Raw genomic sequence first — 72,089 nt, 5'->3', positions numbered from 1 at the left:
GCTGAGTGGTCCCACTTCGACCCGTGGTAGGTGGTCCCAGTTCACACATGGTGGCGTCCCCTGATACCCGGGATGGGTTTACCCAGTTTTTGCCGCTGGGTCGGCTCCCATTGCGCATTGGGAAAAAAGTTCACGGGAAAAAAGATTCTTATTGACCCGATGAAAAATACTATATTTATAAATTAAATATTCGAAATAATCGCAAATTTCGGTATGAAAAAAACTAACTTTTTTCCTAGACAAGCTATAGCACAATTTTTTTTTCTCTTTTGGACTCTTAGTACAGTGGGGATGCTCCATACCGAGTTTGGTTCGATTTGAATAACTTTTTGACCTGACGAAAAATACCTATTTTTAAAACTCGTTATTCGCGAAATTCGCAATTTTCCGTATGAAAACATAACTTTTTTTGCTAGGCAACCTATAAAAAAAATTATTTTTGCATTAAACTCTAGGTACCCCTGATATACTCAATACACAGTTTAGTTCGATTTGAACAACTCCTTGACCCGATGAAAAAGACATTTTTTTAAAATTCTATGATCGCAATTTATTCGAAATAATCGCAAATTTCCGTATAAAAAACAAAATTTTTTGCAAGGCAAACTATACCAAAAATTCTTTTTGTTTTACACTCTACCTATTCAGGGGAAACTCCATACCAAGTTTGATTCAATTTGGAGAACTTCCTGGCCCAATCAAAAATAACTAGAGTTGATATTCGTTATTCGCAAAATTCAAAAATTTCCGTATGGAAACCCAACTTTTTTGCTTGGCCAGCTATACCAAAAAATCTTTTCCTCCTACACTCTACCTACCCAGGGGATACTCCACAACAAGTTTGCTTCAATTTGGACCACTTCCTGACCAATCAAAAAAACTAGATTTGATATTCGTTATTCGCAAAATTCAAAAATTTCTGTATGAAAACCCAACTTTTTTGCTTGGCAAGCTATACCAAAAAATCTTTTCACCTACACTCTACCTACCCAGGGGATACTCCACACCAAGATTAGATCTAAAAGAATAAAGAATCTTTAAGCACAAATCAAATCTCACTATAAAAAATTTGAACATTAATCAACCCCTAGAGTAGTTCCCCTGATACCCGGGGCTGAGTGGTCCCACTTCGACCCGTGGTAGGTGGTCCCAGTTCACACATGGTGGCGTCCCCTGATACCCGGGGATGGGTTTACCCAGTTTTTGCCTCTGGCTCGGTTCCCATTGCGCATTGGTAAAAAAGTTCACGGGAAAAAAGATTCTTATTGACCCGATGAAAAATACTATATTTATAAATTAAATATTCAAATTAATCGCAAATTTCGGTATGAAAAACTAACTTTTTTCCTAGACAAGCTATAGCACAATTTTTTTTCTCTTTTGGACTCTTAGTACAGTGGGGATGCTCCATACCGAGTTTGGTTCGATTTGAATAACTTTTTGACCTGACGAAAAATACCTATTTTTAAAACTCGTTATTCGCGAAATTCGCAATTTTCCGTATGAAAACATAACTTTTTTTGCTAGGCAACCTATAAAAAAAATTATTTTTGCATTAAACTCTAGGTACCCCTGATATACTCAATACACAGTTTAGTTCGATTTGAACAACTCCTTGACCCGATGAAAAAGACATTTTTTTAAAATTCTATAATCGCAATTTATTCGAAATAATCGCAAATTTCCGTATAAAAAACAAAATTTTTTGCAAGGCAAACTATACCAAAAATTCTTTTTGTTTTACACTCTACCTATTCAGGGGAAACTCCATACCAAGTTTGGTTCAATTTGGACAACTTCCTGGCCCAATCAAAAATAACTAGAGTTGATATTCGTTATTCGCAAAATTCAAAAATTTCCGTATGGAAACCCAACTTTTTTGCTTGGCCAGCTATACCAAAAAATCTTTTCCTCCTACACTCTACCTACCCAGGGGATACTCCACAACAAGTTTGCTTCAATTTGGACCACTTCCTGACCAATCAAAAAAACTAGATTTGATATTCGTTATTCGCAAAATTCAAAAATTTCCGTATGAAAACCCAACTTTTTTGCTTGGCAAGCTATACCAAAAAATCTTTTCCTCCTACACTCTACCTACCCCGGGGATACTCCAAACCAAGATTAGATCTAAAAGAATAAAGAATCTTTAAGCACAAATCAAATCTCACTATAAAAAATTTGAACATTAATCAACCCCTAGAGTAGTTCCCCTGATACCCGGGGCTGAGTGGTCCCACTTCGACCCGTGGTAGGTGGTCCCAGTTCACACATGGTGGCGTCCCCTGATACCCGGGGATGGGTTTACCCAGTTTTTGCCTCTGGCTCGGTTCCCATTGCGCATTGGTAAAAAAGTTCACGGGAAAAAAGATTCTTATTGACCCGATGAAAAATACTATATTTATAAATTAAATATTCAAATTAATCGCAAATTTCGGTATGAAAAACTAACTTTTTTCCTAGACAAGCTATAGCACAATTTTTTTTCTCTTTTGGACTCTTAGTACAGTGGGGATGCTCCATACCGAGTTTGGTTCGATTTGAATAACTTTTTGACCTGATGAAAAATACCTATTTTTAAAATTCGTAATTCGCGAAATTCGCAATTTTCCGTATGAAAACATAACTTTTTTTGCTAGGCAACCTATAAAAAAAATTCTTTTTGCATTAAACTCTAGGTACCCCTGATATACTCAATACACAGTTTAGTTCGATTTGAACAACTCCTTGACCCGATGAAAAAGACATATTTTTAAAATTCTATAATCGCAATTTATTCGAAATAATCGCAAATTTCCGTATAAAAATTAAACTTTTTTGCTAGGCAAACTATACCAAAAATTTTCTTTGTTTTACACTCTACCTATACGGGGGAAACTCCGTACCAAGTTTGGTTCAATTTTGACAACTTCCTGGCCCAATCAAAAATAACTAGTGTTGATATTCGTTATTCGCAAAATTCAAAAATTTCCGTATGAAAACCCAACTTTTTTGCTTGGCCAGCTATACCAAAAAATCTTTTCCTCCTACACTCTACCTACCCAGGGGATACTCCACAACAAGTTTGCTTCAATTTGGACCACTTCCTGACCAATCAAAAAAACTAGATTTGATATTCGTTATTCGCAAAATTCAAAAATTTCCGTATGAAAACCCAACTTTTTTGCTTGGCAAGCTATACCAAAAAATCTTTTCCCTCTACACTCTACCTACCCAGGGGATACTCCACACCAAGTTTGGTTCAATTTGGACCACATCCTGACCCAATCAAAAATAACTAGATTTGATATTCGTTATTCGCAAAATTCAAAAATTTCCGTATGAAAACCTAACTTTTTTTGCTACGCAACCTATATAAAAAATTCTTTTTGCTCTAAACTCTAGGTACCCCTGATATACTCTATACCCAGTTTAGCTCGATTTGAATAACTTTTTGACCTGATGAAAAATACCTATTTTTAAAATTCGTTATTTGCGAAATTCGCAATTTTCCGTATGAAAACATAACTTTTTTTTGCTAGGCAACCTATAAAAAAAATTCTTTTTGCATTAAACTCTAGGTACCCCTGATATACTCAATACACAGTTTAGTTCGATTTGAACAACTCCTTGACCCGATGAAAAAGACATATTTTTAAAATTCTATAATTGCAATTTATTCGAAATAATCGCAAATTTCCGTATAAAGATTAAACTTTTTTGCTAGGCAAACTATACCAAAAATTCTCTTTGTGTTACACTCTACCTATACAGGGGATACTCCACACCAAGTTTGCTTCAATTTGGACCACTTCCTGACCAATCAAAAATAACTAGATTTGATATTCGTTATTCGCAAAATTCAAAAATTTCCGTATGAAAACCCAACTTTTTTGCTTGGCAAGCTATACCAAAAAATCTTTTCCCTCTACACTCTACCTACCCAGGGGATACTCCACACCAAGTTTGGTTCAATTTGGACCACATCCTGACCCAATCAAAAATAACTAGATTTGATATTCGTTATTCGCAAAATTCAAAAATTTCCGTATGAAAACCCAACTTTCTTGCTTGGCAAGATATACCAAAAAATCTTTTCCTCTACACTCTACCTACCCAGGGGATACTCCACACCAAGTTTGGTTCAATTTGGACCACTTCCTCACCCAATCAAAAATAACTAGAGTTGATATTTGTTATTGGCAAAATTCAAAAATTTCCGTATGAAAACCCAAAGTTTTGGTTGGCAAACTATACCAAAAAATCTTTTCCTCCTACACTCTACCTACCCAGGGGATACTCCACGCCAAGTTTGGTTCAATTTTGACCATTTCCTCACCCAATCAAAAATAACTAGAGTTGATATTCGTTATTGGCAAAATTCAAAAATTTCCGTATGAAAACCCAACTTTTTTGCTTGGCAAGCTATACCAAAAAATCTTTTCCCTCTACACTCTACCTACCCAGGGGATACTCCACACCAAGTTTGGTTCAATTTGGACCACATCCTGACCCAATCAAAAATAACTAGATTTGATATTCGTTATTCGCAAAATTCAAAAATTTCCGTATGAAAACCCAACTTTTTTGCTTGGCAAGCTATACCAAAAAATCTTTTCCCTCTACACTCTACCTACCCAGGGGATACTCCACACCAAGTTTGGTTCAATTTTGACCATTTCCTCACCCAATCAAAAATAACTAGAGTTGATATTCGTTATTGGCAAAATTCAAAAATTTCCGTATGAAAACCCAACTTTTTTGCTTGGCAAGCTATACCAAAAAATCTTTTCCCTCTACACTCTACCTACCCAGGGGATACTCCACGCCAAGTTTGGTTCAATTTTGACCATTTCCTCACCCAATCAAAAATAACTAGAGTTGATATTCGTTATTGGCAAAATTCAAAAATTTCCGTATGAAAACCCAACTTTTTTGCTTGGCAAGCTATACCAAAAAATCTTTTCCCTCTACACTCTACCTACCCAGGGGATACTCCACACCAAGTTTGGTTCAATTTGGACCACATCCTGACCCAATCAAAAATAACTAGATTTGATATTCGTTATTCGCAAAATTCAAAAATTTCCGTATGAAAACCCAACTTTCTTGCTTGGCAAGATATACCAAAAAATCTTTTCCTCTACACTCTACCTACCCAGGGGATACTCCACACCAAGTTTGGTTCAATTTGGACCACTTCCTCACCCAATCAAAAATAACTAGAGTTGATATTTGTTATTGGCAAAATTCAAAAATTTCCGTATGAAAACCCAAAGTTTTGGTTGGCAAACTATACCAAAAAATCTTTTCCTCCTACACTCTACCTACCCAGGGGATACTCCACGCCAAGTTTGGTTCAATTTGGACCACTTCCTGACCAATCAAAAATAACTAGATTTGATATTCGTTATTCGCAAAATTCAAAAATTTCCGTATGAAAACCCAACTTTCTTGCTTGGCAAGATATACCAAAAAATCTTTTCCTCCTACACTCTACCTACCCAGGGGATACTCCACACCAAGTTTGGTTCAATTTGGACCACATCCTCACCCAATCAAAAATAACTAGAGTTGATATTTGTTATTGGCAAAATTCAAAAATTTCCGTATGAAAACCCAAAATTTTGGTTGGCAAACTATACCAAAAAATCTTTTCCTCCTACACTCTACCTACCCAGGGGATACTCCACGCCAAGTTTGGTTTAATTTGGAACACTTCCTGACCCAATCAAAATAACTAGAGTTGATATTCGTTATTCGCAAAATTCAAAAATTTCCGTATGAAAACCCAACTTTATTGCTTGGCAAGCTATACCAAAAAATCTTTTCCTCCTACATTCTACCTACCTAGGGGGTACTCCACACCAAGTTTGGTTCAATTTGGACCACTTCCTGACCAATCAAAAATAACTAGATTTGATATTCGTTATTCGCAAAATTCAAAAATTTCCGTATGAAAACCCAACTTTTTTGCTTGGCAAGCTATACCAAAAAATCTTTTCACCTACACTCTACCTACCCAGGGGATACTCCACACCAAGTTTGGTTCAATTTGGACGACTTCCTGACCAATCAAAAATAACGAGATTTGATATTCGTTATTCGCAAAATTCAAAAATTTCCGTATGAAAACCCGACTTTTTTGCTTGGCAAGCTATAGCAAAAAATCTTTTCCTCCTACACTCTACCTACCCAGGGGATACTCTAGGTACCCCTGATATACTCTATACCAAGTTTAGTTCGATTTGAACAACTCCTTGACCCGATGAAAAAGACATATTTTTAAAATTCTATAATCGCAATTTATTCGAAATAATCGCAAATTTCCGTATAAAATACAAAATTTTTTGCAAGGCCAACTATACCAAAATTCTTTTTGTTTTACACTCTACCTATGCAGGGGAAACTCCATACCAAGGTTGGTTCAATTAGGACAACTTTCTGGCCCAATCAAAAATAACTAGAGTTGATATTCGTTATTCGCAAAATTCAAAAATTTCCGTATGAAAACCCAACTTTCTTGCTTGGCAAGCTATACCAAAAAATCTTTTCCTCCTGCACTCTACCTACCCAGGGGATACTCCACACCAAGTTTGGTTCAATTTGGACCTCTTCCTCACCCAATCAAAAATAACTAGAGTTGATTTTCGTTATTGGCAAAATTCAAAAATTTCCGTATGAAAACCCAAAATTTTGGTTGGCAAACTATACCAAAAAATCTTTTCCTCCTACACTCTACCTACCCAAGGGATACTCCACGCCAAGTTTGGTTTAATTTGGACCACTTCCTGACCCAATCAAAATAACTAGACTTGATATTCGTTATTCGCAAAATTCAAAAATTTCTGTATGAAAACCCAACTTTATTGCTTGGCAAGCTATACCAAAAAATCTTTTCCTCCTACACTCTACCTACCTAGGGGATACTCCACACCAAGTTTGGTTCAATTGGGACCACTTCCTGACCAATCAAAAATAACTAGATTTGATATTCGTTATTCGCAAAATTCAAAAATTTCCGTATGAAAACCCAACTTTTTTGCTTGGCAAGCTATACCAAAAAATCTTTTCCCCCTACTTTCTACCTACACAGGGGATACTCCACACCAAGTTTGGTTCAATTTGGACCACTTCTTGACCCAATCAAAAATAACTAGAGTTGATAATCGTTATTGGCATAATTCAAAAATTTCCGTATGAAAACCCAACATTTTTGCTTGGCAAACTATACCAAAAAATCTTTTCGTCCTACACTCTACCTACCCAGGGGATACTCCACGCCAGGTTTGGTTTAATTTGGACCACTTCGTGACCCAATCAAAATAACTAGAGTTGATATTCGATATTCGCAAAATTCAAAAATTTGCGTATGAAAACCCAACTTTATTGCTTGGCAAGCTATACCAAAAAATCTTTTCCTCCTACACTCTACCTACCTAGGGGATACTCCACACCAATTTTGGTTCTATTTGGACCACTTCCTGACCAATCAAAAATAACTAGATTTGATGTTCGTTATTCGCAAAATTCAAAAATTTCCGTATGAAAACCTAACTTTTTTTGCTACGCAACCTGTACCAAAAATTCTCTTTGTTTTACACTCTACCTATACAGGGGAAACTCCATACCAAGTTTGGTTCAATTTTGACAACTTCCTGGCTTAATCAAAAACAACTAGTGTTGATATTCGTTATTCGCAAAATTCAAAAATTTCCGTATGAAAACCCAACTTTTTTGCTTGGCCAGCTATACCAAAAAATCTTTTCCTCCTACACTCTACCTACCCAGGGGATACTCCACACCAAGTTTGCTTCAATTTGGACCACTTCCTGACCAATCAAAAATAACTAGATTTGATATTCGTTATTCGCAAAATTCAAAAATTTCCGTATGAAAACCCAACTTTTTTGCTTGGCAAGCTATACCAAAAAATCTTTTCCCCCTACACTCTACCTACACAGGGGATACTCCACACCAAGTTTGGTTCAATTTGGACCACTTCTTGACCCAATCAAAAATAACTAGAGTTGATAATCGTTATTGGCAAAATTCAAAAATTTCCGTATGAAAACCCAACATTTTTGCTTGGCAAACTATACCAAAAAATCTTTTCGTCCTACACTCTACCTACCCAGGGGATACTCCACGCCAGGTTTGGTTTAATTTGGACCACTTCGTGACTCAATCAAAATAACTAGAGTTGATATTCGTTATTCGCAAAATTCAAAAATTTGCGTATGAAAACCCAACTTTATTGCTTGGCATGCTATACCAAAAAATCTTTTCCTCCTACACTCTACCTACCTAGGGGATACTCCACACCAAGTTTGGTTCTATTTGGACCACTTCCTGACCAATCGAAAATAACTAGTTTTGATATTCGTTATTCGCAAAATTCAAAAATTTCCGTATGAAAACCCAACTTTTTTGCTTGGCAAGCTATACCAAAAAAAATTTCCCCCTACACTCTACCTACCCAGGGGATACTCCACACCAAGTTTGGTTCAATTTGGACCACTTCCTGACCCAATCAAAAATAACTAGATTTGATATTCGTTATTCGCAAAATTCAAAAATTTCCGTATGAAAACCTAACTTTTTTTGCTACGCAACCTATACCAAAAATTCTCTTTGTTTTACACTCTACCTATACAGGGGAAACTCCATACCAAGTTTGGTTCAGTTTGGACAACTTTCTGGCCCAATCAAAAATAACTAGTGTTGATATTCGTTATTGGCAAAATTCAAAAATTTCCGTATGAAAACCCAACATTTTTGCTTGGCAAACTATACCAAAAAATCTTTTCGTCCTACACTCTACCTACCCAGGGGATACTCCACACCAAGTTTGGTTCAATTTGGACCACTTCCTCACCCAATCAAAAATAACTAGAGTTGATATTTGTTATTGGCAAAATTTAAAAATTTCCGTATGAAAACCCAAAGTTTTGGTTGGCAAACTATACCAAAAAATCTTTTCCTCCTACACTCTACCTACCCAGGGGATACTCCACGCCAGGTTTGGTTTAATTTGGACCACTTCGTGACTCAATCAAAATAACTAGAGTTGATATTCGTTATTCGCAAAATTCAAAAATTTGCGTATGAAAACCCAACTTTATTGCTTGGCATGCTATACCAAAAAATCTTTTCCTCCTACACTCTACCTACCTAGGGGATACTCCACACCAAGTTTGGTTCTATTTGGACCACTTCCTGACCAATCGAAAATAACTAGTTTTGATATTCGTTATTCGCAAAATTCAAAAATTTCCGTATGAAAACCCAACTTTTTTGCTTGGCAAGCTATACCAAAAAAAATTTCCCCCTACACTCTACCTACCCAGGGGATACTCCACACCAAGTTTGGTTCAATTTGGACCACTTCCTGACCCAATCAAAAATAACTAGATTTGATATTCGTTATTCGCAAAATTCAAAAATTTCCGTATGAAAACCTAACTTTTTTTGCTACGCAACCTATACCAAAAATTCTCTTTGTTTTACACTCTACCTATACAGGGGAAACTCCATACCAAGTTTGGTTCAGTTTGGACAACTTTCTGGCCCAATCAAAAATAACTAGTGTTGATATTCGTTATTGGCAAAATTCAAAAATTTCCGTATGAAAACCCAACATTTTTGCTTGGCAAACTATACCAAAAAATCTTTTCGTCCTACACTCTACCTACCCAGGGGATACTCCACGCCAGGTTTGGTTTAATTTGGACCACTTCGTGACCCAATCAAAATAACTAGATTTGATATTCGTTATTCGCAAAATTCAAAAATTTGCGTATGAAAACTCAACTTTATTGCTTGGCAAGCTATACCAAAAAATCTTTTCCTCCTACACTCTACCTACCTAGGGGATACTCCACACCAAGTTTGGTTCTATTTGGACCACTCCTGACCAATCAAAAAAAAACTAGTTTTGATTTTCGTTATTCGCAAAATTCAAAAATTTCCGTATGAAAACCCAACTTTTTTGCTTGGCAAGCTATACCAAAAAAATTTTTTCCCCTACACTCTACCTACCCAGGGGATACTCCACACCAAGTTTGGTTCAATTTGGACCACTTCCTGACCCAATCAAAAATAACTAGATTTGATATTCGTTATTCGCAAAATTCAAAAATTTCCGTATGAAAACCTAACTTTTTTTGCTACGCAACCTATACCAAAAATTCTCTTTGTTTTACACTCTACCTATACAGGGGAAACTCCATACCAAATTTGGTTCAATTTTGACAACTTCCTGGCTCAATCAAAAATAACTAGTGTTGATATTCGTTATTCGCAAAATTCAAAAATTTCCGTATGAAAACCCAACATTTTTGCTTGGCAAACTATACCAAAAAATCTTTTCGTCCTACACTCTACCTACCCAGGGGATACTCCACGCCAGGTTTGGTTTAATTTGGACCACTTCGTGACCCAATCAAAATAACTAGATTTGATATTCGTTATTCGCAAAATTCAAAAATTTGCGTATGAAAACTCAACTTTATTGCTTGGCAAGCTATACCAAAAAATCTTTTCCTCCTACACTCTACCTACCTAGGGGATACTCCACACCAAGTTTGGTTCTATTTGGACCACTCCTGACCAATCAAAAAAAAACTAGTTTTGATTTTCGTTATTCGCAAAATTCAAAAATTTCCGTAAGAAAACCCAACTTTTTTGCTTGGCCAGCTATACCAAAAAATCTTTTCCTCCTACACTCTACCTACCCAGGGGATACTCCACACCAAGTTTGCTTCAATTTGGACCACTTCCTGACCAATCAAAAATAACTAGATTTGATATTCGTTAATCGCAAAATTCAAAAATTTCCGTATGAAAACCCAACTTTTTTGCTTGGCAAGCTATACCAAAAAAATTTTTCCCCCTACACTCTACCTACACAGGGGATACTCCACACCAAGTTTGGTTCAATTTGGACCACTTCCTGACCAATCAAAAAAAACTAGATTTGATATTCGTTATTCGAAAAATTCAAAAATTTCCGTATGAAAACCTAACTTTTTTTGCTACGCAACCTATACCAAAAAATTCTCTTTGTTTTACACTCTACCTATACAGGGGATACTCCACACCAAGTTTGCTTCAATTTGGACCACTTCCTGACCAATCAAAAATAACTAGATTTGATATTCGTTAATCGCAAAATTCAAAAATTTCCGTATGAAAACCCAACTTTTTTTGCTTGGCAAGCTATACCAAAAAATCTTTCCCCCCTTCACTCTACCTACCCAGGGGATACTCCACACCAAGTTTGGTTCAATTTGGACCACTTCCTGACCCAATCAAAAATAACTAGATTTGATATTCGTTATTCGCAAAATTCAAAAATTTCCGTATGAAAACCTAACTTTTTTTGCTACGCAACCTTTATAAAAAATGCTTTTTGCTCTAAACTCTAGGTACCCCTGATATACTCTATACCCAGTTTAGTTCGATTTGAACAACTCCTTGACCCGATGAAAAAGTCATATTTTTAAAATTCTATAATCGCAATTTATTCGAAATAATCGCAAATTTCCGTATAAAAAACAAAATTTTTTGCAAGGCAAACTATACCAAAAATTCTTTTTGTTTTACACTCTATCTATACAGGGGAAACTTCATACCAAATTTGGTTCAATTTGGACAACTTCCTGGCCCGATCAAAAATAACTAGAGTTGATATTCCCTATTCGCAAAATTCAAAAATTTCCGTATGAAAACCCAATTTTTTTGCTTGGCAAGCTATACCAAAAAATCTTTTCCTCCTACACTCTACCTACCCAGAGGATACTCCACACCAAGTTTGCTTCAATTTGGACCACTTACTGACCAATCAAAAATAACTAGATTTGATATTCGTTAATCGCAAAATTCAAAAACTTCCGTATGAAAACTCAACTTTTTTTTGCTTGGCAAGCTATACCAAAAAATCTTTCCCCCCTTCACTCTACCTACCCAGGGGATACTCCACACCAAGTTTGGTTCAATTTGGACCACTTCCTGACCCAATCAAAAATAACTACATTTGATATTCGTTATTCGCAAAATTCAAAAATTTCCGTATGAAAACCTAACTTTTTTTGCTACGCAACCTATATAAAAAATTCTTTTTGCTCTAAACTCTAGGTACCCCTGATATACTCTATACCCGGTTTAGTTCGATTTGAACAACTCCTTGACCCGATGAAAAAGTCATATTTTTAAAATTCTATAATCGCAATTTATTCGAAATAATCGCAAATTTCCGTATAAAAATTAAACTTTTTTGCTTGGCAAGCTATACCAAAAAATCTTTTCCCCCTACACTCTACCTACCCAGGGGATACTCCACACCAAGTTTGGTTCAATTTTGACCACTTCCTCACCCAATCAAAAATAACTAGAGTTGATATTCGTTATTGGCAAAATTCAAAAATTTCCTTATGAAAACCCAACATTTTTGCTTGGCAAACTATACCAAAAAATCGTTTTCTCCTACACTCTTTCTACCTAGGGGATACTCCTCACCAAGTTTGGTTCAGTTTGGACCACTTCTTGACCCAATCAAAAACAACTAGAGTTGATATTCGTTGTTCGCAAAATTCAAAAATTTCCGTATGAAAACCCAACTTTCTTGCTTGGCAAGCTATACCAAAAAATCTTTTCCTCCTACACTCTACCTACCCAGGGGATACTCCATACCAAGTTTGGTTCAATTTGGACAACTTCCTGGCCCAATCAAAAATAACTAGTGTTGATATTCGTTATTGGTAAAATTCAAAAATTTCCGTATGAAAACCCAACTTTATTGCTTGGCAAGCTATACCAAAAAAATCTTTTCCTCCTACACTCTACCTACCTAGGGGATACTCCACACCAAGTTTGGTTCAGTTTGGACCACTTCCTGACCCAATCAAAAATAACTAGATTTGATATTCGTTAATCGCAAAATTCAAAAATTTCCGTATGAAAACCCAACTTTTTTTGCTTGGCAAGCTATACCAAAAAATCTTTCCCCCCTTCACTCTACCTACCCAGGGGATACTCCACACCAAGTTTGGTTCAATTTGGACCACTTCCTGACCCAATCAAAAATAACTAGATTTGATATTCGTTATTCGCAAAATTTAAAAATTTCCGTATGAAAACCTAACTTTTTTTGCTACGCAACCTTTATAAAAAATTCTTTTTGCTCTAAACTCTAGGTACCCCTGATATACTCTATACCCAGTTTAGTTCGATTTGAACAACTCCTTGACCCGATGAAAAAGTCATATTTTTAAAATTCTATAATCGCAATTTATTCGAAATAATCGCAAATTTCCGTATAAAAAACAAAATTTTTTGCAAGGCAAACTATACCAAAAATTCTTTTTGTTTTACACTCTATCTATACAGGGGAAACTTCATACCAAATTTGGTTCAATTTGGACAACTTCCTGGCCCAATCAAAAATAACTAGAGTTGATATTCCCTATTCGCAAAATTCAAAAATTTCCGTATGAAAACCCAAATTTTTTTGCTTGGCAAGCTATACCAAAAAATCTTTCCCCCCTTCACTCTACCTACCCAGGGGATACTCCACACCAAGTTTGCTTCAATTTGGACCACTTCCTGACCCAATCAAAAATAACTAGATTTGATATTCGTTATTCGCAAAATTCAAAAATTTCCGTATGAAAACCTAACTTTTTTTGCTACGCAACCTATATAAAAAATTCTTTTTGCTCTAAACTCTAGGTACCCCTGATATACTCTATACCCAGTTTAGTTCGATTTGAACAACTCCTTGAGCCGATGAAAAAGTCATATTTTTAAAATTCTATAATCGCAATTTATTCGAAATAATCGCAAATTTCCGTATAAAAAAAAAATTTTTTTGCAAGGCAAACTATACCAAAAATTCTTTTTGTTTTACATTCTATCTATACAGGGGAAACTTCATACCAAATTTGGTTCAATTTGGACAACTTCCTGGCCCAATCAAAAATAACTAGAGTTGATATTCCCTATTCGCAAAATTCAAAAATTTCCGTATGAAAACCCAATTTTTTTGCTTGGCAAGCTATACCAAAAAATCTTTTCCTCCTACACTCTACCTACCCAGGGGATACTCCACGCCAAGTTTGCTTCAATTTGGACCACTTCCTGACCAATCAAAAATAACTAGATTTGATATTCGTTAATCGCAAAATTCAAAAATTTCCGTATGAAAACCCAACTTTTTTGCTTGGCAAGCTATACCAAAAAATCTTTCCCCCCTTCACTCTACCTACCCAGGGGATACTCCACACCAAGTTTGGTTCAATTTGGACCACTTCCTGACCCAATCAAAAATAACTAGATTTGATATTCGTTATTCGCAAAATTCAAAAATTTCCGTATGAAAACCTAACTTTTTTTGCTACGCAACCTATATAAAAAATTCTTTTTGCTCTAAACTCTAGGTACCCCTGATATACTCTATACCCAGTTTAGTTCGATTTGAACAACTCCTTGACCCGATGAAAAAGTCATATTTTTAAAATTCTATAATCGCAATTTATTCGAAATAATCGCAAATTTCCGTATAAAAATTAAACTTTTTTGCTTGGCAAGCTATACCAAAAAATCTTTTCCCCCTACACTCTACCTACCCAGGGGATACTCCACACCAAGTTTGGTTCAATTTTGACCATTTCCTCACCCAATCAAAAATAACTAGAGTTGATATTCGTTATTGGCAAAATTCAAAAATTTCCGTATGAAAACCCAACATTTTTGCTTGGCAAACTATACCAAAAAATCGTTTCCTACTACACTCTACCTACCTAGGGGATACTCCACACCAAGTTTGGTTCAGTTTGGACCACTTCTTGACCCAATCAAAAATAACTAGAGTTGATATTCGTTGTTCGCAAAATTCAAAAATTTCCGTATGAAAACCCAACTTTCTTGCTTGGCAAGCTATACCAAAAAATCTTTTCCTCCTACACTCTACCTACCCAGGGGATACTTCATACCAAGTTTGGTTCAATTTGGACAACTTCCTGGCCCAATCAAAAATAACTAGTGTTGATATTCGTTATTGGTAAAATTCAAAAAATTCCGTATGAAAACCCAACTTTATTGCTTGGCAAGCTATACCAAAAAAATCTTTTCCTCCTACACTCTACCTACCTAGGGGATACTCCACACCAAGTTTGGTTCAGTTTGGACCACTTCCTGACCCAATCAAAAATAACTAGAGTTGATATTCGTTGTTCGCAAAATTCAAAAATTTCCGTATGAAAACCCAACTTTCTTGCTTGGCAAGCTATACCAAAAAATCTTTTCCTCCTACACTCTACCTACCCAGGGGATACTCCATACCAAGTTTGGTTCAATTTGGACAACTTCCTGGCCCAATCAAAAATAACTAGTGTTGATATTCGTTATTCGCAAAATTCAAAAATTTCGGTATGAAAACCCAACATTTTTGCTTGGCAAACTATACCAAAAAATCGTTTCCTCCTACACTCTACCTACCCAGGGGATACTCCACGCGAAGTTAGGTTTAATTTGGACCATTTCCTGACCCAATCAAAATAACTAGAGTTGATATTCGTTATTCGCAAAATTCAAAAATTTCCGTATGAAAACCCAACTTTATTGCTTGGCAAGCTATACCAAAAAAATCTTTTCCTCCTACACTCTACCTACCTAGGGGATACTCCACACCAAGTTTGGTTCAATTTGGACAACTTCCTGGCGCAATCAAAAATAACTATTGTTGATATTCGTTATTCGCAAAATTCAAAAATTTCCGTATGAAAACCCAACATTTTTGCTTGGCAAACTATACCAAAAAATCGTTTCCTCCTACACTCTACCTACCCAGGGGATACTCCACGCGAAGTTTGGTTTAATTCGGACCATTTCCTGACCCAATCAAAATAACTAGAGTTGATATTCGTTGTTCGCAAAATTCAAAAATTCCCGTATGAAAACCCAACTTTCTTGCTTGGCAAGCTATACCAAAAAATCTTTTCCTCCTACACTCTACCTACCTAGGGGATACTCCACACCAAGTTTGGTTCAATTTGGACAACTTCCTGGCCCAATCAAAAATAACTAGTGTTGATATTCGTTATTCGCAAAATTCAAAAATTTCCGTATGAAAACCCAACATTTTTGCTTGGCAAACTATACCAAAAAATCGTTTCCTCCTACACTCTACCTACCCAGGGGATACTCCACGCGAAGTTTGGTTTAATTCGGACCATTTCCTGACCCAATCAAAATAACTAGAGTTGATATTCGTTGTTCGCAAAATTCAAAAATTCCCGTATGAAAACCCAACTTTCTTGCTTGGCAAGCTATACCAAAAAATCTTTTCCTCCTACACTCTACCTACCTAGGGGATACTCCACACCAAGTTTGGTTCAATTTGGACAACTTCCTGGCCCAATCAAAAATAACTAGTGTTGATATTCGTTATTCGCAAAATTCAAAAATTTCCGTATGAAAACCCAACATTTTTGCTTGGCAAACTATACCAAAAAATCGTTTCCTCCTACACTCCACCTACCCAGGGGATACTCCACGCGAAGTTTGGTTTAATTTGGACCATTTCCTGACCCAATCAAAATAACTAGAGTTGATATTCGTTGTTCGCAAAATTCAAAAATTCCCGTATGAAAACCCAACTTTCTTGCTTGGCAAGCTATACCAAAAAATCTTTTCCTCCTACACTCTACCTACCCAGGGGATACTCTAGGTACCCCTGATATACTCTAAACCCAGTTTAGTTCGATTTGAACAACTCCTTGAACCGATGAAAAAGACATATTTTTAAAATTCTATAATCGCAATTTATTCGAAATAATCGCAAATTTCCGTATAAAAAACAAACTTTTTTGCTAGGCAAACTATACCAAAAATTCTTTTTGTTTTACACTCTACCTATACAGGGGAAACTCCATACCAAGTTTGGTTCAATTTGGACAACTTCCTATCCCAATCAAAAATAACTAGTGTTGATATTCGTTATTCGCAAAATTCAAAAATTTCCGTATGAAAACTCAACTTTTTTGCTTGGCAAGCTATACCAAAAAATCTTTTGCTCCTACACTCTACCTACCAAGGGGATACTCCACACCATGTTTGGTTCAAATTGGACCACTTCCTGACCCAATCAAAAATAACTAGAGTTGATATTCGTTATTCGCAAAATTCAAAAATTTCCGTATGAAAACTCAACAGTTTTGCTTGGCAAAATATACCAAAAAATCTTTTCCTCCTACACTCTACCTACCCAGGGGATACTCCACACCAAGTTTGGTTCAATTTGGACCACTTCCTGACCCAATCAAAAATAACTAGATTTGATATTCGTTATTCGCAAAATTCAAAAATTTCCGTATGAAAACCTAACTTTTTTGGTACGCAACCTATATAAAAAATTCTTGTTGCTCTAAACTCTAGGTACCCCTGATATACTCTATACCCAGTTTAGTTCAATTTGAACAACTCCTTGACCCGATGAAAAAGACATATTTTTAAAATTCTAAAATCGCAATTTATTCGAAATAACCGCAAATTTCCGTATAAAAAAAAACAAGTTTTTTTGCTAGGCAAACTATACCAAAAATTCTTTTTGTTTTACACTCTACCTATACAGGGGAAACTCCATACCAAGTTTGGTTCAATTTGGACAACTTCCTGGCCTAATCAAAAATAACTAGTGTTGATATTCGTTATTCGCAAAATTCAAAAAAAATTTCCGTATGAAAACCCAACTTTTTTGCTTGGCAAGCTATACCAAAAAATCTTTTCCTCCTACACTCTACCTACCCAGGGGATACTCTAGGTACCCCTGATATACTCTATACCCAGTTTAGTTCGATTTGAACAACTCCTTGACCCGATGAAAAAGACATTTTTTTAATATTCTATAATCGCAATTTATTCGAAATAATCGCAAATTTCCGTATAAAAACAAACTTTTTTGCTAGGCTAACTATACCAAAAATTCTTTTTGTTTTACACTCTAACTACACAGGGGAAACTCCATACCAAGTTTGGTTCAGTTTGGACAACTTTCTGGCCCAATCAAAAATAACTAGTGTTGATATTCGTTATTCGCAAAATTCAAAAATTTCCGTATGAAAACCCAACTTTTTTGCTTGGCAAGCTATACCAAAAAATCTTTTCCTCCTACACTCTACCTACCCAGGGGATACTCCACACCATGTTTGGTTCAATTGGGACCACTTCCTCACCCAATCAAAAATAACTAGTGTTGATATTCGTTATTCGCAAAATTCAAAAATTTCCGTATGAAAACCCAACTTTTTTGCTTGGCAAGCTGTACCAAAAAATCTTTTCCTCCTACACTCTAGCTACCCGGGGGATACTCCACACCAAGTTTGGTTCAATTTGGACCACTTCTTGACCCAATCAAAAATAACTAGAGTTGATATTCGTTATTCGCAAAATTCAAAAATTTCCTTATGAAAACTCAACAGTTTTGCTTGGCAAAATATACCAAAAAATCTTTTCCTCCTACACTCTACCTACCCAGGGGATACTCCACACCAAGTTTGGTTCAATTTGGACCACTTCCTGACCCAATCAAAAATAACTAGATTTGATATTCGTTATTCGCAAAATTCAAAAATTTCCGTATGAAAACCTAACTTTTTTGGTACGCAACCTATATAAAAAATTCTTGTTGCTCTAAACTCTAGGTACCCCTGATATACTCTATAACCAGTTTAGTTCGATTTGAACAACTCCTTGACCAGATGAAAAAGTCATATTTTTAAAATTCTAAAATCACAATTTATTCGAAATAATCGCAAATTTCCGTATAAAAAAACAAGTTTTTTTGCTAGGCAAACTATACCAAAAATTCTTTTTGTTTTACACTCTACCTATACAGGGGAAACTCCATACCAAGTTTGGTTCAATTTGGACAACTTCCTGACCTAATCAAAAATAACTAGTGTTGATATTCGTTATTCGCAAAATTCAAAAATTTCCGTATGAAAACCCAACTTTTTTGCTTGGCAAGCTATACCAAAAAATCTTTTCCTCCTACACTCTACCTACTCAGGGGATACTCTAGGTACCCCTGATATACTCTATACCCAGTTTAGTTCGATTTGAACAACTCCTTGACCCGATGAAAAAGACATTTTTTTAATATTCTATAATCGCAATTTATTCGAAATAATCGCAAATTTCCGTATAAAAACAAACTTTTTGCTAGGCAAACTATACCAAAAATTTTTTTTGTTTTACACTCTAAATACACAGGGGAAACTCCATACCAAGTTTGGTTCAGTTTGGACAACTTTCTGGCCCAATCAAAAATAACTAGTGTTGATATTCGTTATTCGCAAAATTCAAAAATTTCCGTATGAAAACCCAACTTTTTTGCTTGGCAAGCTATACCAAAAAATCTTTTCCTCCTACACTCTACCTACCCAGGGGATACTCCACACCATGTTTGGTTCAATTGGGACCACTTCCTCACCCAATCAAAAATAACTAGGGTTGATATTCGTTATTCGCAAAATTCAAAAATTTCCGTATGAAAACCCAACATTTCTGCTTGGCAAACTATACCAAAAAATCTTTTCCTCCTATACTCTACCTAACAAGGGGATACTCCACACCAAGTTTGGTTTAATTTGGACCACTTCCTGACCCAATCAAAAATAACTAGAGTTGATATTCGTTATTCGCAAAATTCAAAAATTTCCGTATGAAAACCCAACTTTTTTGCCTGGCAAGCTATACCAAAAAATCGTTTCTCCCTACACTCTAACTACCCAGGGGATACTCCACACCAAGTTTGGTTCAATTTGGATCACTTCCTGACCGAATCAAAAATAACTAGAGTTGATATTCGTTATTCGCAAAATTCAAAAATTTCATATGAAAACCCAACTTTTTTTGCTTGGCAAGCTATACCAAAAAATCTTTTCCTCCTACACTCTACCTACCCAGGGGATACTCTAGGTACCCCTGATATACTCTATACCCAGTTTAGTTCGATTTGAACAACTCCTTGACCCGATGAAAAAGACATTTTTTTAATATTCTATAATCGCAATTTATTCGAAATAATCGCAAATTTCCGTATAAAAACAAACTTTTTTGCCAGGCAAACTATACCAAAAATTCTTTTTGTTTTACACTCTAACTACACAGGGGAAACTCCATACCAAGTTTGGTTCAGTTTGGACAACTTTCTGGCCCAATCAAAAATAACTAGTGTTGATATTCGTTATTCGCAAAATTCAAAAATCTCCGTATGAAAACCCAACTTTTTTGCTTGGCAAGCTATACCAAAAAATCTTTTCCTCCTACACTCTACCTACCCAGGGGATACTCCACACCATGTTTGGTTCAATTTGGACCACTTCCTCACCCAATCAAAAGTAACTAGAGTTGATATTCGTTATTCGCAAAATTCAAAAATTTCCGTATGAAAACCCAACATTTCTGCTTGGCAAACTATACCAAAAAAATTTTTCCTCCTACACTCTACCTAACAAGGGGATACTCCACACCAAGTTTGGTTTAATTTGGACCACTTCCTGACCCAATCAAAAATAACTAGTGTTGATATTCGTTATTCGCAAAATTCAAAAATTTCCGTATGAAAACCCAACTTTTTTGCCTGGCAAGCTATACCAAAAAATCTTTTCCCCCTACACTCTACCTACCCAAGGGATACTCCACACCAAGTTTGGTTCAATTTGGATCACTTCCTGACCGAATCAAAAATAACTAGAGTTGATATTCGTTATTCGCAAAATTCAAAAATTTCCGTATGAAAACCCAACTTTTTTGCTTGGCAAGCTATACCAAAAAATCTTTTCCTCCTACGCTCTACCTACCCAGGGGATACTCTAGGTACCCCTGATATACTCTATACCCAGTTTATTTCGATTTGAACAACTCCTTGACCCGATGAAAAAGACATATTTTTAAAATTCTATAATCGCAATTTATTAGAAATAATCGCAATTTTCCGTATAAAAATTAAACTTTTTTGCTTGGCAAGCTATACCAAAAAATCTTTTCCCCCTAAACTCTACCTACCCAGGGGATACTCCACACCAAGTTTGGTTCAATTTGGATCAATTCCTGACCGAATCAAAAATAACTAGATTTGATATTCGTTATTCGCAAAATTCAAAAATTTCCGTATGAAAACCCAACTTTTTTGCCTGGCAAGCTATACCAAAAAATCTTTTCCCCCTACACTTTACCTACCCAGGGGATACTCCACACCAGGTTTGGTTCAATTTGGATCACTTCCTGACCGAATCAAAAATAACTAGAGTTGATATTCGTTATTCGCAAAATTCAAAAAATTCCGTATGAAATACCAACTTTTTTGCTTGGCAAGCTATACCAAAAAAATCTTTTCCTCCTACACTCTACCTACCCAGTGGATACTCTAGGTACCCCTGATACACTCTATTTCCAGTTTAGTTCGATTTGAACAACTCCTTGACCCGATGAAAAAGACATATTTTTAAAATTCTATAATCGCAATTTATTCGAAATAATCGCAAATTTCCGTATAAAAATTAAACTTTTTTGCTTGGCAAGCTATACCAAAAAATCTTTTCCCCCTACACTCTACCTACCCAGGGGATACTCCACACCAAGTTTGGTTCAATTTGGATCAATTCCTGACCGAATCAAAAATAACTAGATTTGATATTCGTTATTCGCAGAATTCAAAAATTTCCGTATGAAAACCCAACTTTTTTGCCTGGCAAGCTATACCAAAAAATCTTTTCCTCCGACACTCTACCTACCCACGGGATACTCCACACCAAGTCTGGTTCAATTTGCACCACTTCCTGACCCAATCAAAAACAATTAGAATTGATATTCGTTATTCGCAAAATTCAAAAATTTCCGTATAAAAACCAAACTTTTTTGCTAGGCAAACTATACCAAAAAATGTTTTCCTCCTACACTCTACTTACCCAGGGGATACTCCACACCACTTCTGGTTCAATTTGGACCACTTCCTGACCCAATCAAAAATAACTAGAATTGATATTCGTTATTCGCAAAATTCAAAAATTTCCGTATGAAAACCCAACTTTTTTGCTTGGCAAGCTATACCAAAAAATCTTTTCCTCCGACACTCTATCTACCTAGGAGATACTCCACACCAAGTTTGGTTCAATTTGGACCACTTCCTGACCTAATCAAAAATAACTAGAGTTGATATTCGTTATTCGCAAAATTCAAAAATTTCCGTATGAAAACTCAACTTTTTTGCTTGGCAAGCTATACCAAAAAATCTTTTCCTCCTACACTCTACCTATCCAGGGGATTCTCTAGGCACCCCTGATATACTCTATACCCAGTTTAGTTTGATTTGAACAACTCCTTGACCCGATGAAAAAGACATATTTTTAAAATTCTATAATCGCAATTTATTCGAAATAATCGCAAATTTCCGTATAAAAACAAACTTTTTTGCTAGGCAAACTATACCAAAAAATCTTTTCCTCCTACACTCTACCTACCCAGGGGATACTCCACAACAAGTTTGGTTCAATTTGGACCATTTCCTGACCCAATCAAAAATAACTAGAGTTGATATTCGTTATTCGCAAAATTCAAAAATTTCCGTATGAAAACTCAACATTTTTGCTTGGCAAGCTATACCAAAAAATCTTTTCCTCCTACACTCTACCTACCCAGGGGATTCTCTAGGCACCCCTGATATACTCTATACCCAGTTTAGTTTGATTTGAACAACTCCTTGACACGATGAAAAAGACATATTTTTTAAAAATTCTATAATCGCAATTTATTCGAAATAATCGCAAATTTCCGTATAAAAAACAATTCTTTTGCTAGGCAAACTATACCAAAAAATCTTTTCCTCCTACACTCTACCTACCCAGGGGATACTCCATACCAAGTTTGGTTCAATTTGGACAACTTCCTGGCCCAATCAAAAATAACTAATGTTGATATTCGTTATTCGCAAAATTCAAAAATTTCCGTAAGAAAACCCAACTTTTTTGCTTGGCAAGCTATACCAAAAAATCTTTTCCTCCTACGCTCTACCTACCCAGGGGATACTTCAAACCAAGTTTGGTCCAATTTGGATCACTTCCTCACCCAATAAAAAATAACTAGATTTGATATTCGTTATTCGCAAAATTCAAAAATTTCCGTATGAAAACTCAACTTTTTTGCATGGCAAGCTATACCAAAAAATCTTTTCCCCCTACACTCTATCTACCCAGGGGATACTCTAGGTACCCCTGATATACTCTATACCCAGTTTAGTTTGATTTGAACAACTCCTTGACCCGATGAAAAAGACATATTTTTAAAATTCTATAATCGCAATTTATTCGAAATAATCGCAAATTTCCGTATAAAAAACAAACTTTTTTGCTAGGCAAACTATACCAAAAAATCTTTTCCTCCTACGCTTTACCTACCCAGGGGATACTCCACACCAAGTCTGGTTCAATTTGGACCACTTCCTGACCCAATCAAAAAAACTAGAATTGTTATTGGTTATTCGCAAAATTCAAAAATTTCCGTAAGAAAACCCAACTTTTTTGCTTGGCAAGCTATACCAAAAAATCTTTTTCTCCTACACTTTACATACCTAGGGGATACTTCACACCAAGTTTGGTTCAATTTGGACCACTTCCTGACCCAATCAAAAATAACTAGATTTGATATTCGTTATTCGCAAAATTCAAAAATTTCCCTATGAAAACTCAACTTTTTTGCTTGGCAAGCTATACCAGAATATCTTTTCCTCCTACACTCTACCTACCCAGGGGATACTCTAGGTACCCCTGATATACTCTATACCCAGTTTAGTTCGATTTGAACAACTCCTTGACCCGATGAAAAGGACATATTTTTAAAATTCTATAATCGCAATTTATTCGAAATAATCGCAAATTTCCGTATAAAAAACAAACTTTTTTGCTAGGCAAATTATACCAAAAATTCGTTTCGTTTTACACTCTACCTATACAGGGGAAACTCCATACCAAGTTTGGTTCAATTTGGACAACTTCCTGGCCCAATCAAAAATAACTAGTGTTGATATTCGTTTTTCGCAAAATTCAAAAATTTCCGTATGAAAACTCAACTTTTTTGCTTGGCAAGCTATACCAAAAATCTTTTCCTCCTACACTCTACCTACCCAGGGGATACTCTAGGTACCCCTGATATACTCTATACTCAGTTTAGTTCGATTTGAACAACTCCTTGATCCGATGAAAAAGACATATTTTTAAAATTCCATAATCGCAATTTATTCGAAATAATCGCAAATTTCCGTATAAAAAACAAACTTTTTTGCTAGGCAAACTATACCAAAAATTCTTTTTGTTTTACACTCTACCTATACAGGGGAAACTCCATACCACGTTTGGTTCAATTTGGACAACTTCCTGGCCCAATCAAAAATAACTAGTGTTGATATTCGTTATTCGCAAAATTCAAAAATTTCCGTATGAAATTTCAACTTTTTTGCTTGGCAAGCTATACCAAAAAATCTTTTCCTCCTACACTCTACCTACCCAGGGGATACTCCACACCAAGTTTGCTTCAATTTGGACCACTTCCTGACCCAATCAAAAATAACTAGAGTTGATATTCGTTATTCGCAAACTTCAAAAATTTCCGTATGAAAATCCAACATTTTTGCTTGGCAAAATATACCAAAAAATCTTTTCCTCCTACACTCTACCTACCCAGGGGATACTCCACGCCAAGTTTGGTTCAATTTGGACCACTTCCTGACCCAATCATAAATAACTAGATTTGATATTCGTTATTCGCAAAATTCAAAAATTTACGTATGAAAACCTAACTTTCTTTGCTACGCAACCTATATAAAAAAATTTTCTTGCTCCAAACTCTAGATACCCCTGATATACTCTATACCCAGTTTAGTTCGATTTGAACAACTCCTTGACCCGATGAAAAAGGCACATTTTTAAAATTCTATAATCGCAATTTATTCGAATTAATCGCAAATTTCCGTATAAAAAACAAACTTTTTTGCTAGGCAAACTATACCAAAAATTATTTTTGTTTTACACTCTACCTAAACAGGGGAAACTCCATACCAAGTTTGGTTCAATTTGGACCACTTCCTGACCCAATCAAAAATAATTAGAATTGATATTCGTTATTCGCAAAATTCAAAAATTTCCGTATGAAAATCCAACATTTTTGCTTGGCAAAATATACCAAAAATCTTTTCCTCCTACACTCTACCTACCCAGGGGATACTCCACACCAAGTTTGGTTCAATTTGGACCACTTCCTGACCCAATCATAAATAACTGGATTTGATATTCGTTATTCGCAAAATTCAAAAATTTACGTATGAAAACCTAACTTTCTTTGCTACGCAACCTATATAAAAAAATTTTCTTGCTCTAAACTCTAGATACCCCTGATATACTCTATACCCAGTTTAGTTCGATTTGAACAACTCCTTGACCCGATGAAAAAGGCACATTTTTAAAATTCTATAATCGCAATTTATTCGAATTAATCGCAAATTTCCGTATAAAAAACAAACTTTTTTGCTAGGCAAACTATACCAAAAATTATTTTTGTTTTACACTCTACCTAAACAGGGGAAACTCCATACCAAGATTGGTTCAATTTGGACCACTTCCTGACCCAATCAAAAATAATTAGAATTGATATTCGTTATTCGCAAAATTCAAAAATTTCCGTATGAAAATCCAACATTTTTGCTTGGCAAAATATACCAAAAATCTTTTCCTCCTACACTCTACCTACCCAGGGGATACTCCACACCAAGTTTAGTTCAATTTGGACCACTTCCTGACCCAATCAAAAATAACTAGAGTTGATATTCGTTATTCCCAAAATTCAAAAATTTCCGTATGAAAACACAACTTTTTTGCTTGGCAAGCTGTACCAAAAAATCTTTTCCTCCTACACTTTACCTACCCGGGGGATACTCCACACCAAGTTTGGTTCAGTTTGGACCACTTCCTGACCCAATCAAAAATAACTAGAGTTGATATTCGTTATTCGCAAAATTCAAAAATTTCCGTATGAAAACCCAACTTTTTTGCTTGGCAAGCTGTACCAAAAAATCTTTTCCTCCTACACTCTACCTACCCGGGGGATACTCCACACCAAGTTTGGTTCAATTTGGACCACTTCCTGACCCAATCAAAAATAATTAGAATTGATATTCGTTATTCGCAAAATTCAAAAATTTCCGTATGAAAATCCAACATTTTTGCTTGGCAAAATATACCAAAAATCTTTTCCTCCTACACTCTAACTACACAGGGGAAACTCCATACCAAGTTTGGTTCAGTTTGGACAACTTTCTGGCCCAATCAAAAATAACTAGTGTTGATATTCGTTATTCGCAAAATTCAAAAATTTCCGTATGAAAACCCAACATTTTTGCTTGGCAAAATATACCAAAAATCTTTTCCTCCTACACTCTACCTACCCAGGGGATACTCCACACCAAGTCTGGTTCAATTTGGACCACTTCCTGACCCAATCAAAAATAACTAGAGTTGATATTCGTTATTCGCAAAATTCAAAAATTTCCGTATGAAAACCCAACATTTTTGCTTGGCAAAATATACCAAAAATCTTTTCCTCCTACACTCTACCTACCCAGGGGATACTCCACACCAAGTCTGGTTCAATTTGGACCACTTCCTGACCCAATCAAAAATAACTAGAGTTGATATTCGTCATTCGCAAAATTCAAAAATTTCCGTATGAAAACCCAACTTTTTTGCTTGGCAAGCTATACCAAAATATCCTTTTGTGTTGCACTCTAATTGCACTGGTGATACCCCATACCGAGTTTGGTTGGAATTGGACAACTCCTTGGACCGATGAAAAGTCACCGAGCAATCAGTTGCTATGCCCTTTTTTCAATTGGTACCAAACGCTCGTTCGGTTATAGTTTCCCGAAGAGCAAACCAAAAACGTTCAACATAGTCTTAAAAGTTTGATACGATGATATTGTAACTCATATTAACCTGTTGTTAACATAAACACTCTGATTAAAGAAAAATTAAAGATCGAGCAGTGAGCATGTGGTCATTTTCGGAGGTTTGAGGTCCAAAATCATCAATAACTTCTAAAATACTAAACCAATCGAAACAAAACATAGCTCATTGAATCGCCCATGATACAGGCGTGAATTCAGTCAATTTGACCACATTTTCCCACGACTCATGTGCTCGATCTGCAATTTTTCCTCTACATCAACAAGAAACTTACAATAGCTGATTGAAACACAATCCAGATCGTCACGGCAAACTTTGCTAACAATTTTGGAGCGTTAACAACAATCTGAAAGAGAAGAATTGTTGGTCTTCAGTGCTGATGTTTCTCTCCCCAGGAGGTCAAACCGGGTCCAAGTTCCCAGGCCAATTTCTCGAAAACGGCTGATAAAAAAAACGCCCGTACACCAGTTTGTAGCACTGCTTGAGATACGCATCATATTAAAAAATGAGCCCAATCGGTGCACTCTCCCTGATATACTCTATACCCAGTTTAGTTTGATTTGAACAACTCCTTGACACGATGAAAAAGAAATATTTTTTAAAAATTCTATAATCGCAATTTATTCGAAATAATCGCAAATTTCCGTATAAAAAACAATTCTTTTGCTAGGCAAACTATACCAAAAAATCTTTTCCTCCTACACTCTACCTACCCAGGGGATACTCCATACCAAGTTTGGTTCAATTTGGACAACTTCCTGGCCCAATCAAAAATAACTAATGTTGATATTCGTTATTCGCAAAATTCAAAAATTTCCGTAAGAAAACCCAACTTTTTTGCTTGGCAAGCTATACCAAAAAATCTTTTCCTCCTACGCTCTACCTACCCAGGGGATACTTCAAACCAAGTTTGGTCCAATTTGGATCACTTCCTCACCCAATAAAAAATAACTAGATTTGATATTCGTTATTCGCAAAATTCAAAAATTTCCGTATGAAAACTCAACTTTTTTGCATGGCAAGCTATACCAAAAAATCTTTTCCCCCTACACTCTATCTACCCAGGGGATACTCTAGGTACCCCTGATATACTCTATACCCAGTTTAGTTTGATTTGAACAACTCCTTGACCCGATGAAAAAGACATATTTTTAAAATTCTATAATCGCAATTTATTCGAAATAATCGCAAATTTCCGTATAAAAAACAAACTTTTTTGCTAGGCAAACTATACCAAAAAATCTTTTCCTCCTACGCTTTACCTACCCAGGGGATACTCCACACCAAGTCTGGTTCAATTTGGACCACTTCCTGACCCAATCAAAAAAACTAGAATTGTTATTGGTTATTCGCAAAATTCAAAAATTTCCGTAGGAAAACCCAACTTTTTTGCTTGGCAAGCTATACCAAAAAATCTTTTTCTCCTACACTCTACATACCTAGGGGATACTTCACACCATGTTTGGTTCAATTTGGACCACTTCCTGACCCAATCAAAAATAACTAGATTTGATATTCGTTATTCGCAAAATTCAAAAATTTCCCTATGAAAACACAACTTTTTTGCTTGGCAAGCTATACCAGAATATCTTTTCCTCCTACACTCCACCTACCCAGGGGATACTCTAGGTACCCCTGATATACTCTATACCCAGTTTAGTTCGATTTGAACAACTCCTTGACCCGATGAAAAGGACATATTTTTAAAATTCTATAATCGCAATTTATTCGAAATAATCGCAAATTTCCGTATAAAAAACAAACTTTTTTGCTAGGCAAATTATACCAAAAATTCGTTTCGTTTTACACTCTACCTATACAGGGGAAACTCCATACCAAGTTTGGTTCAATTTGGACAACTTCCTGGCCCAATCAAAAATAACTAGTGTTGATATTCGTTTTTCGCAAAATTCAAAAATTTCCGTATGAAAACTCAACTTTTTTGCTTGGCAAGCTATACCAAAAATCTTTTCCTCCTACACTCTACCTACCCAGGGGATACTCTAGGTACCCCTGATATACTCTATACTCAGTTTAGTTCGATTTGAACAACTCCTTGATCCGATGAAAAAGACATATTTTTAAAATTCCATAATCGCAATTTATTCGAAATAATCGCAAATTTCCGTATAAAAAACAAACTTTTTTGCTAGGCAAACTATACCAAAAATTCTTTTTGTTTTACACTCTACCTATACAGGGGAAACTCCATACCACGTTTGGTTCAATTTGGACAACTTCCTGGCCCAATCAAAAATAACTAGTGTTGATATTCGTTATTCGCAAAATTCAAAAATTTCCGTATGAAATTTCAACTTTTTTGCTTGGCAAGCTATACCAAAAAATCTTTTCCTCCTACACTCTACCTACCCAGGGGATACTCCACACCAAGTTTGCTTCAATTTGGACCACTTCCTGACCCAATCAAAAATAACTAGAGTTGATATTCGTTATTCGCAAACTTCAAAAATTTCCGTATGAAAATCCAACATTTTTGCTTGGCAAAATATACCAAAAAATCTTTTCCTCCTACACTCTACCTACCCAGGGGATACTCCACGCCAAGTTTGGTTCAATTTGGACCACTTCCTGACCCAATCATAAATAACTAGATTTGATATTCGTTATTCGCAAAATTCAAAAATTTACGTATGAAAACCTAACTTTCTTTGCTACGCAACCTATATAAAAAAATTTTCTTGCTCCAAACTCTAGATACCCCTGATATACTCTATACCCAGTTTAGTTCGATTTGAACAACTCCTTGACCCGATGAAAAAGGCACATTTTTAAAATTCTATAATCGCAATTTATTCGAATTAATCGCAAATTTCCGTATAAAAAACAAACTTTTTTGCTAGGCAAACTATACCAAAAATTATTTTTGTTTTACACTCTACCTAAACAGGGGAAACTCCATACCAAGTTTGGTTCAATTTGGACCACTTCCTGACCCAATCAAAAATAATTAGAATTGATATTCGTTATTCGCAAAATTCAAAAATTTCCGTATGAAAATCCAACATTTTTGCTTGGCAAAATATACCAAAAATCTTTTCCTCCTACACTCTACCTACCCAGGGGATACTCCACACCAAGTTTGGTTCAATTTGGACCACTTCCTGACCCAATCATAAATAACTGGATTTGATATTCGTTATTCGCAAAATTCAAAAATTTACGTATGAAAACCTAACTTTCTTTGCTACGCAACCTATATAAAAAAATTTTCTTGCTCTAAACTCTAGATACCCCTGATATACTCTATACCCAGTTTAGTTCGATTTGAACAACTCCTTGACCCGATGAAAAAGGCACATTTTTAAAATTCTATAATCGCAATTTATTCGAATTAATCGCAAATTTCCGTATAAAAAACAAACTTTTTTGCTAGGCAAACTATACCAAAAATTATTTTTGTTTTACACTCTACCTAAACAGGGGAAACTCCATACCAAGATTGGTTCAATTTGGACCACTTCCCGACCCAATCAAAAATAATTAGAATTGATATTCGTTATTCGCAAAATTCAAAAATTTCCGTATGAAAATCCAACATTTTTGCTTGGCAAAATATACCAAAAATCTTTTCCTCCTACACTCTACCTACCCAGGGGATACTCCACACCAAGTTTAGTTCAATTTGGACCACTTCCTGACCCAATCAAAAATAACTAGAGTTGATATTCGTTATTCCCAAAATTCAAAAATTTCCGTATGAAAACACAACTTTTTTGCTTGGCAAGCTGTACCAAAAAATCTTTTCCTCCTACACTTTACCTACCCGGGGGATACTCCACACCAAGTTTGGTTCAGTTTGGACCACTTCCTGACCCAATCAAAAATAACTAGAGTTGATATTCGTTATTCGCAAAATTCAAAAATTTCCGTATGAAAACCCAACTTTTTTGCTTGGCAAGCTGTACCAAAAAATCTTTTCCTCCTACACTCTACCTACCCGGGGGATACTCCACACCAAGTTTGGTTCAATTTGGACCACTTCCTGACCCAATCAAAAATAATTAGAATTGATATTCGTTATTCGCAAAATTCAAAAATTTCCGTATGAAAATCCAACATTTTTGCTTGGCAAAATATACCAAAAATCTTTTCCTCCTACACTCTAACTACACAGGGGAAACTCCATACCAAATTTGGTTCAGTTTGGACAACTTTCTGGCCCAATCAAAAATAACTAGTGTTGATATTCGTTATTCGCAAAATTCAAAAATTTCCGTATGAAAACCCAACATTTTTGCTTGGCAAAATATACCAAAAATCTTTTCCTCCTACACTCTACCTACCCAGGGGATACTCCACACCAAGTCTGGTTCAATTTGGACCACTTCCTGACCCAATCAAAAATAACTAGAGTTGATATTCGTTATTCGCAAAATTCAAAAATTTCCGTATGAAAACCCAACTTTTTTGCTTGGCAAGCTGTACCAAAAAATCTTTTCCTCCTACACTCTACCTACCCGGGGGATACTCCACACCAAGTTTGGTTCAATTTGGACCACTTCCTGACCCAATCAAAAATAACTAGAGTTGATATTCGTCATTCGCAAAATTCAAAAATTTCCGTATGAAAACCCAACTTTTTTGCTTGGCAAGCTATACCAAAATATCCTTTTGTGTTGCACTCTAATTGCACTGGTGATACCCCATACCGAGTTTGGTTGGAATTGGACAACTCCTTGGACCGATGAAAAGTCACCGAGCAATCAGTTGCTATGCCCTTTTTTCAATTGGTACCAAACGCTCGTTCGGTTATAGTTTCCCGAAGAGCAAACCAAAAACGTTCAACATAGTCTTAAAAGTTTGATACGATGATATTGTAACTCATATTAACCTGTTGTTAACATAAACACTCTGATTAAAGAAAAATTAAAGATCGAGCAGTGAGCATGTGGTCATTTTCGGAGGTTTGAGGTCCAAAATCATCAATAACTTCTAAAATACTAAACCAATCGAAACAAAACATAGCTCATTGAATCGCCCGTGATACAGGCGTGAATTCAGTCAATTTGACCACATTTTCCCACGACTCATGTGCTCGATCTGCAATTTTTCCTCTACATCAACAAGAAACTTACAATAGCTGATTGAAACACAATCCAGATCGTCACGGCAAACTTTGCTAACAATTTTGGAGCGTTAACAACAATCTGAAAGAGAAGAATTGTTGGTCTTCAGTGCTGATGTTTCTCTCCCCAGGAGGTCAAACCGGGTCCAAGTTCCCAGGCCAATTTCTCGAAAACGGCTGATAAAAAAAACGCCCGTACACCAGTTTGTAGCACTGCTTGAGATACGCATCATATTAAAAAATGAGCCCAATCGGTGCACTCTTCAAGGAGTTATAGCAAAAAGAAGGTACCGTACCAAATGACCTTGGAGGAGAGATACACCAACTCCAGAGCTAAAACTGAACACCTAAACCACAGAAAATGATATATAAAGTATATATATTCGGAATCTGCGTTAAACGGGCTATTCAAAACAGTATAATTTATACCAGAAATGATGAAATTAAAAGTGACCGGACCCAGACCCAGTCCTGTCAAACGCTTCTAGAGGTAAAATCAAGGGCAAGTTCACTGGTCAATTTCTCTTAAACGGCCGAACAAAGATAAACCACCTTTAACACAGTTTGTAGCACTGCTTGAGATACGCATCATATTAAAAAATTAGCCCAATCGGTGCTCTCTAGAAGAAGTTATAGCAAAAAGGAGGTACCCTGCCAAATGCCCAAAAAAGCAAGGTGACCGCTGTTCAGAGCCAAAGTTCAACGTCTGAACTACATAAAACACCATATAAAAAATATATGGGGATACTCCCCACTATCTGGGGATTCTAAAACACCAACATTTGTTGGGTAAATTGCGTGTTTTGTTGTACCGAAATTTGGGTCACCCAGAGTAGCCCGAAAATTCGATCTATTTCAACTTTGAACATTGATAACTTTTTGACTAGGCCGATTTGAGAAACCAACCAAATACTGCAAGCAAGAGGGGTTCAGTGTCAACAAAATGCGACTACTCCCGTCTAATTTGGTTCAGTACTTTAGCAGATATTACTTAAATAATGTTCTGTACCCCCATTTTTTGGGCTAAAATCGTAGCCCAAGATCTCCGGAACCGACGTAAAAAAAAGTGAAACAGCGTTCCCGGCGTTTTTGTGAGTGTAATTCTTGTCCACTTCCACGTTCTGGGTCACGGCAAACCTTCATGGTGAGGTGGGAAAAAATTTCCCACCTCACCGTGAAGGTTATGATGTTTTGTGTGTTTTGACATAAAATAACATCCACAGAAATTTGATGAAATCGTGAAAAAAGAAAAATTGTTAAATTAACCCAATTATTTGATACAATTAGCTTCAACAACTTGAATAGTGTTCAGAAAACACAAAATGAACGCCGGAAAACTTATTTAATTGCGCAAAACACCACTCAGCCATAAAAATTGAGAAGAGATTCATTTTTCCGCATTCATCATCGAATAACTCTTCTAAAGAATATTTTCAGGACTGTGACTAGCCATTTCAGTGAAGAACGTCCTAAAAGGAACAGGTTAAGTCAATATTTACTTGTTTTGGTCAAAAATTGAATGAGAAATTCGAAAAAGTACAAAACATTAAGTTCCTTTCTCAATGTGATAAAACAAGTTCTTTCCTCCAACTTTTTGATTAGGCCAACTTGAGAAACCAAGTAAGAAACCAACCAAATACTGCAAGCAAGAGTAGCTCAGTGTCAACAAAACGCGACAATTCCCGTCCAATTTGGTACCATAGTTTTAGAGAAATCGTCAAACACAGAATAACCCAGAATAATCCGAAAAATCGACCTATTTCAAATTTGAACAATAATCACTTTTTGACTAAGCCGGTTTGAGAAACCAATTAAAAACTGCAAGCAAGAGGGGTTCAGTGCCAACAAAATGCGACGACTCCCGTTTAATTTGGTTCAGTACTTTAGCAAATATTACCAAAATAATGTTCTGTACCCCATTTTTTTGGGCTAAAATCGTAGCCCAAGATCTCCGGAACCGACGTAAAACAACGTGAAACAGCGTTCCCGGCGATTTTGTGGGTGTAATTCTGGTCCACTTCCACGTTCTAGGTCACGGCAAACCTTCATGGTGAGGTGGGAAAAAATTTGCCACCTCACCGTGAAGGTTATGATGTTTTGTGTGTTTTGACATAAAACAACATCCACAGAAATTTGATGAAATCGTGAAAAAAGAAAAATTGTTAAATTAACCCAATTATTTGATACAATTAGCTTCAACAACTTAAATAGTGTTCAGAAAACACAAAATGAACGCCGAAAAACTTATTTTATTGCGCAAAACACCACTCAGCCATAAAAATTGAGAAGAGATTCATTTTTCCGCATTCATCATCGAATAACTCCTCTAAAGAATATTTTCAGGACTGAGACTAGCCATTTCAGTGAAGAACGTCCTAAAAGGAACAGGTTAAGTCAATATTTACTTGTTTTGGTCAAAAATTGAATGAGAAATTCGAAAAAGTACAAAACATTAAGTTCCTTTCTCAATGTGATAAAACAAGTTCTTTCCTCCAACTTTTTGATTAGGCCAACTTGAGAAATCAACCAAATACTGCAAGCAAGAGTAGCTCAGTGTCAACAAAACTCGACAATTCCCGTCCAATTTGGTACCATAGTTTTAGAGAAATCGTCAAACACAAAATAACCCAGAATAACCCGAAAATTCGACCTATTTCAAATTTGAACAATAATAACTTTTTGACTAGGCCGGTTTGAGAAACCAATTAAATACTTCAAGCAAGAGGGGTTCAGGGCCAACAAAATGCGACCACTTCCGTTTAATTTGGTTCAGTACTTTATATAAGGTTATGATGTTTTGTGTGTTTTGACATAAAACAACATCCACAGAAATTTGATGAAATCGTGAAAAAAGAAAAATCGTTGAATTAACCCAATTATTTGATACAATTAGCTTCAACAACTTGAATAGTGTTCAGAAAACACAAAATGAACGCCGGAAAACTTATTTAATTGCGCAAAACACCACTCAGCCATAAAAATTGAGAAGAGATTCATTTTTCCGCATTCATCATCGAATAACTCTTCTAAAGAATATTTTCAGGACTGTGACTAGCCATTTCAGTGAAGAACGTCCTAAAAGGAACAGGTTAAGTCAATATTTACTTGTTTTGGTCAAAAATTGAATGAGAAATTCGAAAAAGTACAAAACATTAAGTTCCTTTCTCAATGTGATAAAACAAGTTCTTTCCTCCAACTTTTTGATTAGGCCAACTTGAGAAAACAAGTAAGAAACCAACCAAATACTGCAAGCAAGAGTAGCTCAGTGTCAAAAAAACGCGACAATTCCCGTCCAATTTGGTACCATAGTTTTAGAGAAATCGTCAAACACAGAATAACCCAGAATAATCCGAAAAATCGACCTATTTCAAATTTGAACAATAATCACTTTTTGACTAAGCCGGTTTGAGAAACCAATTAAAAACTGCAAGCAAGAGGGGTTCAGTGCCAACAAAATGCGACGACTCCCGTTTAATTTGGTTCAGTACTTTAGCAAATATTACCAAAATAATGTTCTGTACCCCATTTTTTTGGGCTAAAATCGTAGCCCAAGATCTCCGGAACCGACGTAAAACAACGTGAAACAGCGTTCCCGGCGATTTTGTGGGTGTAATTCTGGTCCATTTCCACGTTCTAGGTCACGGCAAACCTTCATGGTGAGGTGGGAAAAAATTTGCCACCTCACCGTGAAGGTTATGATGTTTTGTGTGTTTTGACATAAAACAACATCCACAGAAATTTGATGAAATCGTGAAAAAAGGAAAATTGTTAAATTAACCCAATTATTTGATACAATTAGCTTCAACAACTTAAATAGTGTTCAGAAAACACAAAATGAACGCCGAAAAACTTATTTTATTGCGCAAAACACCACTCAGCCATAAAAATTGAGAAGAGATTCATTTTTCCGCATTCATCATCGAATAACTCCTCTAAAGAATATTTTCAGGACTGAGACTAGCCATTTCAGTGAAGAACGTCCTAAAAGGAACAGGTTAAGTCAATATTTACTTGTTTTGGTCAAAAATTGAATGAGAAATTCGAAAAAGTACAAAACATTAAGTTCCTTTCTCAATGTGATAAAACAAGTTCTTTCCTCCAACTTTTTGATTAGGCCAACTTGAGAAATCAACCAAATACTGCAAGCAAGAGTAGCTCAGTGTCAACAAAACTCGACAATTCCCGTCCAATTTGGTACCATAGTTTTAGAGAAATCGTCAAACACAAAATAACCCAGAATAACCCGAAAATTCGACCTATTTCAAATTTGAACAATAATAACTTTTTGACTAGGCCGGTTTGAGAAACCAATTAAATACTTCAAGCAAGAGGGGTTCAGGGCCAACAAAATGCGACCACTTCCGTTTAATTTGGTTCAGTACTTTATATAAGGTTATGATGTTTTGTGTGTTTTGACATAAAACAACATCCACAGAAATTTGATGAAATCGTGAAAAAAGAAAAATCGTTGAATTAACCCAATTATTTGATACAATTAGCTTCAACAACTTAAATTGTGTCTAGAAAACACAAAATGCACGCCGAAAAACTCGTTCAATTGCGCAAAACACCACTCAGCCATAAAAATTGAGAAGAGATTCATTTTTCCGCTCTCTTTGAAAATTCTCTGAAAAATTTGTATAAAATCCAGCAATTAGCATTTATTTCTACACAAAATTAAAGGGTGCATTATCATGTCAACAAAATGATCTATAATAGACTTTCTAAATTGTCTTCTTCAAAAAGTTATTAACAAACGTTTTTGGTGAAGTTCGACTTTTTCTTCACTGTTTTTGAAAATTCTCTGAAAAATTTGTATAAAATTCAGCAATTGGCAATTATTTCTACACAAACTTAAAAGGTGCATTATCATGGCAACAAAATGATCTATAATAGACTTTCTAAATTGTTTTCTTCAAAAATTTATTAACAAACGTTTTTCATGAAGTTCGACTTTTTCATCACTCTTTTTGAAAATGCTCTTAAAAATTTGTATAAAATCCAACAAATGGCATTTATTTCTACAAAAACTTAAAAGGTGCATTATCATGGCAACAAACTGACCTATAATAGACTTTCTAAGTTTTCGTCTTCAAAAAGTTATTAACAAACGTTTTTCATGAAGTTCGACTCTTTCTTCGCTCTCTTGTGAAGTTTTATCTAAAAAATTTGTAAAATGTCTTTGATTGAAATGCTTATGCGCTTCATAAGCTGATAGCTATCCATAAGGTGGTCATTGACCGATTGCATGTTCGACATACATTATAGTGTTATTTCTTTTTTAATATTTTAAAGTTTGCTGATTAATCAGCGCTATTGTTGCATTTTTTCAATACAACTATTCCTTTGGTAAAACGTTGTAAGAATAGCGGTGAGTTCAACGGTAGTTTGTTGTATAATTCAACTTTTGCGGTAGTTTTTTTCCCGCATAAGCGCGTGGAAAAACTTCAACTGTCAATATTTTTCATCGCAATGAGCGCAAGTCTAATGTTTTTATTCAAATTCATCGCAAATCTTTTATTTTATAGCTAGTTTCGCAGTAAAATCTCAACCAACGTTTTTGTGTAAGTTTGTGTGTGCGGGTGGGTGTATGTGTGTGTGGGTATCTGGGTGTGTGTGTGTGTGGGTGTGTGTGTGTGGTGTGTGTGTGTGTGTGTGTGTGTGTGTGTGTGTGTGTGTGTGTGTTGTGGGTGGGGGTCAAGCGATGGGGTTAGGGTTGAGAAGAAGGCTGATGAGAGGGGAATTCAACTCGTTAGGGGGAGGAGAATGGACAATGTAAGTGTTGTGGGTAAAGGATGGGAGGGCTGACGATGGCAATTTTGAGTGTTTTTGATCAGAGTGGTCAGCTGGGGAGATGGTCTCGACTGAGTCTGATCAGAAATTGGGTCTGATCATAGTCTGATTAAGGTCTGGACAAGGGTCTGATTTTGGGTCTGGACCATGGTCTGGAGATGGTCTGATCAGAACTCTTTCGGTCTGGAAAGTCTGATCAGAACACATTGAGTCTGGAAAGTCTGTTCAGAGATTATTTCGGTCTGGAAAGTCTGATTAGAGATAATTTTGGTCTGGAAAGTCTGATCAGAAGCAAATTTGGGTCTGGACCTCAACCTGGGATTTTAACATTCTGTTTCTTTCACGTATTTGTGAAAGCTCGTAAAACTTTTTCTTCACTCTGCATTCTTAAATCTCAATGTAAGACAAGTATTTCGCGAAGCTATTCTAACCAAATACTGTTGATTCGTGCTGCAGGACAATCATTTTAAAGTTAAATATCTTTCGCACCGCAATTACACGTCAATGGAAGGGACAGTCAGCATTGGGTGATTTAAAAAAATCACTCGTAAGAATAGAACATTTTTGAGAGGAGCCAACATTAGAGTCTTGACTGAGATAATGGACAAAGAAACAATCTCAATTGACGCACAACTCAGTCAGTCCCCTGTCGGAGAGAGTGTTATTGCCCTACAAACACATATACTAAGAAGAATTTGCGAACTAAACTGCACTAATCGAACGTTAACGACCACTACGAAATGTACAAATAAAAATTATGGAGAAACTAATTCTTGCTTTGCCAGGAATACTTGTTTCGCGCATTAAATTTGCCAGACACACTTGGGTTGCTCATTGGAGGTTCCAGGCTAACATGGTTGCCCAGTATTGGTTTCGGAAGCACTGGGGCCGCACACTGAGATGTGCCAGCGGATACTTCGAACCATTGAAGTAACAGTAATCATTGATATACTGTATTGTTCTTAGATTTTGATAGTTCTGCAAAAAAAATAGTTCCAATCAAATAAAAAATTTAAGCTTAACAGCAACCAGCAAAACAATCTTTGGCGTGGTCTTTGATATTCACCACGTTAAATTGTGCAAAGCTTTTCAAAAAAAAGTCTCCTGGAGTTAAATATCTCTTTGTTGTGCAGAGGACATCCTTTTCTTCAGCTTGACCTCTTGTTTTTGAGCGTATTTTCGAGACTTTGGAATGGTTTCTGGTCAGACCTACATATTCTGGAATTGGATCTGTTCGGGACTATCCAGCTTACACCACGGAAACAAACAGATTCTAGATCACGCTGTATTAGACTATCCAAACTGGGTGGGTCTCGTATCAAATTTTCCAGGTCGCGGGTAGTCAGCTGATCCGACCGTACAGACTCTGGACGGGCGCTGATCACAATTTACAGACCAAAAATAGTCCTGCAAGACTGTAGAAGGGTCGTGGTTTACTCTCCTTTAGCGACCCCAGTCGGTCTGATCAGAGTTGGGTCTTTCGGTCTTTGTTAAATTTTAGGCTAAGTGAGTGCACCTTCAGTTTAACCCCGTCTCCTTTAACCATGGTTCTTTCACGCCTCTAAAGTTTCACCGCGTTTCTAATTCTTTATACAAATCGTACGATTAACTTATTCAATAAGAGATACGTAAGGTTTGGGTGAAGATTTTGTGGTTTAAAATGAGGGGTTAAACTAATCCGGCCGAAAAAAGATCACAAAATCATGGCGCAATTATTTTCAGGACAGCTGATTATTAAAATTAAAATTTGGAATTCAAATTTTGACATTTAAGGCTTGATTTTTTATTTTTCGCCAGGTTTTATAAGAATTGAGCAGTCCCCAGCATCCGTGAAGCGAAGTATTTGTTTTCAACACCTGGTCGGAACAATCAATAAAGTGTTTCCTTTATATAGGTTTTACATATCACGTATGGTTTTGGGGGCGTAAAAATATATGCTCAATAAGACGGAGGGGGACAGAATATATCAGAAATATCATTTACAGGATCTTTTCCGTATGTGCAACCCCCCCCCCCCCCCCCCCCCCCCCTCGGGCAGTACATTATGCGCCCCCAGTTAGAGAGCGCGTGCCAGTACATAGCAAATCACAATTTAAAATTATGGCACGTGCGTTTGGGGGCTGCAAATAATATGCACCCATTAGGCTGGGGGGGGGGAGGGAGGGGGGCACAAACGTTAAAGATCCGAAATATTATTTGCACATGGTCATATTCTACTTTGGGGGATCAGTTCCGAGATTCGCTGGTTACTGTTAAATACAAAAGAGGGATCTTTTCCGTTTGTGTCCCCCAGCTTAGTGGGTACATAGTATTTATACCCCCCAGACGCACGTGCCATATTTTTACTTAAGGATTTACTATGTAATGGTAGGTGTTCTGTAATTGGGAGGAGCATAACGTACTTGAGGGGGGGGGCACAAACGGAAAAGATCCCAGAAAATAATCGTAAAAAGTAGAAGAATGGAAGATTCAATTAAAATGTTGCATTTTGTGGTGATATATAACATAAAAAGGCATAAATTAACTGGGATGGAATAAAATGGTGGGTAGTAGATTTTGAAAAAGAGTCTGAGAGTGGAAAAAGAATAAATAACACGTATTTTAGTTCAAAAAATGAAAGCCCGAATTCAAAATAGAGATATGTTGGATGACATTGATTTACAGCAGGTCACATTTAGCCTTCTCTGCGAATGGGTTTTTGCTGTCTCTCACTGGGCGCAGAAAGTGATCGTGTTTCTCTGTCTCGTCCATGAAATCAATCAAACTGAAAAACAGTAAAAATCATTTTAAGTCGTCATCCTGTTTAAGCATCTGTTCAAAAATTTCAAGATTGCTACAGTTTGAGTGGTCTAGTAAATAAAACCCCACAGGAAAAAAACCGCAATTTGATTCTAATATTAATTAACCCCTCATAGAAAAAAAGGTCTGATTTTCATTGGAACTGAAACCCACGCAGAAAAACCACGGAAATAATCCCACACAGAAAAAATCATTGTTCTTGAAGCGTATGGTCGCCTAAAAAACTTCGATCATGATAATTTGTTCGGTTGTGATAGTTTTATATCAAGTCCTACAAGAGGCCAAGGAATGGCGATAGCCCGTGAGGCTCGTATTAGCTAAGCTCAATTTTAGCTAAGCTCGTTTTAGCTTGCCATTTCATTTAATATATTTGAGGCTACAGTTCTTCAAGTTATGTCGCGGTTTACTCCTTTAGTGGTTTTTTCTGTGGATTTTCTAAAACCGAGCTTAAAAAGTGCGATAAATTACCACTAAAACTTATTTTTCCAATTTTTAAAAAAAAATTGCTTCAGTTCTTTTGCTTCAATTAATTTTTGGTGAAATATTCATACTTTTTTGAGAAAAACTGAAAAGAATGCAGGTTTACACTTTTTGATGCGTTATATCAACAAATCCCTTTGCCATGCATCGACATTCGCCCGCACTTGTTTTTAAACCTTTTGACAAGGAAAGACAATGTTTCCTAAAATTTCCAATCTTTTGCAGAGAATTTTTTGCAATAAAATTTCTGACAAAAACCTGCGTATCTTGTTTCTGAAGCAACATTCTGGAACAAAAAATTCAAACACCTAAGGAAAATAAATTTTTGAAAGACATCAATTCACTCAGATTTTCAAATGATCCCCTTCACTTAGAAAATTCTTTTTTTAATTTTGTGATATGAACAACGTTGGATGAATTTATGGAGAGTTTTTTTTAATATGAAAGAGAATTTCTAGATAAGTGCATGTAAAGATTATTCTTCTTCAAAATGCTGAAGATTTGCGTATTTTAGAAAATACTGTAAATCAGCTGTAAATGTGCCGTTATTGAAATACCGTTATTATTTGTTGAAGGGTGAAAAATTTTTAGCAAATAGTTACCAAACAAATGTGAACTGGCGCAGTTGATTTCAATTAACAAAAATAATGAAACAACTAGGTAGTCTTAACTGAGAAGTCCAACAAACTGATGACATGCATTAATTTTGGGTTCTTTCAAATAGCTGGAACTTTTCTGATAAACTTTTTCATACTCAATTTCAATAAATTTTTTGATACTAACAAAAGTTATTTGGTGGGCTTGAGGTCCCCAAACAGAAATTATAATGTTAAGGTTCCACTCGCCTCTTTTTCTCCATGTTAATTATTGTACATATACGGACAATTTGCAGTCTTTCTCATTCCTTATGCACAAATCAGGATATTGATCTACTAATCAGATTTTTCCTGTAAATCTCTGAATTCTACCGCAATTATCATTTTTTGTTTATACCATTTTTGATAAATTATTTTTGGTAAACATATGTTTAGTCGCTTTTATTCAATCTGGTTAGAGCGCAATAGTTCAGTTTATCAATGAAGGTTTCTGCTGTTCTTTTCTATTCTCCACAGATAATTCCCATACTTTAGCAATTTAGATGCATTCACTTCTTGGATCTATTTCTTCCCCCAGCTTAGTGGGCATATATCTTTTGCGCCCCCAGTTGCACGTTTCTTTTACAAATCAACGCGCTAGATTACAATATAATTTGTAATTGGGGGCATAAAAAAATTTGGTGAAACAGATTAGATCCGACTTCTTTTACTTTCATGAAAAATTGAACAGGAGATACCATCTCTATCATTTTATTCTCTAACATGTCAAATATTAACCTCTTGGACTATATTTTTGCAACATTGAAGCTGAAAAGTTGCCGCAAAATACATTCAATCTATCTTTTCTTCTTGCATCCAGCAAAAATGACTCTGTATAAACTCTAATTGTTTTGTTAAATTCCTGATTCTACAGCTTTCATAATACAAAATGAACTTTTCTCAGATAAAATGATCGGAATGTTGATGTTAGAATCTTTTCGAATTTATAAAGCCTACTATAAGAGGATTGTCATGCAGACAATCATAAATGTGTGAAAAACACCCAGGTTCAGGTGCGCGACCCTAGACTGCTCTGATCAGACCATTTGGGTTGCACACTCGTGGCGTGGTGCGGTCCAAAATACATGGTCTGGGAAATGCTTGAGTCGCGCAATGGTATGGACAATGCTAGCACTACGGACTGATCAAAAGGCAAATTCGCACTATGTATGATCATAGGTCGCACGAAAGTCTCGACATTGGTCGCGTCACGGTCTGACCAGAGGGCGAAGTTGCACTATAGTTTGCTCATAGGTCGCACAAAAATCTGGACAATGCTAACCCTAAGGACTGATCGAAGGGCAAAGTCGCACTATAGTCTGATCATAGGTCGCACGAAAGTTCGGACAATGGTTGCACTACGGTCTGATCAGACACCAAAGTCTGAATATAAATGGCCCCAAACTCTGACCACAGAGCATTAACTGACAATATTTATTTGACTGCAGTTTTTATAACTGTTTTTGATGACTCAAAATAAAAAGTTGCAGGCACTTCAAAATGGCTTCCTGTTTATATTTTATCAATTAGTTTTGTCCTAAACTTAACAAGATATACTAAAATATTAAATTTTAAGTTGAGTAGGTAGTATATAGGTTTGAATTAAATAATTTAAACAAATAACAACGGATTATAACATGTATTCAGAAATGGTCTGATCAGAGGGAGCGTTGGTCGCGCTAAAGTCGCACAAAGTTTTCGGTCGCACCAGAGTCGCACGAATTATTTGGGTCGCACTACGGTCTGATCAGAGGGCTTTGGGTCGCACGATGATCTGATAAGAGGGCAAAGTCTGGGAAATGGTCTGATCAGAGTGGTCTAGGGTCGCGCACCTAAACGTGGGCATCAACAATAGATGTTTTCGTTTTGCAATGAGTTTCACATTTTACGACAACACAAAACACTGAAGAGGTAATAGCTCAAAGTAAAACTTCAATTAGTTATTTAAGAAGATGTTTAAAAACTCGGCTTATTGAGAATATAACGAGCCCCCACCCCCTTCATCGTGCAAAGTTATATTATATAATAACACAGCGTTTTCAATTGGAGCTCAAAACTAAGTTGGAGCAAACAGGATATAATAAGACAGTGAATTGGATCTCATGATTCCAGAAATGTGTCTGTAAAACTTTATGTTAATTCCTTTTGACATCATCTGCCTTGGCTATCTTCTGACTACTGTTGTTCGTTGGCTACCGTTGAAAACATTCAAGAGTTTTGCTTCAAAATCTTTATGGGTGTTCCGGCTTCAGTTAATTTTGACTCACTGTGATGATTATGCTGCAATCGGACGTCAGAGAACCAAGCTAATCAGCTGGCGTCACTAATAGACACCTGGTGCTTACAGAAACCTGGTATAAAAGTTCTTTTGACTCTATATGCCTGGTCTACCTACCCTTTGTCCATTATTGTTCCTCGCAACAGTTATAAACCACTGAGGGATTTGCTTTTCGAATCTTATTTTGCTACCCCAAAAACAGTGAACTAATTCCAAACCTTAATTTATACAATCATTCCAACAATTGGAATTTGGGATCTTTTCCGTTTGTAATATGCACCCACTAAGCTGGGGAAGGGGGCAAAAGATCCGCATTTTGATTGGTCAGAGTTGGCAGGTGTCATTATTGGACGAGTCAGGTTGTCAGGTTGCATTGTTATTTTCTTTTGCTAACGTGAACAGTAAATCCTTTGCTAAACTCTCGTTGCGATTACAACCGTTGCGTGACTTATCCACGCAAAAAACTTGTCACTATCGAATGAACATTACGAAAACCTGAAAGTGATGAAACATTGAATTTGGGATTGGAATACTTTTTTGCGCCAATTTGTTCTCGCTACTGTTGCCATTTGAAAAGTGGCGAGAGTGCTATGAGTGCGCGAAAAATAATATTCTATAGCCTAACCAGCTGCACAACGATGTAGGATATGCAGCTGTTTTATTCTCAACGACAGTTGATTTAAGACATTACTGCTCATTTGTTATTGCACGCTCCAAGTTGATTAGTAACTTTGCTTGGCCTCGGAATTTGATAAATTTTCGATGACAATTGTGTGGAATTATTAACAACACGTCATGCAAAGTCGTGAATGATATAAGTGAGGTGAATTTACTGAAGCCATTGAAAAAAAATGGCTTCCGGCGAAAACCGCGTAGCAGTTAAAAAAAAGAGTGTAATTTCTTATCAACCCACTCTAAATTAAACTCTTTGCAAAGAGTATAAAAAGAGTGAAAAAAAGAATGTAAATACAGTGTAATTTCTTAAAAGTACACTCTTACACTCTTTTTCCCGATACATAGGAGGGGGAATACGCATTACACCCAAATCCCCGCTTATTATAGGGGTGGATTAAGGGTGATAATTCGGCCCGGGGTTATTCCTCACTGACTTCATGGTCTCGTAATCTTGCTTGAAGCACGACTTCTGCAGTTTTTAATTCTAGTTTTAGTAAATTAAATAGAAAATCTGGCATTCTATAATCTGTGTATAACTGTATATAAAAATCTGGCGTTCTATAATCTAACACTGCAGAGATCTTTCTGTAACTGTTGTAACTGTGTGTTCAAGTTCAGTTGTACTTACTCCTGTACAGTTTCGGAGACCTTCTCCCTCTTGATTGCACATTGTTGTCTGAGTTGTTCAATCTTCATCAGAAGATAAGTCCTCTCATCCAGTCGCTCAGACATCTCTCCTTCTGTCTTTCTCACACACCACACACAACAGCAACAATTACCACGACTAACACGTTAAGTTGTTTTTATTTAACCACTTTCTCACTTTATTTACTCTTATATATTAATGCTTCCTACTTAGTTCAACTAAACAGCAATTGAATTAAACTACTTGTGTAATATAACTTCACTTCCTGTTTCGCTTGGGTGCTGGTAAAGAAGAAAAAATCTTTCTCCAATTAAAATTTTTGCACAGTTTTTTAGATTTGATATAACAATTAAACTTGTGCTACAAACACCCAGTCATTGACTTAAGGCTGTCATTAGTTTTCACGACTTCAAAGAGTTTAGATTTTTTGTTAAAATTATGTTGCAGGTACATCAGGCATTCGTGACTACGTTCAACTCCGCCTCAAACTTAAAAGAAAATTCAAAATAATGCCAATTAATTTTGCAAATTTAGATGCTGAAAAATTATTGACTATTTTTCATATACAGCTTAAACAAGTAACTTTTCACTAAATGTGTAACTTCTCAACGCAACTGAGATTTACATAAAAATGAAATTTTTGAGCATCTCTTTATTAAAAACGGAAGTACATTATCAATCTGAGTGTTTTATTAAACTTATTTGTTATTTTCATCTGTTCTTTTTAACTAAACCGAATTGATTGCAATTACTACACTAAAAAGACTTTTTACAAGAACTTGATTAGAATTCAGTGCCTAACACTCTAAGGAAAATTTACAAATAAACACACATAAACAGCTTAAAGCGTAAAAATCTAAGAACTAAAAATATAACTTTTTAAAAAACATCAGTTTGAAGTAAATTTAATATATTTGTTGCCTTTTTCCATTCATGATCACCTGTAAAGTTGTGTTTGTTGTTCAGTTTAGCTTGAACTATCATTATCTGACAAGTACTGTCGTCATGCTCCTCGTAACGAAACGGGTCACCGTAACTTGAGATAGAATATAGACTGGGATTCGCTAGCATAGTTTTTGTGGCAATGTGCTGATTGGCTGTACTCGCTGGAGGTGTGATCACTATAGGTCTGGTCGCCCATTCGCGATAATGCAAACCAATTGCAGTATTCACAAGCCCCGTTCCAACCCCTATTTGTTCAGAGTACTTTCCCCCAAATTTGTTCTCTCAAACACCCATATATTTTGCCTTCCAATGCGTACGAAAAAGTTAGATGACAATTTACCCAATGCCAAAATACCCTATCTTAATTATTAAACCTAATTTTTTCCCAATGATCTTTTAGTGAATACAAAAATCTAATTAACAGTTGGTATTGCAAGCTTATTTTTATCATATTTAAGTTGATAATGTGATTTCATGTTTGGTTGTCATAGTTTCACATCAAGTCCTCTACGGTCCACTCACGTATTGCCAAATTAATCAGTTTTACATACAATAGTTGTGAACATACGTTATTCCGATATAAGTTATCTCGCTTTAAGCATTGTTATGCTAAATTGGCTGTCTGATCATTTTAACAAAAAGATATTTTGACGTATTGGATATTTTTTTGGCACTGGTAATTTTTGTCCTGTACGGAGTAGCTCCAATGGATTAAAGTTAGCAACACTATTTGAAAAAAATCGGCGCTTAAAGTTCATTTAGCGTAAAAATGGCTTTCGCGAATTTGGTATTTGCACTCGTCGAAAAAACTATAAAGTTGTGCCTACGTTTCAATTAGGATCTTCTCGTCCCAAGCATGACTGAGATGGTGAAGAAGACGCCAAAATCAAAATTTATTTAGGAACCTGAAAAAAAAATCTCGTGCAAAATCGAATGGCTGTCGCAATATTTTGGACGATTATCTTGCAAGGCGATACATCGTCCTGCGAGAATAGCTCGATAATTGTTCAAACACCGAACAACATATCATTATACACTATGGTACTAAAAAGCTACTTCCAGCTTATTTGAAAGCATGATTCGTGCCTCATAAACATAATTTCCGCTAAGGCGTGTACAAAAGTTGTGAAGTTTAGAAGTTTCAAAAGATTTTTTTTTCATTTCCTCCGCTTAAGCAGAAAAGATGGATAAATTGCTTCGTTCTTTCACTGTTCGCCTAGCTGCTACGCTACGAGATGTCGAATTTCCATGTACTTAAAAACAAAGACAACTCAACTTGAAATCATGATCCCGTGCACATCATACATACAAACGTTATCTAAAAATTAACAGTTTCGAGGCCAAAAAATCGAGCGGAAATTCTCGAAAATTGGCAGAGAAAAAGACGAAAAATGTTGGCTAAGAATGTTAAAAGGATCCCAATAACTCTCTGGAGTTGACAATTTACTCAAAGTCAAAAATTCTCTATCCCATAAAATCTAAATTTTTACCGTTGATCTTTTAGTGAACCCAAAAATCTAATTAGCAGTTGGTATTACAATCTTATTTTTATCATGCTTAAGTTGATAATGTGATTTTATGTTTGGTTGTCATAGTTTCACATCAAGTCTTTATACGGTCCACTCAATTATGGCCAAATTATCAGTTTTACAACAATAGTTTTGAGCATACGTTATTCCGTTATAAGTTATCTCGCTTGAAGCATTATTATGCTAATTTGGCTGTCTGATCATTTTAACAAAAAGATATTTTGACGTATTGGATATTTTTGGCACTACTAATATTTGTCCTGACACTGTACGGAGTAACTCCATTGGATTAAAGTTAGAAACAAAATTTAAAATAATCGGAGCTTAAGGTTCATTTAGCGTAAAAATGACTTTCGCGAATTTGGTATTTGCACTCGTTGAAAAAACTATAAAGTTGTGCCTACGATTCAATTAGGATTATCTCGTCCCAAGCATGACTGAGATGGTGAAAAAGACGCCAAAATCAAAATTTAGTTAGAAATCTGAAAAAAATTCGACGAAATTCTCGTGCAAAATCGAATGGCTGTCGCAATATTTTGGTCGATTATCTTGCAAGGCGATACATCGTCCTGCGAGAATAGCTCGATAATTGTTCAAACACTGAACAACGTATCATTATACACTATGATACTAAAAAGCTACTTCCAGCATATTTAAAAGCATGATTCCTGCCTCATAAGCATAATTTCCGCTAAGGCGTGAACAAAAGTTGTGAAATTTAGAAGTTTCAAGAGAATATTTTTTTCATTTCCTCCGCTTAAGTAGAAAAGATGGATGAACCGCTTCGTTCTTTCACTGTTTGCCTAGCCGCTACGCTACGAGATGTCGAATTTCCAAGTACTTAAAATACAAAGACCACTCAACTTGAAATCATGATCCCGTGCACATCATACACACAAACGTTATCTAAAATTTAACAATTTCGAGGCCAAAAAATTGAGCGGAAAACCTCAAAAATTATACGAAAAAAATTCTACGAAATTCTCGTGCAAAATCGAATGGCTGTCGCAATATTTTGGTCGATTATCTTGCAAGGCGATACATCGTCCTGCGAGAATAGCTCGATAATTGTTCAAACACTGAACAACGTATCATTATACACTTTTTTTTCATTTCCTCCGCTTAAGCAGAAAAGATGGATAAATTGCTTCGTTCTTTCACTGTTCGCCTAGCTGCTACGCTACGAGATGTCGAATTTCCATGACTGAGATGGTGAAAAAGACGCCAAAATCAAAATTTAGTTATTTGCACTCGTCGAAAAAACTATAAAGTTGTGCCTACGATTCAATTAGGATTATCTCGTCCCAAGCATGACTGAGATGGTGAAAAAGACGCCAAAATCAAAATTTAGTTAGAAATCTGAAAAAAATTCTACGAAATTCTCGTGCAAAATCGAATGGCTGTCGCAATATTTTGGTCGATTATCTTGCAAGGCGATACATCGTCCTGCGAGAATAGCTCGATAATTGTTCAAACACTGAACAACGTATCATTATACACTATGATACTAAAAAGCTACTTCCAGCATATTTAAAAGCATGATTCCTGCCTCATAAGCATAATTTCCGCTAAGGCGTGAACAAAAGTTGTGAAATTTAGAAGTTTCAAGAGAATATTTTTTTCATTTCCTCCGCTTAAGTAGAAAAGATGGATGAACCGCTTCGTTCTTCCACTGTTTGCCTAGCCGCTACGCTACGAGATGTCGAATTTCCAAGTACTTAAAATACAAAGACCACTCAACTTGAAATCATGATCCCGTGCACATCATACATACAAACGTTATCTAAAATTTAACAATTTCGAGGCCAAAAAATTGAGCGGAAAACCTCAAAAATTATCAGAGAAAAAGACGAACAAAGTCGGCTAGGAAATTTTAAAGGATCGAAAAGCTCTCTGGAGCTGACAATTTTCTCAATGTCATGAATACCCTATCCCATAAAACCTAATTTTTTCCCCGTTGATCTTGTAGTAAATCCAAAATTCTAATTAGCAGTTGGTATTAATAGCTTATTTTTATCATAATTAAGTTGATAATGTGATTTCATCTTTGTTTGTCATAGTTTCACATAAAGTCTTTATACGGTCCACTCAATTATGGCCAATTTAATCAAATTTACATACAATAGTTGTGAACATACGTTATTCCGATATAAGTTATCTCGCTTTAAGCATTTTTATGCTAAATTGGCTGTCTGAGCATTTTAACAAAATGACATTTTGACGTATTGAATATTTTTGGCACTGGTAATTGTTGCCCTGACGCTGTACGGAGTAGCTCCATTGATTTAAATTTAGCAACAATATTTGAAAAAATCAGCGCTTTAAGTTCATTTAGCGTAAAAATGACTGTCGCGAATTTGGTATTTGCACTCGTCGAAAAAACTAAAGTTGTATCTACGTTTCAATTATGATTTTCTCGTCCTAAGCATGACTGAGATGGTGAAAAAGAAGCCGAAATCAAAACTAAGTCAGGAAACTGAAAAAAATCTACGAAATTTTTGTGCAAAATTGAATGGCTGTCGCAATTTTTTGGACGATTGTCTTGCAAGGCGATACAGCGTCAAGCGGGAATAGCTCGATAATTGTTCAAACTCTGAACAACATATGATTTTACACTATGGTACTAAAAAGCTACTTCCAGCTTATTTGAAAGCATGATTCGTGCCTCATAAACATAATTTCCGCTAAGGCGTGTACAAAAGTTGTGAAGTGTAGAAGTTTCAAAAGATTTTTTTTTCATTTCCTGCTCTTTAGCAGAAAAGATGGATAAACCGCTTTGTTCTTTCGCTGTTTGCCTAGCTGCTACGCTACGAGATGTCGAATTTCCAAGTACTTAAAATACAAAGACCACTCAACTTGAAATCATGATCCCGTGCACATCATACATACAAACGTTATCTAAAATTTAACAATTTCGAGGCCAAAAAATTGAGCGGAAAACCTCAAAAATTATCAGAGAAAAAGACGAACAAAGTCGGCTAGGAAATTTTAAAGGATCGAAAAAGCTCTCTGGAGCTGACAATTTTCTCAATGTCAAGAATACCCTATCCCATAAAACCTAATTTTTTCCCCGTTGATCTTGTAGTAAATCCAAAATTCTAATTAGCAGTTGGTATTAATAGCTTATTTTTATCATAATTAAGTTGATAATGTGATTTCATCTTTGTTTGTCATAGTTTCACATAAAGTCTTTATACGGTCCACTCAATTATGGCCAATTTAATCAAATTTACATACAATAGTTGTGAACATACGTTATTCCGATATAAGTTATCTCGCTTTAAGCATTTTTATGCTAAATTGGCTGTCTGAGCATTTTAACAAAATGACATTTTGACGTATTGAATATTTTTTGGCACTGGTAATTGTTGCCCTGACGCTGTACGGAGTAGCTCCATTGATTTAAATTTAGCAACAATATTTGAAAAAATCAGCGCTTTAAGTTCATTTAGCGTAAAAATGACTGTCGCGAATTTGGTATTTGCACTCGTCGAAAAAACTAAAGTTGTATCTACGTTTCAATTAGGATTTTCTTGTCCTAAGCATGACTGAGATGGTGAAAAAGAAGCCGAAATCAAAACTAAGTCAGGAAACTGAAAAAAATCTACGAAATTTTTGTGCAAAATTGAATGGCTGTCGCAATTTTTTGGACGATTGTCTTGCAAGGCGATACAGCGTCCTGCGGGAATAGCTCGATAATTGTTCAAACTCTGAACAACATATGATTTTACACTATGGTACTAAAAAGCTACTTCCAGCTTATTTGAAAGCATGATTCGTGCCTCATAAACATAATTTCCGCTAAGGCGTGTACAAAAGTTGTGAAGTGTAGAAGTTTCAAAAGATTTTTTTTCATTTCCTGCTCTTGAGCAGAAAAGATGGATAAACCGCTTTGTTCTTTCGCTGTTTGCCTAGCTGCTACGCTACGAGATGTCGAGTTTCCTTGTTCTTAAAATACAAAGACAACTCAACTTGAAATAATGATCCCGTGCGCATCATACATAGAAACGTTATCTAAAAACTAACAGGTTCGAGGCCAAAAAATTGAGCAAAAAGTCTCGAAAATTGTCAAAGAAACCGACAGAATAATTGGCTAAGGATGTTTACAGGATCCCAAAACCTCTCTGGAGTTACTCATAACGCTGTCTTCTGCTGCGATACAATCTCCAACCCTAAAAATAGACGAATTCTCAAGAATTTTGGTGTTCTTTTAAGAAATGCCGCAAAGGAAGTCAGTTTGAAAAAAATGAAGTGTTTTGGTTCAATTTGGCGTGTCAATATGCTCAAGCAGTCTTTCTTTTACTGGCATAATGTTGTTTTTGCTTATGAAAAAAGGGCGCTTATCTCCAGCGTCGGAATTATTTGAGTTTTTCGTAGAAATGGAACGAGATTGCTTGAAAATAAAAACACAAAAAGGTTAAATTCCGAAGCACGATCACTTATGTTTTGGAGTGCACTACAATCAGATGGACAGCAAAGGTTTTTTTGGTGTCCAAGCAAGCTAATCACTGCTGACTAATTGCAAATTTTGAAAAATTACGAAGAAAAAATGTACTTTCAGCTCATTAATTTTTCAAAAAAGGCTCCTGTGCATAAATCGAATCTTATCGGCTATTTTTTCAAGAGAAGGAAATCCGGATGGCCGGCATTTTGTGCAGATTTAAATCCAACTGAAAATGTATAGGCAGTTTTGAAGCAGCAATTGCGAAAACAGACCGTTTTTTGAGAAAATTTAGACCATAAAATGTCAAAAAATTTAGAACGAAACTGACCCAGATGTCATTAGAAACCTGGGTGAAAACTATACAAACAAACTGTCTGCTACACGTTAAAAAAAGCTAAAATGTAATGACGTGTTATTAGAGAACAAACTTGAACTCAAAATGTTGTAATATTTGATGTTTGTAATGCTTTTTAAATAATCTTCAGGTGTATGTAGCTTTTCGGTACCATCGTGTATTTGATATACATATGGAATAAGAGTTTTTGGATGAAAAAAGTTAAGACAACGTTTTGAGAAATTACAAAAACCATTTTACCTTACATATCAACCCTAAACTAGTTCAAATACTCCCAACCGTTCATTTTCAAATTCACTCTACCATTTGTACAAATCTTTGTATTCCAAATAAGGTTGCGCTAAAAATCAACTAATACGGGCATATATTTTTCAACATCACCTTCCTAAGAGTGACGCATTGATGGATTATCCACAAAGCATATAACGAAATCAGCAAAGATGAAAAAATCCATTAATTTTATTAAATGTAATGAATTTATCTTAACGATAAACTCTTGTTTTATATACACCTTTACTTGTGTCTGGGCTTTTCTCCAAGACGCATTTCTGAGTGAACTGATCAAACCCGCTCGTAACAAAGAGTTTTTCCAGAGGATGAACAACTTTAATTGTTCAGGGGCTCAAAAAAATTGATTATTTACGGGTGTGATAGGAGGCTCCTTTCTACAATCGCCTCCTCTTTGCCACCTTGTAGGGAAACATTTATCTTTCTAAATTACACTCAATGTTTTATTACATGTTATTCAAGGTTTACACAAAATCAAATGAAACTGATCAAAGTGCAGAAGTCTTTCCTTTTATAAGCAACTCAGAGCGACAACAGACAATGAAAAATGCGAAGTGTTCAAAACCTCTAAAACAAGTAACAATAAAAAATCATAAATACGACTTCGAGAAGGTCAAAAATGAGACAAAACCGTTTCTCCGAAACGAAGAAATTAAACCAACTATCTATTGTTATATAAAAGTAGACCAATTCGAAGAAATTTTGAAAAAAACAAGTAGTTGAAGTCCAGGACCAGAGAAGATCAACTATAACATGATGAACAGGTCACCTAAGTGCCTCAAAGTAAATATCTGTCTGCTGATAACTAGCTCTATCAACAGTTCTTATGTTCCAATTACGCGGAAAAGGTTATATTTCAAAATTGCAAAAGACGAACAAAAAAAGTCAGAGAACTACCGACCAATCACCTTAACTAATTCAACTGCAAAAAATTGTGGAACTGTTCTAAATTATATTGATCTAACGCACTGTGAAAACAATGGTGTCTTCGGCAAAATGCAAAGTGCGTATAGAAGAAACCGCTGCCCAACCGATAACCTGCTCAAACTAACTAGTCACATTAAATAAGCGTTTCAATGGTCCGAAATGGGGGGATTTGTCTGCATAGGTTTTGAAAAGCGTCTGATGCAGTGTGGAGACTAGGAAATCAAAACAAACTGTAAAATATTCTTTTTCATTAACTTGCGATTAAAAGGGTGAACCATATTCTCTCCCAAATTAGTATCATTGTGAAAATCAATAACTGAAAAGTAGCACATTTTCAACACTTGCGGGAGTACTTCAGGGTAGCGCCATTGCACCAATACTCTTCCCGGTTTATGTCAACAGAAAATCTCATTTACTTGCACAACTTTTTCATTTTTCCGTTCATTTTGCCCCTTATTACAGGTCGCTCTCCTGTAAAAAAAATACAAGAGAAACTTCAATATTCAGAAGACAAATTAGTTAAATGGTGCGAAAACTTGAAAATAAGTAAAAATCCTGGCAATGCAAGTTACAATTTTAAAAACCTGCCAAAAAAGGACTCCACTCTAGATCTTTTTATCAATGGTAAACGAATTGAAGAAGCAAGCTCAATAAAATTTATTGCGCAACACCTAACCTTTATCTCAAACAGAACCAACACTTAAAAGGTCGGTGGCAAGAGCTAACAAATTAATCTACTGACTGTGGGTACTCAAACGAATCAACATTGATGACAAATGCTTGCTAACTCTCTATAAATCATGGGTTCGATCTCAATTTTTTTATGCAAATACCTGCCGCATTCTCCAATCTAATTCAATTATCACCAAAATACAACTAACCCAAAATAGAACATTAAGAAAACCCCGCTCATACAGTGTCAAAAAACTCCATGAAGGGGACAATGCACCTGCTGTAAGGGTTATTCAGATCAAATTAGCAATTAATTACCCGAAACGCGCGAAAGTAAACAAGATCGAATCAAAACATGAACTTGTCCAGAAAAAAATACATGGTCTGAAAAACATTTATCAAAAGGACCTTCTGTCCTGCTAAAGATGAAAAAGAAACAGCTGTCTACTATTTCAGCCCATCCCGGAGGTCGTGAATAAAGGTAAACTACCAACTTGGTCAAACACTCGAAAAAAAATTTTCAGTTTCCTTTTCCCTCAGACCAGTGGTATGAACCTCGCTAACGAAACCCATTACAAATAACGTCATGAGAACACACATTTTCTATATAAAAATTGCCGCGCAAGCAACTCAGAAGAGTTCGGAATGGCTCGGAGGCTCTGCCAAGCTAGTTCGTTAACTGACACAGAAAGCGATGGTCGGAGTCACAGCGAAAACAGCCTACTTGCCTTTGTTTCTTCTTTTCATTTATCAATGACGACATTGCCAAGTTACTACTGACGAGAAAAATCTGTCGACATCAAAAAACAATCAGATTACAATGGCCAAACGGTTAATGATTTCGGAACGAAAGGAAAGAAGCAGTGGAAAATGGTTGGCGTGAGAGCAATATCATGCAGTCTTCTTAATTTTGTTTATTTCGTCTACATTCCAGTTCGTATCTCGTAGAACAGCTATCAGCCAATGATTTATTGCTAGCCGCTTGTTTACTTAATTCGAGCCAAATTTCAAACAAACACGTGTTCTGTCCTAATATTGCAGCCAAGCCAGCCGCTCACCTAGTGTAATCGGAGTTTGTCTGTAAAAAACACACGAAAAAACACCATTAGATTGCTCAGTTTTTATCAATTGGAAAATCTCAACATCATTAGCAAAACACCAAGAAACTCAATTAAAAAATATCATCTTAATCGAATAGTTTCATTTTCAACCAAGACAACCTTCTTATTTTTCAAAATCATTTCAATGATATCATTATCACGGTTGAGTTATCGTTATACAAGTAACGACATTATATAGTAATATGCGCGGTACGGTTCAAAGGTTTTGAGGTTTGGTTTAGCATAGCAGTTTTTACTGCCTGTTATTTTCCTTCTTATGATTAGTTTGTTTTTCTACTTGTTACAATTTTACTTTTTTCAAGTTATTAACTGTAATAACTGAACTTCTTTTTACCTTCCCTCAAATCATTTGAACGAGTCTTAACGCTTGCCTTCATAAACATAATTGCAATTTCTACAACTAAAACAGCGAGTTGTTGCACAGTGCTCTAATCCTATGATCAACGGGGTCGCAGAGGCTCGATCCTCACCCGGCGAGAAGACTATTTTTTACGCTGTTTTTTTAGTAATAAGCCTTATTTTTCGAAACACAATTACACATCTCTGCTGCTGAAGCAAACACTCGATGAGCAGCGGTCTTTTTATGTGAACAAACCGGAGGCTGTAGTTCAACCCGGAGGCTGTAGTTCAACCCCACCACCACGAGAGAGCTTTATTTTTCTTTTCTTTTCAGTCCATCTTTATATATCTTCGTTTCGCTTTCACATGTTGAATTCTTAAAATTGATTGACGAGTTTTTCTATTTTACGAATAAAAATGTTATTTGATATCTTACCGCACATGGAAAAACAACGAACAAATCAACAGCTACGATGTTAGCCAAGAACACCAAGAATAAGCATTAAAACAAGCAGAGCCAACGAAAGCTATCCCGGTGCCTAAATTGTCTCCCAGCAAAAAGAGCAATCAATTGGTTTGAATGGAAAAACTGTATAAACAGGAGCAATAACTCTTCTTTCTAGAATCAAACTTTCTCTTTTATTTATTAATGCTTTTTGATTTGATTGAACTTGATTGTACATACTTTTATAATGAGGCCAAAACTATTCAAGATTTACCAAAAATTTACAGTTTAGATGGCTATTCAGAGACGCGATTTAAGTTTCAGCTCATACGTTCAATTTATTCGGCCCAGTGGATTAATTTTAACGATGTATGGCAGAGGAAAATAAATGGAAAAAAATAAAGGCCAGCTGACCTGCACCAATTTAGGCAACAGTACGTTGAATTCAATCAAACACTTGGTAGGTTTTCATTAGCAAGCAACTGAGTTCTAATGATAAAGTGTTTCTGTGGATGTATCTGTCTGTCTTAAAAATTAAACCAGTATACTGCTCAAGACAATCACCGCTTCTCTGAGCAGTTTATTTGTTTGAAAAAAAAACATTTGAGATGTATTTTTATATGGTATATCTATAGAATCAAGCGAGACAAGAGAAATCCTGCTTTTCAAGAGGAATTTTACTTACCTTGAGGAAGATTTCTTGAAAATCACATCTTCCTTAGATAAAGATTTATTGCAAGGCTCGTCTCCTAAGAGTTAATTTCCATTGTACCAAAAGAAAGCAGCTAAAATAATCTTATTTTCAAAAATAAACCGGAAATAGTCTATCACTGTTGTCGTAGACTTTATGAAAGTGTATTTCAACCCGTAAAAATTACAGCGTATTTTTTAAAGCCAATCGGTAGACGCCATTGTCAAACTGTCTAAAAGGGTTGAAATCTTTGAGAGTTTTTAAAACTGTTTTTTGTAACTCGTTTTTTGTCCAAGAAATGCTATAAACTTTCACTAATGATACCTGTTTTGGTCTAATATATTGAAGAAGAAAGCAGATTCTCGTTAAAATATTCCGAACTAAAACATCTAGTTCGAGTTTAAATTTCAGTTCCAAGATAATTTGTTTATGGAAAATCGATGAAAGCGGTCTTTGTGATCTAGTTATGCAAACTATTTTAAATTTATAATAAATTTTTGAAAAAAGATATGCCACTAGAATCATTCTGGAAGTAAGCAAACCGTCAAGCTTGTTTACTGTTACTGGTCAAAGGGCACATAAGGAAAGATTTGGTTGTTTTCAATTAATTCAGACAGGATTAACTCGAGGATAAATATTAACTTTCAGGATATTTGCCGTTTGTGTCCCCACCTCCTTAATTGGTCCATTTTTAGCGAACGAAAAGATCTGAGCTTTCAATTGATATACAATTTTATCAAAAAGAAGTCTTCGAACATTATGTGCAAACGCACATTACCAATTCTCTTTGATCATATTTTGTTCACGTTGTATGTGGGTAATGAGGAAACCTATGAAATTGGTCAAATTTGTCACCAAAAGTTTGAACTTTAAGCTAAGGGGGGAAACTGTACCCTTGTGTCTCAACTGCTTCCTCAATGCTATTCTGTTCATCTCAACTAAGCCACTGCCACCGTAAACTTCTCTCAAATTGACAATACTTCTGTTTCGCTGGCTTTGATATCCCAAAACCTCGATTTCTGTAGAATGTATAAGTCTGAAGCAACCATTGGGCTCTATCCTTCCGCCGTTACTGGTTCGTTCACATGCCACAATCCACAGACATGTTGACGCAAACTTGTCCACCAGTATCATTTTGTCTTTTGGCGTAAGTTTTTAGGATGATAAGGAACGCTTTGGTATTAAACCTGCTATTGAAGTTCTTTGAAAAAAATTTATGAAAAACTAGAAAAGGCACTAGTCAGAACAGATGGTTATCTTGTAAGAATTTGACAAGTTCGGGTGACTGATACAAGACGGCGCATCTTCTGGTATACTGTGCTTCCCCAGCTTAGTGGGTGCTCATTATTTGCAACCCACAAGAGCACGTGCCATATTTTCCATAGTGATTTATTATGCAATGGCACGTGCGTGCTCTGTAATTGGGGTGCTTAATTGTATTTTAACCTTTTGAAACTTTTTGAATTTTTAAATTTTTTTGTGTCAACAATGATGCTTCCCGAGTCAAGTTTCTAGAAAAAATGGCCTCTGATCACACCATGAAGGTACACCTGTTTAGAATTTTTAGGCTGATAATTGTACCTAAAATGCATATTTTTGTTTTCAATATTGCCTCTGACGGATCAGATCATGAAAAACTGATGCAGCTCACAATTAATTTGTCAAACAATTGGAAAAAAGATTGTCTATAAAAATTTACAAAAATCATAAAAATAGCTGGCATATTGCTTAATTAAACGAATAGCAAGCTGTTGAATAAAGAAACAGAGACAGAAACAGAAACAAAACTCTTAATGGAGTCGATGACGCGATCTAACAATTCTAGTTCAATTGTTCAAATTTTCTTTCGGAAAATATTTTTTTCTAAAAAATCGAAATGGTCCTTAAAACTGAGTTCAGATGCATTTTTAGTTATTTTTCATTGAGTAGAGGTCCTCTATTGAATTTTATTTGGAGTAAATTTTGGTCAAATTAACTTTCGTGTTAAAATTCAAGTAGAGTGGTTTAAGAGTTGTTAAATGATTTAATTGATGAAAAAATATTCCCAGCTAAAACTCACTGCCACTCAGTGTTAAATGATGTCATGCACGTAAAACATCTGTAAAGCGGCTTAAAAATATGATAATTGCCGTTTTGAAGTTCTCAAAGTCTGTTGAAGTTCAAAAACATAGACCGGATTAAGTGATGAAGCAAAATCAAAACCTTCAATGGAAATATTTAGATTTCTTTCGTTTGTGTTTTCATCATTGCACCACTTTTTTCGTAACTAAATTCAAAAAAGCGCAGAAAAATTCATTGTTACATAAAGATTATCAGGCTGTTTTAGTTCCTCCGAAAACTCAATCGGTTTCTTTTCTTTCAGATTTATATAGAAAAGAGTTAGCTTTTTCGGAGAAGCTTGCTCAAACATAAAAAAGATCTTTCCCTTTTGTACCCCCAGTACGTTATGCGCTCGACTGATACAGAGCACATGCCAGTACTTAGTAAATCATTATGTAAATTTACGGCACCTGCGTTTGTGGGGGTGCAAATAATATGCACCCACTAAGCTGGGTGGATAAACGGAGGAGATCCCAAAAACCCATTTCTAATATAAACGTTTCGAATTCCATTCCGATATGTTGTTATAATGCTTTCAAATACGATTGTTGCAACGATTTGTGGCACTCAAAGAACCATGCCAGACGTCTTGTTTCCTTTTGTTTGAACAAAAGGGTCAAGTATTTGCTCTATATATCAGATGAGATGCTTATTATTAACTTGGTTTGACAGTTCTGTGTTGTACTTTTTTTGTCAAAAATCTACTAATCAAAAAACTAATTGAAATACTAAGAGAAAAACTTTGAAATCAGTTCTCTTGATGACCTTACAACAAAAAAAAAGAGACAGAAACTGTTCAGTCAACAAGAACAAAAGCGCGACCACTAAAATTAACTAACACTGTGAGCGTTCTCAGCCTAAAGAGCATTCGAAAACTACTAAACTTCATACTAAAACTTTAACCTGATTTCTTTAAAAAAGAGCAAAAACTTAAGCAAAACCAAGAAAAAATTTTCCATAATAATTTTAGTAATAACTACGATAACTATTTTGTCAATAAAGAAGATGTCTCCACTCTCTTTTTTTATCTACCCTGATTTTTTTCTTCTCACGAACAAAATCTCCCATAAACCTTAGTGCTTCTTCTTGGCATCATTCTACTAGGACCGTAAGGACCTTTCGATGACTTAGCAAGTGGGTTGTGCTTTGTTGTAGCTTGGTTAATTATGGTAATGCTCATGGCCTAATTGAAAGCAATTTATTATTAATTTTGTTTTTTCTGAAAATCTGTTTATTGTTGCTCTCATAGTTAAATAATGTACGGCCTCCCCTTTAAGAAATTAATTTTTAAAAAATCAAAGCCTAAACAAAGTGTAATTACAGTTTTCTTGTGAAGTTTTTGCGGGTCGTTGATATTTTGTCGAGAAAAATTTGAGACATTTTCGAAAAGTTCGACAGGCTTGAACTACTCCATGACTTTGAAATTTCAGTGACCCATTTTTGAGTCTCAAATTCTGGATTCGTGGTGGGTACTTTTTTGTTTCCGCTTTTTTGGTGCAAAATTCTCAGAACCGGTGTGAAAGAATCCTATACTCACAACCTACTTCCATTTTTTTTCCTTTTTTGAAATTTTCTAAGCTAGGCCAATCAAGTAAACAACAGATTGGCAATTGTAAATTAAACAGCTGTTAATGTCTCGGAACGTAAATTTGTGATGTTTAAATATATTTAGCAGTAGAATTTTTAACATCTAAAAGATGTGATCCTCGACCCAAAAGAGAGGTTTGGAACAGCCGGACTTGCTTCGCGCAAAAGGGGGTGCAGCTCGCACCTAATAAAATTTATGTATAAGCCAGACAGCAAACTTTGACTGTACCCTTGGCCAGACTAAGAAGATCCAAAACCGAATCCTGTGCCAGATTGAAAAGACCCACGAGAAGTGTTTCAAGAAGAGTTTAAACGACCTCCTTACCAACCAACATGAAAAATTAAGAGCATTTCGTATCACTTTATATATAAGCGCAAAATCGAACAGCCGCCCTTGTTTCATTTTTTAACAGGCAATTCGTAAATACTGATTGTTGTTAATATTCCTAATACTGAACTTATTGGTTATGAGGTTGACCGTTTTTTGCCCCTATTTATTTGACACCCTATTATTTACCACCGATTGATTCACTCCAACCATAATGCTTTAAATAATTGGTACGATTAACTTAAAAGATTGGGAATTGTGTACAGCATTTAGGTATTTACACCGAAAACAGGAGATACGTAAGATATTGGGAATTGGTTTTGGACTGAAAAGTTTGCGGGGGTAAAATAAATCGGCGTAAAAAAGAAATAGAACCCGGTTGAACATGAACTTTCATGTTTCCTCTTCAAAAAGGAAAATAATGTTCCAAAATAGTGCCCTATCATCCACCTGTTTTTGAGCAGCGTTCAACTCTGAGTTTTGAAGGGTTATCCTTGCCAAATTTCCAGCCCAGTTCTTTGATAAAGACATCGTAGAGGATACTGCCAGTTATTGACACCACATCTGGAGTGTGACTGGCATTTGTTACCACATAGAGTACATTCTTCAGAGATGAAAAACGAGTAAGCAATTGGTGTCTAGCAGCTGCTCTCATTCTCTTGTCTTAAATGACGAAATTAATGAGAAAACAGCTGTATGCAACCTGGGTAACTGAAAATTGGCTTAAAATGAAATAAAATTGAATCAACCACTTGGTTCGAGGGTTTTATAGTTAAAAAATTCAACAACCGCTGTATTGGATGCCAAATTGAAGCACTTTTTTGATATATTTTTAGATGTTGTGAGTCGCCCAATTTTAAACTCAAGAATTCTTGACTGCAGCAATCAGAAAATAAGTTTTTGTTCTAATTATTATTAAGTTCTACTTACATCGCTCAATTTTCTTGTGCGAATTTTGGTTTTAGCATAATGAGTAATAGTATTAACCAGCTGAATGATGACAATCAACGCAGAATAAGTACACCAAATTCTTAAACAACGTGTTTTTGGCGTTTATAGAATATCCACAAAATGCTACTTCAAAGAGTTTGGCTTCTGGCATAATCGAATGCATTGAACTTTTTCAGGAACGACCAACAAACTCTTAGCTACCAAGCAAAGAACTAGAAAACAGCAAAAGTTGTAAATTGCTCACAAGAATCTTGTGTTGTTACAGATATTTTTGCAGTTTGAGTATCTTAAAAACTAATTAAAAATATCGTAAGTGCTTTAAGTTGGTGTCTATTTTTCGGTTCTTAACTCTCCACTTCAATATTGAAAGAAGTCTTAATTTGTTACGCAGTTTCATCAAAATTTCTTGTTCAATTCAAAAACTCTTTCGATGGGATGATATATAAAAATATCAAACAAAAAGAATTCAAAGTCAGTCACATGCAAGGAATATTTGTGGTTCTACTTTTCGAAATCAATTTAAAGTTACATAAAAATGCAAATTACTCATTTACTCAAGTCAAATATAGTTCTCGTTCATTTTCCGCAATAGACGCCTTTTTGGAACTAGCAACAATTGACTATCTCAAGTGACAATGAAGCAAATGACCAAATATTAACAAAAAGAAAGTCAAAGCTTAAGTCTTTGGCTAGTACATTTTAACCTGGATTCTTCTCTACCCGCAAGCGTTGCACACTTGCATTAATGGATTTTCCTACCTTTTCTTAATTTCAAACTTTCGTTCAATGGCATTCAGTGTGAAATCGTTCAGATAAGATAGCCAAAAGTTTTACCAAATTATAAGTATTTTCAAATTTTTCATCTATCACTACAACTTTTCAGAAGATATGATTCTTACAGAAAATATCGGTTCCACAAGTGTTACTATATTAGTAATACTGGTTATGTAATAGAAGTACGTGGTAGCTGTTTCGATGGCCAGGGTCCCTTTACATGTTCAGGATAACCACCGCACGGACGGACTTTATTCTTTATAAATCGTGCTGTGCTGAAAAAATCTGCAAGATTGTGTTACACTTATCGCCCATAGCTAGTGAAAGTTACATTAAAAACTTTCAATCACAATTTTTCATGTATAGTTCTACTGGATGCCCTTATAGATCAAACTAATCCATAGGGGATGCTAGGTGAAAGAGTGATAAACCCGAAGATTTAAACTTAATGTCTGTAAAACGAAAAAGTTGAACTTTCTCGCAAAAATGTGAGTTGTAAACATTATTATAAAAAATTTCAACAGATTTTTGTTCGAACTTCACTTTCAAAGTCACTTTCAAGTTTGTTAAACTCAAGTTGCTTCAGCGACGATCACCAGCACCAAGCTGTCGTTTAGCTTGGGTCACACAAGGAACCAGTGTTGTCAAATTTTGCCACCCCACTTTAAAATTAAATTCAAGAAGATATGTATAATTGGGAATAGGATATAAGGCAAAAACTCGATTAGAAAAACACGTTTTTTGTAGCTATTAAGCAAAGTCTTGAACTTAAGTTTTGTGGATATCAAGCAAATACCAATAAAAACATTTAAAATTGTGTTTCAAAACTCACTTGGCGCTATAAAGTACTCAAAAGTCCCTAACCATTGTCTTTACATCAAAATGAGTCAGCACAGCACATGTGAAATGTACCACTCTCAAACTTGTTTGCGTGAGATCTCATGATAAATCTGGCAACAACAAAATTTTTTATGCAATTTTACATCAGTTTCACAGGTTGGCATTATGGTTTTCATGTGATTTAAATTTACTTTCCTGTATTTTTTCATGTGAAATAGCACAAATCATCACAAAAAGCTTTATGTGAAAAACGCAAACAAACTAAATTTTTTGCGTTTTCTTACGTGAAAATTTTTATCGAACAATACCTGACTGGAAAAATTGATGCAAAATTACATAAAAATTTATAATAGCCAAACTTATTGTGTGTCACTTTCTCTCCAAAAATCGTGTGTTGACACAAAAATTTTCAGATGGTCTCATCTTTGAAATCAAGAGATCAAAAAAAGGGACAATTTTCTATTCTGTCGCGCATCGGGCTGATTTCTGAAACTGCTGAATTATTGAAAAGTTGTTATTCAGGTTTTTGGAATGCATGCAAGTCAAAGAAATTGATCGCAAAAGTTTGATTTTCCTGTCCATAAATTTTAACTCATGTGTGACAAAACAAAGTTTTGGGTTTTGTGCTCTTTCTTTGGTGAATTTAATTAATTGCCATTTTCAACTCCAGAGTGAAATTCTATGGGTTCCTAGACCACGTTAAGCCATCATAAGGGTTGCATAACTCTAATTGATTTCATGATCTTGTTTCAGAACAATTTAAAAAGAGAAAATGCAGATCAAAGTTCCGGTTTAAAGCAGTCATTTTCCTAATAAAAGCATTTACAAAAAATGTGTAATTATTCATCCCACAAAAATTGTGTGATTTCAGATGAGAATTTTGGAGTGCAATCTTTGAACATTTAATATAATTAGTGCACAAAAAACATGCCATCTTAAATAAAATCTTTCTTTTAACCTAAAACATTAGAGTTATTCGATTATTTATTTTGTTCAACTTGCACTTATAATGAACTTTCAAAGCGCGACCAAGTTTTACAGAGCAAGTTACGGGTGAATTTAATATAAATTAGGTTCAGCTCAACATTATATAGACGAGGTAGCTCAGCAATTTTTCGACATTTCTCATCTATTTATCTTAATTGTGAACCAAATGACGGATAGAAAACGTGCAAGGTATTAAATATTATTTCATATTTATAAAGTTAAAACCTATTGGTTTTCTATATTGACATATGTTTATACCAAGGGTGTTAAAATTGGAAAAATTAACCAGATATAGATTTCAATTTCTGTCCTTTTTTCTGTTCAAAAATGTTTGATAGTTTGCCAGAAAAAGCCTTCAATCTCTAGACCTGTAGTCTCCAAATTCCACAGAAGAAAATGCAGCCAGTGAAAATAAACAAATACAAAAAGATATATCCTTTTGATTTGAGCTGAAGTCCTCTTTTCGTTTCTGCCTTGTTAAAGTGCCCAGGTCTAGGTACAGATTTATGAAAAGACAATGCTTGACCCAAATGTACTATGAAAAGACCATACTCGACTTATTTGAGCTATGAAAAGATTTTAGCTGGACTCTAGGACTTTCTGGACTTTAACTCGACTCAGATTTTTCGCACAAGATTTTAGCTGGACACAAAATATTACAAAAGACTTTAGCTCGACTCAATATTTGGGCTGGACTTAAGCTCGACACAATGTTTGCAAACAAAGTCGAGTTAAAATCTTTTAATGGGTCCATCATTAGTCTTTTCTTAAGTCTGTTTTTTTGCCATTAAAATTGTCCGTGCAATATTGCATATAACGTAGTCAGCGTGTATGCTCCTTCATTTTTTACGATTCAAAAGAACTACTAATCCCTCAAAATCTGCATTATTTTTATAAAAAAAACATAGTTTATAATTTTGGAGGGGAAACAAACTAAATAACGCCGAAATTTTGTCATGGCTAATGGGACTAGGACCAATACACTTAAGCTAGCTGGCTTCATTGAATCAAGTAATGTGGTAATATACTCGAGCTGCTATAACTTAGATATCTTAAGATTTGACGAAGATCTTAAAGCTTTTAGGCAGTTTTCCAGCTGTTACTTAAGTTGGACTGCTCTGGACTGCAAAGCTATTTAGTCTTGCTCCGGTTGTGCTTCTGTATGTACAGAAGCGGAAAAAATTAAAAATTTCGGATTTAAAAAAAACTAAGAGAAAACTAATGGTTGACCCATGAAAAGACCTTTACTCGACTTTGTTGGTTATGAAATGACTAAGGGTGGACCCATGAAAAGATCTTAGCTGAACTTTCTTCGTTATGATAAGACTTAAGCTCTACCCATGAAAATACATTAGCTCGACTTTAACTATGAAGCTCGACCGTGTAATTATAGTCAATATTAGCCCCCCCCCCTACTAGACTTTCAAAGTCTTTTCATAGGTCGAGGCCTAGGCCTGGGTGATTTTGAGAAAAAATACAATTGAAATAGTGTTAAATCACGTCTGATCAAAAAACTGCCCACACACTGTCCAGCGCAGGATGACGTCAAAGGCAGCGCAGTAGAAATTGCATGTACTGATGGACAAAAGCTCCTATGAAGAGAAGGTGACGCCAAATGTTGATACAAAAACCTTCAAGAATCAATGAATAGAGCAGGACATTTTTTTAACAGAGTGCTAGAAATAACACACTATCATCAGAAAAGAAAAAACAATATTTTAAAAATTTGACACTAAGTCATTAAAACACCACATGTAAAGATATCATCAAGCTAGACTTATTTCATTACGTTATAAAACGCAACATTTTTGTATTTAAGGTACACCTTGACATCAATCTTATCTAAAATGAATAATTAAAGAAACACTCCAACTTCAACTGTTCAGAAACAACAACAGTTGACTAAGCGTTTAAACTAGCTCTGAATGAAAAACAATCAAAGCATCATTTATTAATGAAAAAAAGCAAATAAAATCCGTTATTGATGATACAAACAAGAACATCAAAAATGGGTAAAATGAAAATATTAATATTTCACAAATCGTCAGGGCTGAAAAGATAATTAACTATTGAAACATAAAACGCCTGCATAACCATTAATAGCTTTTACGATGAGGAGAAACAGTGAAAACAGAAGTCTGAATTCCTCGTTAGCGAATACAAAAGTTTCAAGATTCAAAACATGTTGATTATTACTCTTTTAACGACTCCGGCGAGATTAATATCATCTCAAAGCAGATCCCGAAATGCAATCCAAAAACAAATGTGCAGTCAATTGAATTGCAACCTGTACACTGCAAATTTAAATTTGAGAGTAATAGAAGGGTAAAAAAAACAATAAAGAGGCTCAAACACAAAGAATAAGATTTGGATTTAGGAAAACACAAAGAACATTAATTGCACGCAGAGCTTGAAAAATTTGCAAAAAATGTTATTACAAACTAGTGTACAAGTCGGGCTAAGTCATTAGCTGTCAGTCTATTGTTTCGGAAAAAAACATTTAAGCACCACTACAGCTAATGGGTCAGATGCCGTAGAAAAAAAAATAGGAGAAATTTGCGTAAACGGAAGTCAGATTGCCGCACGTATAAAAGTTCGTTTAAAAAAAATTTTCAAGCACCAATTTCTCGCTTCTCGTTTTTTGTATAAACAAAAAAACTATTTACTTATGAATAATTTTGACTAATTTTAACATTCCAGCTTGACTAAAATCACTTTTCTATTTTGGTTTCTAAGCGACGTAAAAAAAGTAAAATAGATATTTTAGATCTGAAGAAGGCAAAGTAGGGCCAATCCTGAAATGCAACTCAAGAACAAAACTTGAAAATCTCAGGCCTGACCAGCATCTAAAATAAAAATTGGTGTACAAGAATTCAAAAACAGTTTTTGTGCAATAAATTGAAGAATATCAAAAGTTGAAGAATATGTGTGGGTAAATATTCATTCAGTTAGCAAAAAGATCAGCGGAATTTTTATTCAAGAACACTCTGTCGGGAAATGGAAACTAAAATAGCCTTCATTTGAGTTTAAACAAAGATGATTCATAGCTTCAAGGTCTGTCAGCAAATTGCGCAAGAAGAAATGATTGGGCCCCCTTTTTCAAGAAAAAATTCTGATTTTCCAAAATTTCGGCAAAGAATTTAGCTAAAAAGTTGGACGATACAATTCAGCAAACCTCTTTTATCTGGAAAAGTAAACCCATTGACATCATTCTCAACAATTGCCTCATACTTTTTTGCAATTTTTTAAAAAAAAAATTTAAGAAAAGCATGGGAAACATTATTAAAAATCCGGCGAATGTTCACAAAAATTAAAAACATCCTTGTCTTCTAGAAAAATACGATTTCCAAAAAACTTTTTTTCTTCCCATAATTTAGGTGCGACATCGACAGGATGTCTTGTGATATCAATCTTGTCTTTCAGGGTCAAATGTATTAGTAGGCCAAAATTGACAGAGGTGGTCGAAACAATGAGGAGGCACCAGACAACGACAGCTACTGTTGCCCAAAGGGGTATGTGTAAGCAATTACTGTCAAGAACTGGCACCGTATTTTGCGCATGTATTTTGGTTAAAATTTAACCCAAATTGGTCTCTATAGCTCTGAAAAAAACTTTCTTAGTTTATTTTAAAAAAAGCAATTCTTAATTATCTTAATTAGTATTTTGCCCATAATATGCTGGCTTTACAACCCATATATAAGTGTAGTTCAGGTCTATTCATCACAATGAGCAAACTAGATTGATCATCAAATCAAATTAAAAGATTCTGTACTGATCCTCTTTTCGCATTCGGCTCTGTGCCCATTCGCCCTTACTAAGCATTGTTCAACCGTTAGCAAAATAGAAAAAATAAATCAATTTTTTTAAATAAAAGATCATTCAACATTTTGTAAAACTAAGAACAAAATTATGAAGAAATAGTCGACTTTGAAACGAACATTGTTTTGATTTGGAGAATATCTAAATTTTTTTCACATGTCCTCAAGTTTTTTTTAAAATTCGCTAATCATTAAATGCAAGTTTAGAACTTTAACCTCAAGAAATTTAACCCACAATCATGATTGGGGGAAAAAGCTATGGAACGCAAAAAAGCAATGTAATTTTGCAAACAACCTACCTTCGCAAAATACTTTAAATATAAAACTTTTGTTAGATTTTGGTTTCTTTATCATGGTAAAATTATTTACAGGAACAAAATCCGCACAAAGTGTGACTTGAAAATATTGTTCCCTTCATTAGAAGAGTATTTGAGATCGTTTATGCTGTCATCTTCTTTTTCCAAAAACCAGCACCCGTATGGGAATGTCATATAAATTTTGAACAAAAAACGACTGCATATGAAGAACATTTATTTGCCAGAGCAATTTATCAGAGCATTTTTCCTCAGCAAAAAACTATTTTTGAGGCTTTCAAATAAAAGGCTTGCTTTTTCAGCTGCTCTGTTGTTTTTAATTAGAAAAGATATATACAACCCATGAGAACATAATTTAAAGGAATTTGAAACGAATTGTCCATGAAATATTTTGGTTGTAAAACTAATTTTTGTATCAATTCAACACTTATCATTACATCAAGCGCTCAAAATATTAATTAAATATGAAAAAATTCGGGTAATTGCTTAATTAATAATATACGCTAGTAAAAAAATTCAATTTTGAATGTAATCAGCAGTAATTTTGTTGCAGTTTTACAATGACTTCAGGTCTGTCAACCACGGTCCAATTCAAAACACGAAATCATTTTCGTAAAATTTTTCTGAAGTAAGAAAAAGCCTCAAATAAAACAATACCACCGAATTTAAGAAATATAATAGTTGCGCATAATAAACGATGAAACGTTGATATTAAAATTCAAATCAGAAAGTTTTAAAAATTAGTTGATTGTTCCAGTCCTGTGACCCAAAAGTCTTTGAATTATGTATTTATATAGTTATTTCAAGGCGACCTAACTTCTTGTTTAGCTGATACGATCAACAAAATTATTCAAAAATATTCGAAAAAGATAAAGTTGGTTCAGATTAAGACTTCTTTTGACAAGAATCCGCGACGATTTTTTGTGCAAAAAAAGTTTAAGAAATTCAGAAATTCTGAAACTATAGATTTTATTAAACTTCAGTTTTCTCAATCTATCAGTTATCTAAAAAATTTAACTATGTGTTTTCGCAAGAATGAACATGCATTTTTTGTTCGAGATTCTTACCTCTTCTTTCCGAGACGTTTTCGTTTTCAAAAAACAATTTTTACGTGTTTCGATTATTTGTGACTTATTTCTTTCACTAAGTTCTGATGAATCACACAGCGTAGAATTTAGATTTTAGTTGTAAATACGAGGAAAACAACTTACAGAGGAATCGAGGAACATTATTCTATTTTTTTATTTTGTCACGGCATTTTTTTCGAATGGTCTTGTGTTTTTAATTTGCCATTTTTTTCATTCTAATCTCTTATTTTGTTTTTCAAAGAGTTGATTTAAAGCCAAGATTGCCAATTTTTGACGATAGAATTTCCATATTTTTTCCAATTTTTTGTATTTTCATTTAATTTTTCTTTGTTTTCTTTTTTTCTTAATCGCGTTACAGTTTTACCTCGTTTTACAACGTTCTGCATCAATTTTCTGTGCAAAAAATATTTAAGAAATTCCGAAAATTTGAAATTATAGATTTTTCTCAACTTCAGTTTTTTCAACCTGACAGTTAGCTAAAAAAAACTTAACTAATTGTTTTGCAAAAATTAACAAACATTTTTTGTTCGAGATTCTTACACATTCTTTCCAAGACGTTTTCATTTTCAAAAAACATTTTATGTGTGTTTCGATCAGTTGTGACATATTTATTTCAATGAGCTCTGATAAACTACACAGCGGAAAATTTAGATATTAGTTGAAAATGCAAGGAAAACAACTTACAGAGGAATCTACGAACGTTTGTTTGTCACAGAATTTTTTTTCCACTAGTCTTGTACTTTGAATTTGCCAGTTTTATCAGTCTGAGCTCAAGTTTGTTTTCGAAAAATTGCTTTTAAAGCCCAACTTGCAAATTTTTGACAAAAACAATTTCCTTGTTTTTTCCATTTTTGTCAATTTTCATTTAAATTTTATTCTTTTTTATTTCTATTAATCGCGTTACAGCTGTTCCTCGTTTGATTCAGCTTGTTCGTATGCAGCTCAACAAAAATTTGGGGTAAACTGAAAAATTCGACTTATCGATCATTCTATCAAAAAAAACATATTTGCTTTTGTTCCGACTAATGTGAACAGTTTGCGATTTGATTAATTACAGCATCAAAAAATTTAATTGAGAGAACGTCTCGTTTTTAAAATTTGACTAACAAATTAATAACAAATGACTACAAAAGTATAAAGTTTTTTGTTCCTGATTTGTTTTGTTTTGCTTTTTTGAAACTAATGACTATTAATGAATCAGGACCCTAAATAAATAGTGAGCCTCCCTAAATATTGAATTAAGTTAATCTTTCAGATACCTAATCATAATTTAAAACCGTTTGACTTAATTCCTCGGTTCCGGAAAAGCTTTATGTTTAAGCTCAAATATGTGTCTTATTTGGTTACTTTTCCACGTTTCAAATTCACCTAAACTTAAATTTAACAAAAAAAGATCTGAGTCTCAAAGTTGAGTTAATTGAAAGAAAAGAGTAGGAAAGACAAAAATGCCATCTTTTAACCATTGAGGGATGACTGTACTTTATGACGCTGCCGTTGAAATTTGTAAGGTGGTCTCAAACTCTATACGTGGAACAGAATGATTGATAATAGTGAATAGTAAATTTGTCCCGATAACTGGCAGGTTGTCTGATTTATTTTTCTTGTCTGTTTTTCAAAACAGTAAGCAATAGTGTGCCCTGATCTTTTACAATTGGTTCAGAATGGTGTAGGATTTTGTCTATTTCTTGGCTGGTTGTGGTCAAAAAATTCATTTATTGTGTTTTTTTTCATCCAGTTTGTGAGCTCTGTTAGATTTTTTAGTGGCTGAATTTCGGATTGATTATCGAAATTAGACGAACTGGCTCAAGCGTACTGTGTTTTTAGCGAAACAAAAAATTGTGAGCAATTTATATTTTAGAGGTCAGCGTTTGGAAATTACAAGAAAATATAACACGTGTTCTAATAAAGATAAACACGTGTTTATTATGGCAACGGTGGGAAATATAGTCCAAGTTAAGAAATGGAACTTAGAATGGAAATATAAGTCTATTAAAAAAATTAATTTTCGGAATTGTTTGTGCTGAAATTTACAATTTTATTTGATTTGCCTGGTGGATACAATTAATTATATAAAGGAGGAAAAAAATAGCAGAAACAGGATCACTCAATAAACACTATGAGAATTACCAGTTATGGGCGAGCGCAATTTGACTAGACAGCCAGA

The 72,089-nt window shown here is 35.2% G+C and overlaps 2 protein-coding genes across 2 annotated transcripts; both read right to left on the bottom strand.

The window, feature by feature from the left end:
- Positions 1-40,337: 40,337 nt before the first annotated feature.
- Positions 40,338-45,629, bottom strand: LOC142341088 (guanine nucleotide-binding protein subunit gamma-like). The gene is made up of 2 exons (XM_075391951.1): positions 45,365-45,629; positions 40,338-40,633 (listed from the first exon to the last, which is right to left on the bottom strand). Exons 1-2 carry the CDS (start codon positions 45,466-45,468, stop codon positions 40,528-40,530), a joined length of 210 nt encoding a protein of 69 aa, XP_075248066.1. The 5' UTR covers positions 45,469-45,629; the 3' UTR covers positions 40,338-40,527.
- A 570-nt stretch (positions 45,630-46,199) lies between these two features.
- Positions 46,200-62,099, bottom strand: LOC142341087 (uncharacterized). The gene is made up of 3 exons (XM_075391950.1): positions 61,604-62,099; positions 58,032-58,277; positions 46,200-46,572 (listed from the first exon to the last, which is right to left on the bottom strand). The coding sequence occupies exons 1-3, from the start codon at positions 61,806-61,808 to the stop codon at positions 46,262-46,264; spliced, it is 762 nt and encodes a 253-aa protein (XP_075248065.1). The 5' UTR covers positions 61,809-62,099; the 3' UTR covers positions 46,200-46,261.
- Positions 62,100-72,089: the final 9,990 nt, after the last annotated feature.

The sequence above is a fragment of the Convolutriloba macropyga genome, chromosome 6 (assembly GCF_964194025.1).
Source record: "Convolutriloba macropyga chromosome 6, txConMacr16.3, whole genome shotgun sequence".
Lineage (NCBI taxonomy): Eukaryota > Metazoa > Xenacoelomorpha > Acoela > Convolutidae > Convolutriloba > Convolutriloba macropyga.
This window is presented reverse-complemented; position numbering and strand designations above follow the sequence as displayed.

What these genes read in the sequence shown, in the direction of transcription:
- LOC142341087 (XM_075391950.1), bottom strand. Translation starts at nt 61,808, where the DNA reads ATGAGAGCAGCTGCTAGACACCAATTGCTTACTCGTTTTTCATCTCTG. An exon ending in TGAACGCTGCTCAAAAACAG is followed by an intron (nt 58,278 to 61,603) that starts GTGGATGATAGG and finishes TTACGCCAAAAG; the next exon opens with ACAAAATGATACTGGTGGAC. An exon ending in GAAGCAGTTGAGACACAAGG is followed by an intron (nt 46,573 to 58,031) that starts GTACAGTTTCCC and finishes CTGAACAAATAG; the next exon opens with GGGTTGGAACGGGGCTTGTG.
- LOC142341088 (XM_075391951.1), bottom strand. Translation starts at nt 45,468, where the DNA reads ATGTCTGAGCGACTGGATGAGAGGACTTATCTTCTGATGAAGATTGAA. An exon ending in GTCTCCGAAACTGTACAGGA is followed by an intron (nt 40,634 to 45,364) that starts GTAAGTACAACT and finishes ACTGTTTTTCAG; the next exon opens with TTTGATTGATTTCATGGACG.